The sequence below is a fragment of the Equus quagga genome, chromosome 6 (genome assembly GCF_021613505.1).
Source record: "Equus quagga isolate Etosha38 chromosome 6, UCLA_HA_Equagga_1.0, whole genome shotgun sequence".
NCBI lineage: Eukaryota > Metazoa > Chordata > Mammalia > Perissodactyla > Equidae > Equus > Equus quagga.
Window position 1 is genome coordinate 43,263,592 of NC_060272.1, and position 72,089 is coordinate 43,335,680.

The following is a 72,089-nucleotide window of genomic DNA, read 5'->3' on the forward strand; positions in this document are numbered from 1 at the left end:
GAAACTGATCCTAAGATTCACATGAAAATCCCTAAGGACCCAGGATAGCCAAATCAATTCTGAAAAGGAAGGACTAAGTTGGAGGTCTCACATTTCCTAATTTCAAAACTAATCCACAGTAATCCAGACAGTGTGTTCACTGGCATAAGGATAAACATGCAGATCAATAGAATAGACCTGAGTCCAGAAATTAACCCTCACGTTTATGGTGAATTGATTTGTGATGTGAGCCAAGACAATTCAACGGGGAAATAATAGTCTTTTCAACAAATAATGCTGGGAAACTGGATATACACATGCAAAAGAATCAAGTTGGAACCTCTGCTCATACCATACATAAAAATTAGCTCAAAATGGATCATATACATAAACGTAAGAATTAATACTATACACCTGTTAGCAAAAAAAGTAGGAGTTAGGCAAAGCCTTGTTAAACACAGCACCAAAGTACAAGTGACAAAAGAAAACTATATTAATTAGACTTCCTCAAAATTGAAAAGAATGTTCTCCAAGGGACATCATCAAGAAAATGAAAAGACAACTCACAGATGGAAGGAAATATTTGTAAATCGTGTATCTGATGAGACTAATAAGACTTGCATTTAAAATATAGAAAGAACTCTTACAATTCAACAAATAATCCAATTTAAAAATGGTCAAAGGCTCTTAGTAAATATTATTCCAAAGAAGAAATACAAATGGCCAACAAATACGTGAAAAGATATCCAACATATTTGGCCATCTGGAAAATGCAATTAGAACCATAATTCAATACCACTTCATAACCATCAAGAAGACCATGACCAAAAAGAATAAATAACAACAATTGTCGCCCAAGATGTGGAGAAATTGGAACCCCAGTATATTGCTGGTGAGAATTTGAAATTGTACAGCAGCTTTGAAAACATCTGGCAGTTCCTCAAACAATTAAACATAGTTAGTATATGACCAATAAATTTCACACCAAGGTATATTTCCAAGAGAAATGGAAACATAACTTGCACAAAAATTTGTTCATGAAAGTTCATAGCAGAATTATTCATAATAGCCAAAAAAGTGGAAGCAAGCCAAAAGTCTATCAACTAATGAATGAAAAAAATGTAGTATATCCCTATAATGCAATACTATTTGCCAATAAAAATAAAGTATATACATGCTACAACACGGATAAACCTCAAAAACGTTTTGCTAAGTGAAGGAAGACACTCATAAAAGACTATATATTGAATGATTTCATTTATATGAAATGTCCAAAAATCTATACAAACAGAAAGTAGATTAGTGGTTTGTCAAGGTTTGAGGGAAGGGAATTGGAATGGGGAGTGACTGCTAATGGGTATGAGGTTTCTTTTTAGGGTGATAAAAGTTCTCTAAAATTGATTGTGGTGATGGTTTCACGGCTCTGTGAATACACTAAAAATGATTGAATTTTACAAACACTGAAAGTATGAAAATCATTGAGTTGTATAGTTTAAATGATATGGTATGTGAATTGCATGTAATTGTATGGTATCTGAATTAGATCTTATTAAACCTATGAAAACCATTTGGGAAATTTTGACTTTGAGAAAGTATATGGATTAAATGTTTCATTCCAAGATTTTGATTTCTGAATTAAAATTAAAATTAAAATTACCCATTAAAATTATAAAGCTACAAAATTTTGTGGTTCGATTTGTTTAAAAATGAAAGTTATAATTTTCAAAATTTAGCCTAATTATTATAATATCATTTTGATACATACTCTGAGATTACTTAAGTGTTGAAATATAGTCCTTAGTTTGGTTCACCACATTGAAATCAAAGAATGCTGATTTTTTTTATTTGCATGGAATTAAATAGAGGTTATATATAATTGTGCTTCTAAAGTAATAGTTTGGTACTAACCATGAAATTTGAGTTTTAATGAGTCTACAGCAGAGATACACCAGCAGTTTATCATCCCAAAGTTTGTTCACCATAAGAAACTTTTGTAAATACTCATAAGTTTATATACCACTAAGAAAGAAAAGGAAACGTCAATTAAACCATGCATGCCATTGATTTTCTCAAGCTGATTTCAGAGATATTAAAAAATGGAAAAAAGCATAATAAAATCTAATTAACATTTAAAAAATGTTCTCCAATTTAACATTTTTTATACTCATCAGTTTGTATATTTTATTATACCTGTATCCATTCTTCAAAGATGTGAAGTCAGCAAAACATTTCTGAAACAATCATGCTTTTGAGGAAATTTAAAGAAGTAAACAAATCTTCTGCAAAACGGAAATGAAATCGATTCAGGGAGGAGAAATCTTTGTAGGTAGGATAAGATAGAATAGGATGGGCTAGGCCAGGCTAGAATAGGGTAGAGTGAGGTGGGATAGGACAGTATAGAGAAGAGGAGAGTAGGATAGAATGTTAAGCATAAATCTTTTAAAAGGAGTCTTTTAATTTGAAGCTTTTTAAACTTCTTTGAAGCTATATGGCTCCCAATAAGTTTCTATATTACTATTTGTTATTAAGAAAATATCGTGTCTTCTATATAATATTGAAATAAATTCGTAATAGTAATAACAACAGCAATTTATATTTATTTAATATAAAATACTTAAACCCAGGTGAGGTTCCTAAAACCTATCTGATGTTCAGAGTATCTTTAGGTAAATACCATTTTTATTCTTCATTTGACAGAAGAGCAAAGTAAGGCCTAGAAATGTTAAATTATATGCCCACAGTACTCAGCTGTAAGTGTCAGAACTAAAGTTTTAAGACCAGAATGTCTGAATCCAGATATTCTTCATTACTTCTCCTTATTGTCTTGGCAAGCTCTTCTCATTATTCAAGAGGAAATAACAACACCTCTCATATATAGAAAGGAGACAGTCTTGTACTTCCTAACTTCATAACAGAAAATACCCTAAAATTGCATCTCTTGAAAATTCTCTTCTATCAACAGTCATGAGAAAAATCTCATTGGCCTCCTTCATCATGTAAAAGGACACTGGGAACGCTTTGTATGCAGATTTATAGAAGGCAATAAATATTCTAAAGGGAGTAATTAAGTGCGAGCTCCTCCCCACTATTCTCCAGATCAGATCCTCTCAGGTAATAGGAGGACTCTGTGGTCAGGCAGATCGCTGAGGAGTAAAATTCACATTAGCAAAGAGTGGTGGGAGGTAGGGAGATCAGTAAACTAGGAAATGTGTCAAAATACTCCTCACATTAGAAAATTAGTAAGAAACAACCAAAACAAGACATATCTAGATTCTCACAATGTATCCTCCAGTCATCTTCCCCATGCCCAACCACCTGGATTTCCTTCCACAGTTAGGAACTTTAATAGGATATTGAAACTAGTCTTTCATTGCTTTAGTAGCCTTTTAGAGGAGATCGTACAAACCTTTTACTGAACTACAAAGGCTTCAACATTTCTTTAGACTAATATTTATTAATTGATTCATTCAACAAATATTTACTAAGCACCCATTAGTAGAAAAGGCTAAGTATAATGACCCTGGAACATCTTATATTGACTGCCTATACAAACATAGATTCTTATAAAAGGGGCCAAACAATCAACCACAGAAGCAAATGTAACATGGCATGTACAACAAGTGCAATGACAGGGAGTTGCAATAGGAATCTATAACTGTGGGAGTTTGACCCATTCAAGGTATTGGGGTAAACCTAATTTACTTGAGGAAGTGACGATTGAACTGATGTCAGAATTGTGAGTAGGAGTTAATAAGTGAATAGAGACAGAAAAAACATTCTAGGGAGGGAGAACAACTAACGTAAATGTTCTTTGACTGGAGAGAGTGGGCATAAACAATGCAACGATAGCTAGTGTGGAGTGAGAAAGAGGAGATGCAGTGCTGAACAGGGGTCTAGTGACCAACCGTTAAAGGGTCTTAAGGAAGGATTGAAGGTTAAATTATCCAATTTTCATAGTCTAAGTGTGAAGTACACATGCACATGCACACACGCACCATTTTTGAGAAATCTTTGCAGAGTTAGTAGTTTGGAGCCTTGATTTTTATGAAATAGCTAATGGAAAGATTAAGGGGTCAGCAGAGAAATGTCCTTGAAGAATTCTGTAATTTGAAAGTTGAAGGAGCAATTAGTCATGCAGAAGTAAAGTAAATTGAGTATTGCATCAAGGATGCCAAGAAAATACAATGCTTCAAAAAGGAAGGAGAGGTAAGCAATACCCAAGAATGCTACAAACCTTAAGAGTAGGATTGAAGTATATCCATTGGATTTAAGAGCATGGAGGTCATCTATGACTTTAGCAAGATCAGGCTTGTATTCAGATTGGACCGGGCTGAAGAGTGAGTAGGAGAAAGAAATATAGACAGCTCTTGAATATTTGATGAAATCGAAACCTACTGCTAGTACAGGTCCAAGTTTACAAGTACAGTCTGTTCTCCCACAATGTGTAGTCTTTTATTGCACATTAAATCTTACACTATTGATAGAAAATGTAATAATGCATGTATGGTGAATAACTTGTGTTGAATCATATGCAATTTTCCTAGAACTTCACTATTTTGTAATGATTAGGGGCAAGTTTCTTCTCACAATTCAAGAGGGTGTCTTACAAATACATAAGAACCTTTAAAAACAAGATGAAAATCCTGTAGAACTACTTTCTTTTAGTACAGGTTTGTTTTAGTGGCTTCAAGGTTGCCTACAGATTCTACTACATTAAGCTTTCTGCTGTATATGAGAGTGAATATGCATATTTTTTCCTGTATGCATGTCTAAGTTTAAGTTGATAGATGAGATTTTTAATTTTACTAAAACTGGTCTTTATAAGAAGCCAGTGCATGCACTGACCACCTTTAAAGAGAGAAGCAAAAGCTAGAGGGTACAAGGTTACAGAGACACACTGATTGGGTCACTGGGTGCAAATACCAGTGGAGCTGTTAACTTCTTCTGCTGTTTTATTAGTACGGCATTGCTTTTGTTACTAAGTCCATACATACTGAGTGGTTCAACATTAACCCTATTTTTCCTATCAACTGTGTTATTTTTGACATGTGATTTGCACAATTTTTTTAGGAACACATATATGATATTATAGCAATATCTCTACACAGATGATCTGACTGTATAATTGCTAACAATTGTTTAGTAACTGTTATGTGCTCATGATTATTCTAAGTAGTTTATATATAATACCTTACTTAGCTTTCATGGCAACTGTGGTAGGTACTATTATTACTCCCATTTTGTAGATGAGGAAACTGAGGCACAAAGATCCATATGTTTCTTGTTTTAATGTTTTAAATAAACTTGATTAAAGACCAAGACTCATTGTAATTTCCATTTCTATGTTTTTGTTCAAGCTGTCTTTTCTACCTGTAATGTTTCCTGCCTTCCTTTGCCAAACATCCTTTACCTTTTAAGGTTCAGCTTGAGTATCTGGAAATCTTTTAAGGAAACTGCTTTCCCAAATCCCAAGACTGGTTAAATAGCCATGTAAAATAACTATTGCATAAATTTCTAAATAGCATTCCTTATGTTTTGTGGAATTTAGGAATGTACATACAAATAGTAAAAATATAATTATGGACAGTAAAGTTAATCTCCATGAGACTGTTATACTGCTTTACTATTTTCTGAAATATTGCCTCTAAATGTGGTATTTATGTGAAAATCTCAGTCCTTTGATGTCCCGAAGATGGCATTTACAGGAACTGCAATTCCTTTTTCAAGGGTGAACCTGGCCAAATGAGAGCTAAGGAGACAATCAAGTGTTAAAACATTGAAAAAACTAATAGAGGGCAGAGGAACTGTAAACAATATGGTGTATTGCTAAACTAAATACAATTTGGGAAACTGAAATAGTGAAATTAAAAACTACTGAGGCATAAAAAAGGAATTTCCACAGTCCATCAGTCACAAAAACACTGTAATATTACACATTTCCATTATGCCACGATCAAAGCAAAGACAAACCAACCAAGTTTTCAAAAAAGGATAAGAATTTTTTTCTGAAGAAAATAATGTAAGCTTCCAATTAAAAGGTAAATTAAAGTGTAACTAATATTTGTAAAATAGATTTGAAATACAGACCCTTTCTTTTATTCTTAGTAATGCTTTACATCCTTAAACCTCTGAAATAAGTTTAGAAAGAAGTTGCTTCTTTCACATTATGAAAGAGGGATCTGGATTTGGAAGTGGTACGTGCAATGGAAATAGTATTAGTCTTGCCAACCAAAAATCTTGGTTTTTTTTAATTCTGTGACTTGATCATTCCTTGACACTGGGCACCAAGCTTGCGGTCTAAGTTGCCCCCTTTTGTCAATTGAGGATACCTGCTCTGACCTTCCCCTACAGTGAGGATAAAGTGAATGTCACTTTGTCAGCATCCACTGAGGTCAGGGATTGCTGTCAGCAACCTCAGTTGTCCCCAGGTCTCTCCTTGCACATTACGCATACACCTTTTTACACTCTCAGATTCAGGTGTCCAAGTTCTGATTACGTTTTGATTGTGAAAGCAATCTCTTGTTATCTCCAGTCTGCCTCTTGCCTCTGGTGAGTTGCTAGGTAAAAAAACTGATGAATCTTTCTTGTGAAATACAAGCAAACCAGATTCAAATGAATTGTGATGGTTCAAAGACATTATTATTTACAGTTGGGAAATAAAGACTGTTTAAAAAAGGTAGTATAAACAATTTTTTAAAACTGTCTAATTTAATAAACATTCCTACGAATTTTTATATTTTTAGAGTTGCTTTCTTGGTTTAAAAGCCTCTTGGTGGATTTCTTGGTTTTTTAATCTTTATCTGACCACTTCTAGTTACCTGCCCTTGTTTTAATATGCTTTTGCCTGTTTGTCATGAAATATCTCGTGTATTTTCATAGAAAGATAATCATGGGGCCCAGCCCCATGATGCAGTGGTTAAGTTCACATGCTCCACTTCGGTAGTGTGGGGTTCACAGTTTCGGATACTGTGCACAGACCTGTGTACCGCTCATCAAACCATACTGTGGTGGCATCCCACATACAAAACAGAGGAGGATTGGCATAGATGTTAACTCACGGACAATCTTCCTCAAGCAAAAAGAGGAAGATTGGCAACAAATGTTAGCTCAGGGTCAATCTTCCTCACCACAAGAAAAAAAGAAGGTAATCATATTTATATGATCAATTTTTTTCCTAAAAGCATTTGCTTACTTTCAAGCTGAAAAGGAATTTATTTCTGAATTTGTATTTTGGAAGTTCTTGGTGATGTTTGCACAGCAGAATTTTGGATTAAAATTTAAACTTGAGGTCAGAAACAACGTCAACATGTACTAAAAATTAAAATATGCAGAGCACACAGCTTGGCATAATGGTAAGAATAAAGAATGCCATGTGACCAAAATGTTGTATTAATGACGGTTAACATTAATGAAGTTAACTTTTTATTTATTGTGCATTTTAATGTTTATTTCCTTTTTTTTCCTGTGCTGCTTTGATGCTAACTAAAATCCACATATTGATGCATTAGAATTTATGTCTTGGACCTCCATAAGGAAGCTTATGGTCGGGTTACATGTTTTTCAGTGGGGATTAAACATTAACTAACAAAGACTCTTATTTTCCTTCCTTTGAAGTATTTTACTGTTGTAAAAATTAGAAGTAGATATGCTTTTTGAAGTTCTTAATCTTGTTTCCTAATTTATCAAAATTATTGCAGGGTTTTAATTACAAGAAATCCTAAATTTTAAGCATCTAGACTAATAAAGTATAAGAAAAATTATGGAAATGAGATAAATATATGACACCTTGTACTCAACATACTGTACTCAGTGACAGAATGGCACAACATATGGAAATCTAAGTATAAAGCAGTATGAAGATAAATTTGAAATTAAATAAACAAGTAGTTCTGGGCAAGCAACTGAACTTGAGAAATCTGACTACAGATGTCATTCGAGAGACAAATCCAGCCCAAAGCTGTAGGAATCAGCCATAGGCAGTACTAACTTAATGCCTATGTGAATATATGAATATACATATGAAACATATGTATATTTTCAAGTAAAAGCATGCACAGCAAAACCGATCAATAAGGATTTTTGTTGGTAGTCACATTGGCTGACATGGATTCCTGCATCATTGAAGTAACTTCAACAATGTGTGTTAAGGAGAAGCCATGTAGATTCAATTTGTGGAGCTCACCCCAACCAGCTCTTATTTTTCTTATGTAAATTTAGAAAGCTCTGCAATTCACATTCCCTAGCCCTATGCCACCATTGACCAAAAAGCAAATATTTATTGGAAAAAGAGATAAGGAATAGCCACGTGGAGAAGTAGTTTGGTAGGTGGTCATTTATGGGAGGATTAAACATTTATTGAAAAGAAATTTAAAAAGAAGTTTATGAATATATTTTCAGCAGAAAGAACAAAGTCAAAAAATGGAAAATCTATGTTTTAAAACCCAATAAATACCAATTCTTCAAAATATGTGAAGCAAACTTGCATGTAAAGGATGAGTAGGATATGATGCTAGAGTAATAAGATCTGAAACTTGAGCAGTAAATTGAGTTTCTATTGTAAAAAATCTTGTATATCATAAAGGAAAATTTGCAACTAATTTAGTACACAAATTTGAGCCATGGGAAGTTATTAAATTTAGCTTTATTCAGGCAGTTTAATCAAGAAACGTTACCTGGTTTGGATTAAAAAAGAAAGTGAGTAAAAGTAGAACAGTCACCAAAGAGGTTATTAACATGGTGTTGTAACCATAAGACCGGGAACAGAATTTGTCACTCCAAAAATCTCTCTCTTTGACATAAGGATTATTTTGAGCTGATCATTATTAAGAAACAGCAGACACAAGAAAAGCTCTGAAAACCTAGTGGAAGTTATCCTTTTGCAAAAGGAATTCACATTTATAAGAGGAATTTCCGTTTGTAAGAGTGTCACCCTCTCTGTGCTAGGAAGAGAAAGGATGAATCTAAATCTCTAGAAACTCTTATCAATGGAGAAGGCAATGGCTTAAATCTGTGTGACCACTTTACTCTTGTTTACTCTGCTTTTCCAGGTAACCTCCCATAACTGATCCCATCTTAACAACAAAATGTTAAAAGTGTTTTTTAGGGTCAACATGCCAGCCAGGAGCATGCCCAGAAGAGAATATTTTGACCTGTCAATTGAAATTCATCCTGCTAGCATTTCCCAATACCAAACGGCCCTCCCTAATCCCTTTAACCTTAGCCCAAGCCTTGGATTGGTATGACAGGTTTGAGAGCTTGGCCTCCTGTCTCCTTGCCAGTCAACCTCTCAATAAAGCCTTTTCTTTTCTCAAAAGCCTGTGTACCACAGTATCAGCTTCTTTGTGCATCGGATGGTGAGCCCTTGCTCAGTAACAGTGGTAGGATAAACAGAAATTTTATTAAGACAGTTTGAACAGGGTGGAACCAAGAGTTTTCAATAAAAGATGAGGAGGAAGAAGAGTCTAAAAAGATCCTGATAATCACTTCAATGCAAGAAGGGACGGCTTGAATCTCATTCTTAGAGACAAGTTAAGATCTTTAGAATAGGTATCTTAGTAAATAGTATCTTAGTAAACTCACATTAAATCCAACTTTGCTCAGAGCACCAGCATCAGTACTGGGTACCTCAGCATCGTGAGTACTGAGAGAACTTTCAGTAGCCCTATTAGATTTTGGACTCCTGCTCTTGCTTCTCTGCCCCGAATCTGGGCTCTGACACCTGCTGCCCTATGTCTTTTGATCCCTAACCTGTCTAAGTCCTTGTTCTGGTTTGAGTCTCAGTACTCCCTGCTCTGAGGCTCCCTGCTGGAATGCACTGCCTCCTGGAATCCAAGTGGATTGTCAAATCCATCCAATACCACTCTGACTGGGCACTGTATGCTGCACAACTGGCTGGGTTCCTCTCATCTCTTGCAACTGAATTGTACCAGTGTACCTAGTGTATTTAATATCCACTTCCTGGATATTTTCAGGCTATCTTCCCATCAGATCTACAAGCTCTATATTGCTGTTTTCATACCTTCTTGGAAATTGTTGAGATGTAAGGAATAAAGGGACATAGGAGAGCAGAAGCAAAAGGAGTTAAAAATGACTCCAAGGTTCTATTTTTGGTCACTAGATGAAACAGACAGAAATTAAAAGTCAGAAGGAGGAACTGGTTTTAGAGATTTGTATAGGACAGGGATTCATAATTTTAAAAGAAAATTTAAAAAATGTAAATATACCGTGACTTGATATTGTATAAATTTGTTTATTGTTCACTAAATTAATGATTAAAATAAGGATGTCTTTTCAATCTCACCTCTTTGCAATGCAATTATTCTAATTAAATATTTACTAAACCAGAGCCTACATAGCATTTTAAATTTGAGTTTGAACACTCACAACTTTTCTACCCTCTACTACAGTAATTACGTGGACCTTGTGAAGTTGCTGTCCTAATGTTATCAGTCTTATAAGATAAATATTTAAATTTTAAATAATGTAAAAATAATTGATAATCTTCAAAAATAATCCAGTTCCTTTTGATTTACAGTAAATAATTGGTCTATCAATCAGTGCTTCCTATTTATAAATGTAGGTGATTATTTTAATGAGTTGCTTTTAGTGAAATCATAGTTCAAGGTCATTCAATTCACCATGCTTTACTGAAATCTTATCCTCATAATGCAGAAGGCTTAATTGATTCATTTTAAAACTGTCCCATAAAACAACAATAATTCAACTTTTAGTGAAGTAGATTTATATGACTGGAGCAAAATACAAGTTCTGGATAGCATACACAAGGTTTTCAAAAAAGATATTAAAGTGTCTATTATAATGGTAAGTCTAAATTGAAAGAAAGCTGTAATCATTTTGATGAATACTCACAGCTGGCCACAATAAAATATCTTTAATTCTGACATTTTCCCTGGACAAATATTTATTAAAGTTATTCAAAGCCTAGATCTAAAACAATGACTGTATTTATTCTGCTACATATTGTTTCAGTTCTATTCTAGGATAATTTTCAGAACGATTCAAGAACAGTTCCAGAAAAGGTAAGTTAAGTGTTGACATACAGAGAAACATACAGAATGACTAGTGTATGTTCACAATGGTGACTCAAAGTCAGGAACAATTAAAATGGCTTAGAAAACTTGTGTCTTGGTCTAATAAAAATCTCACAGTATTATTAACTAGTGCTCAACCTCTCATAAAATGCTTTTGCTTTAATTATGATAATTTTATTTAATCAATATTTAGCATCTTCTATACAATAGAAACAATTTAGTTATTTAGATTTCAAAGATTTTTCCATGACATTTGATCTAATAATTGAAAGACAGTGTGGGGTTGTAGTGGAAATGAGCATTAACAGCTGTGATTTCTCAGAGGGAAGGGAATAGTCTATCTGAAGTTCTCACAAAGAGAAACATTTGAAACGGATATAAAATACTTATTGCAGAGACCATCACATGGAAAGAGCTATTTCTTATTTTTAAAATAATTATAGTCATAATTAGATCAAGGTCTTGGGGGACAGGAGGAATTTTTCTGTCAGAGGAAATGTGAAGGACCATAAAAGCAGGAAAGTCCTTGGAGAGCTAAAGTCTGAAAATATAAAGCCGTTTGCTAAGTCTTCTGCTGAAATTTGAACGCAAACAATAAATACTAGTAAATTAAAATTTATTAACTTTACCTTTCTTTGAAGATAGTTTCGCCAATAAAATGTGTCGAACTAATAAAAGCCATCACAAGGAATCAAAATAGTTTTTCTGAAATAGTTTTCTACCTCAGAAAAGACTTTTATGGCCCTATATTTCCAAAAGAACTGCCAACTGATCAAGCAAAGGTAAAGTATCACCTAGCCTGGGTTACCTGGTCCATGATGGTTTTGAAATAGAACTTTTCACATCGCTGTTTAAACACTAAGTACTAAGCAAGTCAGTCAGAAATTCCATGGAGGTAATTTAAACTAAAACAATAAAAGAAATGGCACGTTTGTTATTGTCTGACATAGATATGTATATCTCTACTTAGAAAACAATTTTTTTTGCTTGTATTGGTTTTAGGTTTTTCTCCATTTTTTTTTGTACTGGCTGCTTCAAAAATAAAAGCTAAAGATAACTTATACACATGATGACATTGATCTGATGGATATTTTGTGTAGTAAAATCTAAAACATTACGTGTCCTTACCCAGGAATCAACGTACTCAAACTTCATTCTGTTTTGATCTTTATAATTTATTGCAAAGATCCCAGTGTGTCTATATAAGTCTTTCAATGAATTTTGACCATAAGCAATATAATTCCTTTACCTATAGGATCCAGAGTTATTAGGGTATTGACAAAATTTGGTAGTTCTCCAGGCCTACTCATCAGACGGCTAGACAGCTCTTCAATGAAATGTAATTTTATACTGTATCCTAAATAAATTTTATTTAGCAAGAGAAAAGCAATAAGTAAAACTTTGAAATTGCTGGACTAGTGTGACAAGAAAAAAAGAAAAAAGTGCATGCAAGCATATGTGTCTGTGTGTGTTTATGTGAAAAACTGCTTTTGTAATCAACCTCCTTTGCATTCTCCAATCTGCTCTCTCCATATTTTCCCATTCCCATTTTGTAAGTTCAGATCCTAAACTCTCTTTCCTAAAGCAATGCCTCTTACTTTGTTTCCAACTTGTTTCATCACACTTCAATCTGGCCTAAAATAGAATGAGCGGGTATGGTGATGGTACCTGCTAGGGTTGTTTTCCACAGGGCCACTGTGATTTTAAGCAACAGTAAGTATTTAGGAATATTGATTCTCAAAACAGAATTAGCTAAATTAGCAAACTTAAGATAAGTTGATGATTTCACAACTACTAACATATCTCAAATTGTGACCCCAAAGAAACTATTATCTATGCAGCTCTGAATTCACAGTCTTCAAATGAAAAACTGTCAATTGATATAGTTCAATCATTAATATGCTACGAACTGACTTGAATTTTTTTTTCCAAAATTTTAGATTGATGTTTAGAAGAGGTATAACTGAAAGGGTCCTTAAGTGATAATGTTGTCTGGCCACCACATCAAATAACTGAGTCCTACAGAATTAATTGGTTTGCAAAATGTTAAAAAGTTTTTTCATGCCATTCCCTGGATAAAAACCCAGGTACCCCCATCATCAAGCTAATATTTTCTCACTACATCAGTAAATGCAAATATGGCTTCTCAACCTTTTTATAAAGACATCACACATGAAATGTAGCAAAACAAGTCAGATTATTTTAAATAATTATTTGAATATAATTAATAAATTATGAAACTTAAATATATAAAGCTAGAAAATAATAAATTAGTGTTGTTTTAAACCACTATATTTGTGGTAATTTTTTATCATATCAATAAGAAACAAAGGCACCCCCAAATATCGAATGCCATTCAATTTAAAAAGGATCACACACATCGCATCTGTTTGATTCACATGTTATGTGTTCATTTAGTAATCATATAATGTTTATGGTTGCAGAAGAAAATCCACTGAACCAGCTTGATACTTTGAGTCATCTATCCAACACGTACACTCCCTTCTTCCTTCTAAAAAACACCTCAATTTTATTCAGAGATGCACCTCTCTCTCATGCGGATATGTGATGTGAGAGAGCTCCCTGCCACCAGCTCCAGGGAAAGGTCTTGTTAGTCTAACAGTCATTTCATTTCACTTCTAGTTCCTAATCAGCAACGTGCATTGTTACCCAATGGGGCTCAGGGAAATGAGTTTCTGTAAAATATTCCTTCAAGTCCTTACAAAAGCCACAGGAGAAGACTTCCTCTTTTCCTCTTCTGATCATCATGTTTTTATATGATGTCTGGAAATGATAATACTCTGAAGATGAATTCAAGGACAACAATAGATGAAAAGAAAGATTAAGAAAAATACCTGGATTTACTAATAATGATAATGAAACAACCAATCCTATATACTGCTTCACTTTTGAACTTCGTCTTATAAAGTTACTAAGTTTTGTTACTGTTTAAGCCATATTGAATTCAGATTCCTAGTACTCGCAGTCAAAGTATCTGATGTTGGGTTTGGCTATAAAATTCTTGCACTATGGTCCCGGGTTCTTCACTTACTAGATGTATGATTTTACTTGAAAATAATTTAGGCTTTGTAAGGCTTAGTTTGTTCAAAGAATTGCTTTGACAACTAATTGACATAACATGTATGAGTGTATTTTGGCATTGCAAAGTTGCACACTCTTGAAGACTAGTACTGATAATAAATCCAATGATAACATGATTCACTATATTGGGTTTGTGAGCATGTACATTTCTCAACAATCTGCCTCCACTCAATATGTGGAACTTTATCCTTCATTATTGGTTGAAAAAAAAATCCCTTATGAAAAAATCCTGTCTGGTCACTCACTGTAAGCAAACCATTATTAAAATTATTTGAATTATGTGATTCCCTGTGCATCGAACAACCTCAAATCATGTTATACCTATGTAAGTCATAACTGACTCAATCAGTATAACAATACGAAGATACCCTTAGCTACTGTGTCCCACCCAAAACGATTTTTCTCTCAACTGAACAAATCGTATGAATAATACATTTGGTCTTAATCATTTATTTTCTTACAACATTGTATCTATGTTGTTAAATTATTATTTTCAATATCTCAAGGAATTTTAATAAATCACCATCTGTTAATCTGTTGCTTTTCATTTAAATGGTGCAAAAATGTAAAATATTGAATTTATTAGTGTCTTTTGAATGTTTGCATTATATCTGCACCTTACATTCATGTCTGTTTTTTTTTAATCTTAATCATTTTTGGAACCTTTCTCAACTTTATTACCTCTAAAATGTCTATCCAAAACCTAAATTTTTCTACTCCTCTGAATGACCATCCACTTTATATAGTTTTATTTAGTCTCTGTCTTTACCTGATTGGTGTATCTTTATAAATGCTATTATTTCCAACATGATAATGAGTTCTGTGAGTGTAAATACTATGTGTTTTATCTTTTGCATATCCTATTTCCTCATTCCACAGTTGGTACAAGGATTATTTTTCTGAAAAATACCCATTATATGATAAAATTTAGAAATTAAAAATTTTTCTGAAACATTAGAGTTGCTATACTGAGATTGGAAGTGAATTCACAAATCTTATATAAAGTGAAAAAGATAGATAGCATATGAGACTATCACTAATTTTTATTAGTAATAATGGATACCGTATCTCATTTGTTAATATTACCTCTCCCATTATTGCAATGCAAATTTTCATGCTTTTATATATTATACAAGGTAAGAAAGATTTTTTCCTCGGTTTTTGTCTTTCATACAAATGTAAGAAATGCCTTTTTGGTTGTATGATTCAGAGTTGCTGATTTTTATAATCTAGGTACCCTCAAGGTTCCAGATACAGAATAACTTAGAAGCTTTGTCCAACTCAGTGAAGAAGATGTTTCTCAGATCCTCTCACAAAACACGGGTATTTAAATATTTTATGTCAAGCATAAAAAGGCAGCCCTTTTATTCAAGTCATATCTACCTTCTTCCCTCCTCTCTGAGTGAATGTAGTGCTATCTAAATCTCAGGATTCTTTTATTGCAGCTTTACTTGTTCCTGGAAGAATGAGAATCTACGCTTCCCCTGTTATATGTGCTACATTTTTTTTCCGTTTCACTCTTAACCATGGAAGGAGTGACATGAAACGTGTTTTAACAGTTACTGAAACAAAAAACAAAACAAACAAAAAAACTCCCAAAATCTACATGCACAGACGTAAAGACATGCAGTCTATATACAAATAATGAAAATTAGGGAGCATAAGACTATGTTCTCAAATGTACGTCCTCAAATGATGTTAATTCTGAAAAACAACTTATAGAAAAAATAGAACAGAACGTCAAATAGATCTTAGTTGGTTGAAAGAAGTTCTTCAACCAAAAAGAATTACTTCTGAGAAAAAGTTGAAAGATTGCCAAAACAGATGAGTGATGTGGGTTTTTGAGGATACTGAATTCACAAGTGGTAGAGACTTGTAAGAGTGACCATATTTCTATAATATTATAATGCTATGTAAATAATATAATATTGATTTTTAGCAATTCAGGTCTCCTAATGGTCTATTTGTGTAAATTATTTGACCTGCAAAAGAGAAAAATATAACATGTCAAAAATACAACGTTATTTTCTGGCTCAAAACTAATAAATCATTACTGACATATCAAATTTGAGGCAACTTTAATATTTCAATGGAAACAAATACACTGATAATATTTATTACATCACTATTAATTTTATTGTTTGTTTTAAATGGATAAAAACACATGTCAGTAATAACACAAAGCAACCTGTTGATTGAGAACAGAGGAGGAAGACACCAAGTGCCTTTTGAGTCAGCCAGACTTCCTTGAGCAGGAAATATTTGAGCTGCGACATGAAGGACTAACAGAAGGAAACAATTGGAAGGGAACGTATTTCAGGTTTGTGGAAGTACATGGCATTTAGGAAATTATGAGCAAATCAGTTTGACTGAAGTATAGACTTCCTAGGACAGACAGGTTGGAATTCATTTATGAAGCATTCCTGTATGCCATACTAAATTTAGAACTCCAAATTTCGCTGATTTTTGTACTTGTTTTTTGTTTTTTTAATTCTTTTTTTTTTTTTTGAGGAAGATTAGCCCTGAGCTAACATCTGCTGCCAATTCTCCTCTTTTTTGCTGAGGAAGACTGGCCCTGAGCTAATATCCGTGCCCATCTTCCTCTACTTTACATATGGGACACCTGCCACAGCATGGCTTGCCAAGCAGTGCCATGTCCGCACCCGGGATCCGAACCGGGCTGCTGAAGCGGAACAGGCGAACTTAACCACTGTGCCACTGGGCTGGCCCCCTTTTTTTTTTTTAAATAAACATAGACTGCTATGTTATGAGGACTCATCTTTCAGAGCCCTGACTCTCGAAGGCCTTAAGAAAAATAGAACTTGGGAATAGTAAGATTCGTAGTTATAGGGATGGGCCAAATACTCCATACTCAGAGGAAGATGTAAGTACACTAAAAGCGTGCTCTTTAAAATTTTTAATGTAGCTTACAGTATAAAAAATATTTATACACCCATTATACACCCACACACATATAACTAAGATGCAATTCTCATGAAAAAATTCTTAATCTTACTGTATTTGATATGATCTGATATTTTTTCTATGGCACTTTTATTAGATAATGCAATTATGACCCAATGACTTGGTTTCACAGTCAATTAATGGGCTATAATCCGAATTTTAAAAAATACTGGCAAAATGATGATAAGGTTCTGAATTTAAATATGGTGGTAGGAATGGGAGATTTCTAAGTACAACTGACATAATATTAGTCACTAACATTCATTGAGTACTCGTTAATTGCCACGTTCATTTCATAAATTATCTTATTCAACCTTACAAAATCCCCAGCAGATAGCTGAAATTTGTATCCAATTTAGCAAATGAAAAATAAAGAAAGAGAAAAATAGAATTGTATGATGAAATATTACAGTTGAAATTCAAACTTAGTTGCCTCACCATGTGTTTTACAATTAAATTGTATGGCTGCTAAAATCTAATTAAAATTGGCATGGGAGAGAGGAGGGGAGTAGCAATAATCATAGACAGAGACAAATTATCTGAATATAACATTTACGAAATTAATGTTTTGAGAATTTATTAATGTAATATTGGATATAGTTAAAGCCAATATTACACAGATAGCTATAAAGTCTAACAAACAATTTGTTTACATTTAGAGAATGTGTTAAATTTGAATTTCTCCTTAATGAAGTATTAGGAGTAGAGCTAAGTATCCTTTTAGAATGCTAAATATAATATTTATTTAAGAAAATCACACACATATACATATTTTTTAAAGAAGGACTAACATTATATTGAAAAGGTGAAGGAATGAAATATCTGAGTAATTGAATTACTTAAAATCAGTAGTGCTTGGTAAGCTTTTCTCAAAGATTTTAAATGAGTTAGTCACAAATGCTTTTAACCTTCAATAATCAATTCTAGGAGAAAATAAAAATTGCTATTATATAAAATTTATATGTGTGATTATACAAAGTACTTAACATGGATTTCCTGGGAAAGAGGCATTTCAAAACTATTTTATTTTCTTTTTATACTGAAATGAGTTTATTTCCAGAGTCTCCTCCCACTTCCCCCCCTTAAAAAAATGTTGTTTCAGCAGAGTACTTTTAAGAAGATGTTAACTTTAACATAAAATAGCAAAGTTTAATAATATTTCCTTAGGTGATGTGTTAGTTTATTAAATTACATCGTTAGTAATTTAGAACTAGCACTCATTCTGAATCCTAATTAACTGCATAACAACCAACCATAATGAAAACATGGAAGAATGCCATTTATAATGGTGACCAACAATAGTAGTACCTCACTATGTTAGCTTACACTCAACTCATACCAGATCTTTCTAACATTTCTTCTACTGGTAACTTGAAAATGGTAATATCTTTCAAGGTCCAACTTAAATCTCATGTTTTCCACAAAATATTTTCTGAGTATTTCAGTTCTTTGCCTCTTCCTCCAAATTCCTACATGCTTTTACTTATAAAATTAAAGTGAACCACATGTTCATTTTTCTGTGCCCTGTAATACTTAACACATATATGATCATAGAGTAAGAACTGTTTGCATTTTTTTAAAATCACTTACTTTCATAGTTATTCATGCAATTCCTAGTAATTTTTGTCCACTAGACAAAATTTTTCAGGGTGCTTGGGCTTTATTGTCCTGGATGTTTATTTGCCTTTCCCACTCAACTGAAAGTAGACAGAATCATGATATATGTTTTGAAGATAAAATTCCGTTTTAGTGTGTAAAATTAAATAATAATAAAATATAAATATAAATGCAATATATTCACAAGCCAAATGTATCAACCCAATCTCCCATATAGGGCACTGTCTTTCTATTGAACTATCAAGGAGGCTAAAATAACATTCAGAACATTATATCGAGCACAAAGGGGAAGTAAATGTCTTTGAAAGGTATTTATTCTGGACTAATGCAGTCTCTGCCCTATAATAAGGAATCTCTCTCTAGTGACAGCACTAATGTATCCATCAGAATTAATAATGCTTTCCTTGCCCCAGGAATAGATCAACAACATCTATCCTCCATCTTACAGACATGTTACTTTAGGAGTTTTCGTTCAGGTTAGAACCTTACAACATTACTTTGCTGTCTTCAGGTTCAGGAAATGTTTTATGTCTGAGATTGTTTCACATATATAATCTTATTCGGTATGTTTCGATTTGTAATATGATTTATCCAACTCTGTGTTTATCTGTTGCTATCTCTTCCTGTTGGGGGAGATTGGGGAGTGGTTTTGTGGAAATATATTCAATATGCCCCTCTCTAAAAGTAAACATGTATTATAAAAGTCATGTTTTATTTTGTTTTTGAGTGACAACTGAGTGTTTTGCTTCCATCTATTTGGGTAGTAGACAATGGCTAAAATTTAAATATCAGGACATAAAGATAAAGAAGTCTTGTGGCTCCTCTTAAGTTCAGCCTTGGCTGTGGCTACTTATTTTGGTTTGAGGCATACGTTGTCTGGAACATTTAATGTAAACATAATTACAAAAAGAAAGAAGAAATTGCTTTTAAAGTCCAACATGACTGTCTTGTGTTTCTGTTCTTACAGATTATTTATAATATTTCTTCCCCAAAAGAATAGATAATTAAGAAATAATCATATATTTGAGTTCACATTAAAAGCACAAGAAAATGCTAATTAGACAAAAGTAAAGTATGCTTATGTTAAAAACATACACATGATAAAACCCTGTAAAAAAGAGGTAAGAGTAATTCTTGTAAAGGTCCAGATGAGGTTTTTGTAGACAGCTTATTGCAGCTATACTTGACTTTAATTCCAGTGAGCCCCAGGTCCTTAAATGCGCCGAATTGCTTCTGACAATTAAGGTCTCCTAAACTGCCAACATCTTTGGCTACATGCAGGCTTAGTTTCAAGGGGACCGTCTTTACTGAAAGGGTCCTTTCTGGCACTGATTTATTAATCCCTATGGGTTTTAAAGAAGGAAGTCACTTTTGATATGAGTTCAGCATTTTCTGGTTACCAAAGAGGAGATCTCAAGATAATCGATCCAAATGCTCAGAGCCCTTGTTGCGCTTACTGGTTACCCCAAAGAAAGTTCAGAAAATTGTGTAATTGACTGTGTGTAATCCAAAGGTTTCCTCCTGGGTGATTCTGTATTGGCTTAATGTTTTCATTCATTATACTTGCTTAAAATGGATTTAGGTCGAATTATATACAGATGTTATATTTGGTATGGGTGTGAAAAGCATCTACTCTTCCAATTTCAACTTAATAATAACTTCAAAATGGAGGATTTATGAAAACTATTATCAAACATATTTTATTACAATTTATTCCAGTACAACATAATGTGGTGGATATCAGAAAAGAGAACCCTATTAAAATGCATAGGTATTATTATTAATAGAACCATATTGGGCTTTCAAAAAATAGCATCTAGTAAGGCCCTCTAGGATTAGTTTCAGGCCCATAGCTATTTACCATATTTATTAACAATCTGGATAGAGTGCTGAGAAGCAGATGATTCAAAATTGAGAGGAAAAGCAAATACTATGCTTGAAGATTTAAGATTCAATAAGATCTGGAGAGATTAAAAGGACAGGCAAAGGGACACTAAGTCAGCTTTAGCACTTGCATTAGTAAAGGGAGAAGCAAACATTTTAAATTGGAACTTTAAGCAGCCTCCTCTTTTGTGTTGGAGACATTTGCAATCATGTATTCTAGCTGAGCAACATTCAATATGTATATAATTAAATTATGTAATTATGCACATTGTTATTTAAGATGCATGCATATACCAGTGCCAAAAAAGAGGCACTAAGCATTCAGATCTAAAACAATGTCAGAATCATTGCCAAAGAAGAACTATGGACGAAAGGCAAATTTTATCATAAAGTGATAAAAAATTCAAAGGTTGGATATACAACCAGAGGCATGAACTTAACTCACAATGCAGGATTAAACCACAGCTGGGGCACAGTTCTCTTGTTCTCTATAAAGAACATACTGACAATTTTGAAAACACATAGAGAACACCCAAAGAGAAGATAGTTCATAAAATAAATCACATTATGAAAAATTTAAAGAGCAAATGATGGTGATGAGAACACAGAGATTATGATGAATTTAAAAAAAGTGTAGTTATAAGAAAAATGCTTTAATCATTACACATAGTTTTCTAAAGCACTTATTTTAGTTAAAACAAAGAAATCACACATAGTATTGTTGAAGCATTTTAAAATCAACAAAATCCTAGATTGTACATCATGATAAAATTTCATTGCTCCGGTCTTTAAAAAATGTTTGTGTGTAGTTCTTCAGATAGACTATTTTCCTATTAATTTCTTGTATTTTATCCTGTATTTTGTAAACCACTCAGATTATTCTAGTAAACTCACTGTACAAGTTTTAATTTTGAAATTTCCTTTTAAAAATCTTCCATCATATATTTTATTTGGATTTTTTCATGATTTGTCTATAGTTGCACATGATTTCATTTTATCAAAAAGATCTGAGGAAGAGAGCAGCAAAGGCAGGGCCAGAAAAAACAGCAACAACTCATTATAAAGTCATAGAAATTTCAGCGTAGATTATTTTCACATATAAGATGATATAAACAATAAAAATACAGACACAACTTTCAGAAGAAAAGTATGTTGCTGTCTAATGACGTCTAATGGAAGTAGTTAAAATTAGCTAGATGTTAGAAATTGTATAAGCAAGCATTGAGACAATTCAGGGCTAATTAGGCATAGAGAATATTAGGGAGTGATTAAGAAGTTAACGCAAATTATCAATTATTTTAACAAAACAACAAGGGCTATAACTTTACGGAAGATAAATTGGGATTTCTAGTCAACGGAAAAACTTGGTGGGTTTGGACATATTAAGGTGTGATTACATTAAAAAAATAATATCTCATTATTTTTCTAACTATATTTTTCATGTTCCCTGTTCACCGTCTGAGGAAAAATAGAGGAAATAAAATATTGTGCTTTAAATATTTGTTGCTTTTAAAGTAACGGCTATTTTCAAAAGGACTGCTAAGATCACAATACCCAATAACATTAGATTGTGTTGTTTAAGAAAATTTAGAAAAACTAATTGTATACAAATGGAATACACTGGAATGCAGAAAATGAGAACCATAAAGATGGAATGGAGTTAACACAAAACTGAGAATGGCTCGGGAATTCCTGAGGAGGTTCTGTTGGTGATGTTACAGTCTCCAACTTATCTGGGTTAGCGATGTTGAGTAATGCTTCTCTGGGAAGGCTTTGATAAACCTGAGAGAAGGACAAGCCAAACTTGGTGAGTTATCTATGACTGAAAACGAGAGGTAAAAACAAACATTTTCAGTTGAAAATTAATCTAATGGGTAAAAACTTAAGTGAAGTATGTTTACAAAGTTATACTGGGTTACCATCTGACAACGTGAATAGAGACATAAAGCATTCAAGACGATTTCTGTCGTGTCATATTCATTCTCCGAGAAATTATCTTATATAACAATTATGGTTTTTATGGCTTACCTTGAAAGCTGTAATTTTTACCTATCTTGTCCAGAGTTTTCTAATGTATTTTCTCTGAGACTGGGACAATTACCTTCCCTTGAAACCTAATCCTTTATACTTTTTCTGTCAGAATGTACTTTTTTCTCCTCTTACCACTATTTTTTCCTCCTTTTCTGGTTGCTAGTTAGCATTAATGCATCAAATGCATAATTAGTTTAAAAATACCCTTTAAATTTATTCTGCCTAAGATATTACCCTCCTATTAAATTTGAGACAAATCTCATTATTAAGCACACAAGGCCTGCCTTCTCCACAGTATCTGATAGAAAAGATGAGATATGATTCCTAAAATATAATTCAAACGGAACAAAATATGTTCTGTTCTCATCAAAATCTAAGTTTTTTTTTCTAGATTAGTGCCATTTTCTTATCTCATATTACCCTTGGTTACTATTCAACAAAACAAGACTTGGCTTTAATGTTGTTTTTATTGCTTAAATAAAGAACAAACATTATTATGCATAGTGTATTGCATTCTAAGTGAAAATTGCTTTTAAAATAGATATGTATATTTTATACACACGTTTTTAATTTTCAAGCAGACGTTTTAAGAAAATTAAGGGCCTATGTAATGATATCGCAATGGCAATGATATTGAATTTCTCAAAATTCCAAATATACAAGATATTGAATGCTAATAAGAAAGAGTTATTGAACAGTTTTTGTATATTTAAGCCTGTGTCATTATGCATTGTTTAAAATTAATTGTTAAAACGGTAAGATCAATGCATGTTAAATATAATGGGATTTTCATAAATATAGTAAGAAATTCTAATAAAAAATACCATAAGCAAAACAAAGGCGACAAGATTTGTGCTTTAGACACACATGCACTCTTTCCTATGAAAACCTGACATTTATGCTCATTTAAGTATATCAAATTATTTGTAATTTTTTCTAATGGGTAATTTTGGTGATTGGCAAAATTCTGTGTTAGTTTATAAGCTTAACATAACTTTTTAAATATAGTGCCTGGAATTTCTGAGACAAAAATCCAGAGGCAAAAACATTCTTTATTTAGCTTAGTTTTACCAATTTGCAGAAAAATATAAATTCAAAGGTATAATTGAACCTAAATTATTACCCCTTCTTTTCCTGCAAACATATAAAGCTGAGCTGACTAGTTTAGCAGAAGAAAGATGGACAATAGCTAGGACATTACTAACCACTGATCTTCTTTTTATCACTTCTGTTTATGTATCATTTGGTAAAAAATTGATAACTTTACTGCATGAATTGCTATTTTCTACCACATTTTTCTCAAATATTAACATTTTTAGAATTTATTTTTTAAATTATCATTAATAGACTTTAAATATATCATGGACTATGAAATCTCATTATAATTTATAAAATAGCCCAAGAAGTATTCTTGATCCAAATTATCATTGGGGCACTAAATCCAGTGGAAGTTGCATATGCCATATTTCTCAAAATGTGTGTAAAACTCAACAAATGTGGGTAGAGACAGGGAAAAAGAGCTTTTTTTCCCCTAACAGCAAAAAAAAATTTTCCATGAAAATCTATCCATCTATTTCTATTTCTGATTCTTGCAAAAGTTTAATATTGTCGGACAATGTTTGAAGATATTTGAAATGCAAAATTTACTCAACAAGACTTACTCCCCAAGGTCATGTGTCTTGCAGCTTTGCAAGATGCTGTTTTTGGCACATAAGAACTGGGGCTCTGGTACCAGCGCCTCATTAGCTTCCCCCACAAAAGGATGAACGCCCTTTCAGAAGAATTAAATGAAAAGTCAGATAAAACTAGGGCAGAAATTGCTGCCATGGATACAAAGCTGGACTCAGTACTATAGTTGCATATCTGAACAAGTTGTTGTACAAAACTGCAGGAAGAGCAGGGCGAAGAAAAGAAATGCTGCTGCCAAAAGAAAAGTATTCCAAGGGCATAGCAGTAAGCATGACCCTGGTTTAATTGAGCTCTTTCCCAGACAAAGTCACCCTCACACCATTAGCATGGAGACACTGGTAATGAAGGAGGCAGTTGTGGGGGTGGGGAGTACATCAGAATCACTCTCCAGACAATCAATAGTAATTTTTCAATATTTAAATAAGGACAAAAATCAATATACCATAGAAAGATATTCAAGCTCCCATGTAGCTAGAAGAATGGGAATGACAAAACTGATAAAACTTAAATTCAAACTGTCACATTCAAAAGATGAAGACAAAAGAGTAAAGATTTTACCAGCACAAGGAAAGATAAATTCAAGTAATACTGTGTCCTCCTTTAATTCAAGCTCTTCTCAAACAAGAAAAGAAGACAACCTATACTTACAAAACAAAATGAAACAAATAAAAATTATTGGATGAAGTGAAATAAATTTCATGCTTTCTATTATAAAACTTCACATGTAATAAGAAGTGTAAATGTAAAATTTTACAACTGTTTCAAGCTTCCAAATAAGTTTTGAAAATGACTGAAGTATCACGTAAAAAGGGAAAATAAATTGGATCAAAGTACTGAAATGAAAAATTACTTAAATGGGACTTTGATGGAAGTTGCATATTGTTAAAATTTCTGTTATTCCATTCATTGAAGTAGCTATTGCATGCATTTGGTGTGGTCATTATGAGATCATCATTTGTAACATTTGGACTGTCATGTATATTCCCTAAAAACACTAAGTCATCAAGAAAATCTGCCTGATAGAACTGTAGGAAACTACAGAATGGAAATAGGAAAGCAATATAGGGTGATTATAGTGAGATGAACTGCTTTAAGCCATAGGGCAGTAGGGAATTGTAGAGAGAATATCATATAGTTTAAATAATGTTTCAGTTGTTTTTGGGAGACCTATATTTAAAAAGTGACAATTGAACTGTGTTTTAATAGATAAGCACGTGTTCAACAAGCAGCCAAGTGTAGAATGGCATTCCAAAGAATGTGTGCTAGCCAAGTCTTTGAGGTGTGAAATAGCACGGTGAGTTCAGAGAACTGCAAGCAGTATTTTACACTTGGAATATAAATTGAGGCAGTCTTAGTAGTAGCATGGAGGAGGGTTTTAATCCACCTATAATTGTCATTTCCACCTTCTGAGACATACCAAATAAACATAAAATCTAAGGAAAAATACTTCGTATACAAAAGAACAAATTCTTTAGCACATCTGTCCAATCCATTTGCAATTCTTAACCCTCTACTAAATAAAAGTTCTAGATCTATGCTCTTCAATATGATAGCTACTAGCCACATGGGACTATTTAAATTTAAATAAAATGAAGGATTCAAATCCTCAGTTACACTAGCCGCAAGAGCCCAATGGATTAATAGTTACACACACTGGTGGCTACCATATTGGATAAGGCCGATATGGAGCATTTTCATCATCTCAGAACTTTCCATTGGACAGTGCTGCTCTAGAGCATCACTGTTGGAGAGAGCAGGAGAGGTAGATGGAGTGAGAAGTAAAGGTGGGAAACTGTTTATGCGTGACATAATGGAGGACCTTTCACGACATGCTTAGCCCTTGAAACATTGTCTTCTGGACAATAAGAGACACTAAAAAATTTGAATTATGAAAGTATAATGAAAGCATATGTGTATGAGAAAACCAAAGAGGAGGCTGTAATCTTTTGAGTTTGTATATGTGTTAGTCCTTGTGCTAGCATCTGGACCTAGTCCTTAGCGACGCCCACACCCTTACTCTATGATGTAGGTGTCAAAACTAACTTCAGGCCCATGAGAGGGAAATACTCTTTTACACCTCTGACATAAAATTTCTCCATTTCTCTTCAACTCCTAGCAGCCAGTTTAGTCTACTTTCATCAGAAAAAGACTTTACTTCTTTCGGAAAGCTTATCCAACCTGCCGCTGAAGTCACCTTAACTGTATTCCTTTGTCCTTTTATGGGATATTCTCCTTCTAGAGCATCCCTCACACGTCATTGTATTTATTATTTCCTTACCTTTACCTCCTATTAAAATGTATTACACAGGACAGCATGAACCATCTTTAGATTATTTACCATTTTATTTGTACTACGTTCTCCAATGGCTGATACAAAATAAATAAATGTTTTTAAACATGAATTATATTAGTCCTAATAAATGGCCACAAGGTAGCTATTACTTTCTCTCATTTTGCATATTAGGAATCTAAATCTTAAATAGGCTAAGTAATTTGTTCAGGTTCAGTCAGCTAACAGTTGGACACTGAAATTTGAAACTACATACATCATGTTTAATTCTAGTTGCATTGTGAAGACTGGATTAGAGTAGGGGTGAAAATAGACCTTTGAAAGCTAATTAGAGACTATTTTAGTAGTCAGAATGTCTAACCATAAGAATTTAATGCAGTGATATAGAACTAGAGAAGATGGAAGGATCATAGGGGTATTAAGATCATTTCAACAGAACTTATTTCACCATTGGGATAAGGAGTTGATAGTGGAAAGATGGAAGTCAACTACAACTCCTAATTTCTAATTTGAGTCACTCAGGACATAGAGCTATAATTCAAAATTACAATGATTATAGGACTAACAATGCATTAATGACAATGAGGAAGGTCATTGGTCTTGTGTATTTGAGCAGTCTTTGGTACATTCAAATGAAAAAACTTCGTGGCAAGTGAGAAAGGGAGAGAGAGAGGAGTTCAGTATATTTGTGAATCAGAAAACAATTACAAATCTTTGGGTTATAAGTGTACATTTGACCAAAAAAAGTTAGTGATATCTCCCACAGTGAATGTTTGAAGGGAGAAGAAAAGACAACCAAGAGCAGAGCAGATCACACTGAATGCAAGACAACACCAACATTTCAGTGTAAGACAAAGCAAAATAAGCTCAGAATCAAATCAGAGAATCAGTTGCCATAAATGTAGGAGAAGAAAGAGACAATAGAGAATTTCAAAGAAGAGAGACAGTCACAAATGACAGAAAAGATTTAAGTACAATAATAACTTAAAAGTTAATTGAATTTAGCTAATAAATGTTCATCCATGATCTTTCCCGAACACTTTCAGGGATGTGGCATTACAGAGCCGTGAGTTGATGATTTTGATTATGTAGGGTTCACTTTCATACATTTTGTAGCCTCCGAATAGGTTTTTGGCTCATAGTAAGCATGTAACACATACACACACTCTCATACACACACAAATGATAAAAAAGAGATAATACTTAAGTATAAATTTCCTTCTTTTGTAAGAGGACATACATTTAGACCCATTTGAAAAACAGTGTCATGTTGTGATTCTTTCAAATTTTTTACTTCATTTTGATATGCCATTTTAACAAATATTTTTTGTGCTATTCTTTAATGAGTAATTGAAAATATTTATAAAAGCAAGTGTTCAGAAAAATTGAAATAAAACATAAAAGAAAAGATTAGTTCAAAAAAATTTTATTTCATCACAATAAATACTTCACTTCTTTTGTTGTTTCTTTTGATTTTCGCAGAAGAAAAAGGATGACAAATTAGCCCAAGGATTATACACAAAGATATGTGCACAGATTTTTTTCTATTTCCTTCCCGCTTGGCTTTCTGCACCTCTTTGGACTCACTCCATTCATGATTAGAAAAGAGTCCAGCTTTGTTGACTGTCTACTGTTGCCACCACTCACGTTTATAAAAAAAATCATGCCTTCCTTTAGAATCCCCTAAATGCATAATACACAAGATTTCCCCATGGCTGCCATGGCATAAAGTTCCCTCCATTACTCCAGATTTGAGGAGTATCCAAAGAGGAGAAAATATATAGCTCTAGATACAGATATATAGATGTAAATGCAGATAGAGACAAGGACATCAATATCTCCTGTTTGAGAGTGCTTTCTCTGTAAATTCAAGAAAATTTCCCACCTCTCTCTTAGATCTCTTTGGTTCTTCAACATAGATTTAAGCAGCTACGTACTGAGTAAGACAGGGAATGCAAATTTGAGACTGTTTTATGTAATTTAGGTCACACTAGAATTTAGATCTGTTTATTTTTATCTGCTGAGAAAAAAAATTAAAAACTCTATAATAACAAGTTATTTAACCATCATATAATACATTAGCTTTTATTTGTTAAAAATAAGCCAAACTGATTTTGTAGAAGTATTTTGTTTTATGGAGAAAACCTGATTAACACTCCTAATAAACCAATACCACAACTATCTTTTCATTATTACAGCTCTTATGACAACTGCAAGTTCTCTTTGATTTAATTCAGGAAAGCTTTGACACCAGGAAACCTGCAAAGACCAAATGTCTTAAAAACAACAACTTGTCCCTTTCAATTATGTGAAGCCATATCTCAAACTCTTACTGATGAAAATTAAACTGCTTTACAACGTTGATTTCTTAGATTACTAAAAGAAGGATAGGATGACATTGTTTTTAGCTTTACATAATAGTAGTTTAAGGTGAGATAACTGTGAAAAAATTACTCCTTATACTATTATTTTTGTCTACAAAGAAATACAATGTTAAAATTGATGATGTAGTTTCTTTCTTCTGAACAGAGAAGGAACCCATTAAAAAATTTTACTATTTCTATAGCATAGTCTAACCCAAACTGTTCCCTATGCATAGCATTTAGCTTATGATTTACTTGCTTTGCTAAAAAAAAGAAAAAATAATTTTTCATATATTCAAGCTATTTTATGCTTGTGATCATGTTGACTCATATCTAGAAGAGAGAACTCATTTATTCATTTAAGTGTTTATTCAATGACTATTTTTGAACACCTGCTTTGTGCCAGGACTTGTTATAGGAAATGGAAATATGGTGTTTTTGTCACATATGGAATCTGTGACATCTTGAAGCTCATAAGCTAGTGGTAGGGATAAACATAAAGGAAAAGATTATACAAATACACATAACATTGCAGACTGCAATAGACATCATGAAGAACAAGAAGGATGGGTCACATTTGATTGGATTATGAAACGTTTCTTTGTGGAAACAATAATTAACTAAAACCCATAGAGCTGGTAGAAATTAGATAAGAAGAGTAAATAGGGGGTATATTTTCAGATAGAGTCACAAAGCATAATCATGGTAAAAAAAAAAAAAGAAATAGGATTTTATCCAAAGGATGAAGGGAAGTCACTAAAGAATATTGAACATTTGAAGGACTTGGTGATATATATTTTAAAAAGGTTATTCTAGATACTCTGAAAGAATGATTTGGCATGGTATCTAGGGTCGGAGAGGAGTAGAAACAGAGATTAGTTCGAAAATCATTGAGATAACCCAAACAACAAGAGATTATGGAAGTAGAGATGATAACAAATTGAGAAATCTAATTTATATACAGTGTTCATGGTAAGTAATGTTTGGCAATGAGTAGAATGGAAGATTGCATTGTTAATATTGGCTTCCAGTTTTCAGAACTGAGAAATTACCTGGTTGAATAGTAACATTTTTTACCAAAATGAAGGATACAGGAAATAAATACATTTTGGTAGTCAAGATCAGGATACATTGGACAATGATTGAGATGTCAGCAAGACATCAAGTGGGGCTACTCATTGAGCATTTCGACAGATAGGCCTAGAGCTCAGAGGAGGCCCCTGAGCTCTTGAGTGTATATTTGTAAGACATTTGGATGGCTTTTGAAGTTATGGGAATGAAAGAAATTCATAAGACTAAAAATACAGAATTGTAAGTGAGAAGAACACAGGTAGACAAAACTTGATAAATTCCAAAATTAAAAGGAATGCAAAAGGGGAAAAGTTAACAAAGACATGTAAGTGTAAGATGCCAGAGAAGTATGAGGACCAGAAGCAGAATCTTTGATAGAAGTCCTCTAAATTGTTCCCCAGGAAGAGGGAAGGCCAAATATGTGGAAGGTTGTTTCGAGATCAAGGATGATAGAATGAATGCTATCCTTTGTGTTGGGAATACATGTATCATGGTTACAGTGAACTAGTTTGCTTGTTGGCGAGTTGAGGCTTTCAATAACATTATCATGAATGCCTTCAACATTATGCAAGATATACAGTGTCATATCCAGTTTGCAGTTGAGAACCCTGAGGCAAAGAGTTACTTGCTTATTGTCAATAACCAATATTTAGGTGAAATGGTATTTGAAGGTAAGTGTATTAGAAGTAAAAGTCCAGGCTCATAACCACTAGACAATACACTTTTCTATACTGCCAGATTCTGTCCCATTATTTATACACTTAATATGGACCCTCAGTTTTGACCTCTGTCTAAATGACTTTGAGAATATCATTCCAAATCCCTTTGACCCTTTGCACATTCTGCTTCTTTTGAGGGATATATTCTCTCTTCTCTTCCTTGGTTATTATTGAAAACTTAACTGAAGTACCACAACTCTTGAAATGGTTATTGTAACTGTTACTTTTGCCCTCTGTGATTAATGCACCCTCCTATCCTCGCACAGCACCTGACACGTATCTCTATGACTATAGTCATCAATAGGCAATATCTTCTTTACTTCCTTGCCTTCCCTACCAATGTATACCTTTTTGTGGTCAGGAACTGTATTTTCTTTATAGCATATTTTCACTGTCTGTTGTGCTTCCTGACACAGAGTGGGCATCAATAAATGAATGTGTGTTTGATGCCTCCTAAATTTACTTTTCGGATTTTCATTCAACTCGTTGTCTACATTCTCTATTTGCTTATTCTGGTTCCAAACAGAAAGTTTTAGAAAACGTTAATATAACCTGATTTTCTTCCGTTATTTAAAGTATAGAAGGAGCATACTTGACACAAGTGAACACTAATAAATATGTGTTGCCTTCTATCAAAATTATTCATATTTGTATTCCAAGTGTAATTTTGAGAATATAGTGATATTTGAGGTCCTATTTACTTACTTTTTATTGAGAAATAAGAAGGAAGGAAAATAAAGTTGTTGCCAGAAGATACATTTCTTTATTTCTTTTCTTTTTTTTTTTCTTCTTTCATTTCCTTTGCTTTTTTGGAATGAGGGGAGGTTTACTATTTATGTGTACCAACACTGCAAGCAGGGAAGAAAATGGTAAATAAAAGTAGATTATCTTTATAATTTTAAGTTGACTTTAGACACAAAAATTATTTATTAAAAATTGTTTTGACTACACAGTTTGCACAGATGTGTAACAATGATAATTTAATAATTGTCTTTTTCATTCTTTAACCACTGCCCTCCCTCCCTTGGAGTTTTATTAAGTCTTTTAGAATCAATTAAAAATGTTAGTCTAAAAAGATCACTCGTTCAGATAAGCAAATGGTCAGTTTAGTTTAAGAGTTGGCTTCTTTTGTTTATTATTGTATTGCTTATTGTTTTACACAATATATTTATTTATTGTCACATGGGAGATTTATTTATTGCCACATGGGAGAGATGATGCTTTGTTATAGCTTCATCTCTGCCCAGATTTTATTTTACTATCAAAAATAGCTGTAACTCCTGGTAAAATGTGATTTATTTAGTTTTAAAAATATCAACATATGTAATTTTGAAGTCTATATTAAGGATGGCACAGAATTCTGAAAATTTATGTTCAGGGATTTACATGCCATTTAAAAGATTTATCTAACAGGTATTGAATCAGGAGATCTGAGTTTTGGGCCCAATTCTAATGACTACACACTTATGATTTTAGGGTAAATCACTAATTCTCATAGAATTCAGTTTCTGTTCTTTTTTTGTTAATAATGGGATTTTTTTTTAGAATATCGTCAAATCCCCTGCGTCTCTAAGATAGCATGTTTTATGCAGTAGTGGGGAGGTTGACTTGAATGGGGCCATTATTTTTCCCAGATATCATGGTATAAAGCAATTTCATTGGTATTTATTTTATACTGTTGTATTTTTTCTTACCTAAATACATATTTAAGGTTTCCAATGAAAGATAACACAATGCTAATTAATTTGGGCTTGGGCAAGTAAAATCAGGTTAGTTAATCACTTCTATTTTTATGTTTCTCTTCTGTGTCATGTGTTAAGCATATGATGAATGACCTCTTTTACACATAAGCTGCATCCACAAAGCAATTGGAAAAGTAATTTTCACTTACATATATTTTAATGCACTGTATATTGTATGTATTCAGGTATCTATACCTTTTATAGTAAGAATTGAATGAGTTGAATGCACAGTTCTATAGACCTACTGCTATAGCTAAAGGTTAAATTATAAAATGAAAGATCAAAGTTACTCAGAAAGAATTTATCTTTGTTTTAGAATGGATAATCAATAAATTTGTTTTAAAAAAATCAGTTATAATCTGTCCTCTGTCAGTACAGAATAGAATGCTGAAGCCCTCTACTGGCTTTAACCTAGCATTGCCCGTGTCACTTTGTAGGCAGTCTTTGTAGTTGCATTTCTTGGTCCTAATAAGGTAAAATGAGAAAATTATGAAGCAAAGAAGTGAAAAATAACCACTGTAAAAAAGTGGAAAAGCAGACATGAAAAAAAAAGATGGAAACTAGACCTGGCTGGAGGAGCTGACTAAACTTCCTGGATACAATAGGAGATATGTGTATATGTGTGTGCTACTGCCTGTGTGTCTATGTCTGTGTCTCTGTGTGTGTAATTTTTGAGGCTCTGGCTGAAGGCCTGACTATAACCCAAGAAGATAGTATTTTTACATGGGAAGTGTGGCTGGCAACTGACATAAACTTTATGTAAATAAGATTATTCAAGAAAAGGAAAATGTACCCCTTTACCTTAATGCATAATTAGACTTCCTTGAAATGAGGTAGAGCAGAATTTCAGAACTGAAACTAGCAAGTTATGAGATATATATACTTACTTATTAGTCAATCTATTGATTTGTTATTTCTTTATTTCTTTATTGTTTTCACTAATTTGTACTGTGATGCTTACAATACTTGCAAATGGTCATATAAAATGTGTGTGGTCATGTGAACTGCTGACTGTCACATGCGTTGCTAACCACAAAATAACAATTTCTCTGTAAACAAGTAAGCTAGAAGAAGCTAAGAAATTTAGCGAGTGATAAAAAAAGCTCAATTCAATTGAACATACACATATTTGATACCCACAATATACCAAACGCTCTTACACTTTGCAGTTGTAATTGTAATACTTTACACTTTCAGTTGTAAAAGTAATAAAAAAGCTACATTTGAGCTTATTATTTCTGAGGAGAGAAAGATAAATACATAAAAGCAACATTTAACTGCTTATGATTATACAAATGATGTGAAATTATTGTAGAAAAAATTTTAAAAATTAATTATAATCCCAATATGCACAGACAAAAACTATTAAGAGCTCATATATGTCTTCAAGACATAAATAAATGGAGACATAGTGTTATAGACAAATACACTTAATTTATATACCTCATATAAAGCTGTGATCATGTAATACCTATTATTTATAATTTATTGTTCTCACTCACTAATAGTTTGTGAACACCTTGTGTGTTATTTATGCATCAATTTGACTGTGCCAAGCAGTGCCCAGATTAAACATTACTTCTTAGTGTGTCTGTGAGGGTGTTTCCAGGTGAGACTAACACCTGAATAGGTAGACTTAGTAAAGTAAGTTGCCCTCTCCGCTGTGAGTGGAGATCATCCGATCAATTTACAGCCTGAATAGAACAAAAAGGCAGAGGAAGGAGGAATCCATCCCTTTGACTTTCTGCTTGTCTAGTTGAGCCAAGTCATTGGTCTTCTCCTGCCCTTGGACCAGGATTGACACCATTGGCTGCTCTGGTTCCCAGGCCTTTGGACTTGGACTGAAATTACACCACCAGCTTTCTGAGGTCTCCAAATTTGCAGTTGGTAAATCATGGGACTTCTCAGCCTCTATAATCACGTGAGCCAATTCTTCTTAATAAATAACTCACTTTTTATATCTCTCTTTCTCTCCTATTGCTTTTGTTTCTCTAGAAAACCCTGACTAATATACCTTGCAATGTAAAAAATCTGCTTCCATAAAATCATCATAGATTTGCCATAACTTTGTTGTATATATTCCATCTTTTGGATATATATATATATATATATATATATATTCTCCTTGCAGTTAAATTTTTGTGAAAGGCAAATGTTCTTATTTACGATCAGTTCTTAACAGTGGATTTTTTGGTACGTGTTATCAAATTACCTGTTATGATTGCAATAGCATTGTAAAAGAAAATTCAGTGAGTTTTACGCAACGCCGGTTTCTATGTTATCGTTCTAAGAATCAGAATCACTTTACTGCACTATGATTCTCTTTCATTGGATTTTTCATTATCTTTCTGTTAATATCAGAATTATTCCTGAGCTCACCATGAAACTTGGAAAAACGATCCTTTGGTTTGACTTTGCCTTAAACTTTGCCGTGTCATTCCCAGGAACTGACCAGAGGCTGAAGATTGAGTAGTATCTGGATCCCTGTGTTTCCCGTCTGCCAGGCTTAGATCATACATGTGGAGATAGATGTTCAACAAATGTTTCTGGCTGAATATGTAACCACACACCCCCCAGGTCCAGTTCGACTGACCCCATCTTTTATCTACAGATTGATTAAGAATTGCCTTTAAGAAAATCTGCAAAGTCATGTAGCCAGGGCATGCACAAAAGAAGAAATCTTGACCTGAAATGGACCACAGAACCAAAGATCCTCCTCCCCACAGAACCCAAGATGAGGACACGATTAGACATTGAAAGTCAAACTCTTATCAGAAGCAAGGGGTCCCTCATTCAGGAAGATCCGGTGTTAAATTTCTCCCTCACCTCATCAAAACTGTTTAGAACCGTATCATAAAAGTATACAACCTCAGCAGAAATATTTAGAACCCCGTCATAAATGTTTAAGACCCTATCATAAATGTTTGAAATCCACTGTCCCACCAGCAATTTCTACATGCCAGCCTGTTCTCCCTAAGCTCTTAAATTTCATCCCAAATCCTGAACTGGGGAGACAGATCTAGGGGCACATGTCCCCTGTTCTCACTGCATAGCAATCTTGCAGAATAAAAGCAGATGTCATAATTAATTGGCTTGTTTATGCACATTGGGCAGAGAACCCCAATTTTGTGTTGTAAGAAATTGGCAACCACGAAAGGACAAGGTCCTTTGACAGCCTATCTGAGGCTCAGGAACTGCTGGTGGGATGTGGGGTCTTTTCATGGACGCTAAGGGGCCACCTAGACAATTTCATCTAGAGGCTTGACTGATCGGATTCCCATTTCCCACTGTGGTGGTCTAGGGCCCAAGGCATATTTGTTTTTCCTTTGTGAGAAGAAAACACCTCCAAGATCAGACATCTCTTGGGTGACTGACCTCAACAAAATGTTCCTATGCCTAAAATTGTCTAATATCTTATCAGGGTTGTAGATTAGAGGTCCCACTACTGAGATTTGCTGTGTTAAAGTCCCAAGGCTAGGGTTGTGGGTTCAAGAGAGACAACATAAAAGGGCTACAGCCACTGGGGCACTCACGGGATCAAGTTAGAATGCCAGGCTCTGAGGTGGAGTCTCAGGGTATTGTGAGTTAGAGTCCCAAAGTATTGGGTTTCTGCATCTGTTCATGTTTGTCTATGTTTTATTTGTCAGAATTGGCTGTTTGGGGACTGAGTTTCTCAGTGATTATAATAAACTCTCTTTAGAAATCACCTTACTTCCTGTGGGGACAACTGTAAACAACTGGCAAGATAATTTGGGATAATTTAAAATTACAGTGGCCACTTTGGGCTCCTTTTGAGCTTTTGAACTGAGAAACCAAGAAATCTTCAAAGAGTCAAGGACTCCACCTTTTGATCTAATGATTTCAGAAGCTGTAAATGTTTACAAAGAACTGCAGAATCTTACCAAACTTGTTTTGCTTCCTGAGAGTTTGGGCTTGATAATTATCAGGTTAGTGATCTCACAACTATGGTGGGACAAAAATGTGGTTGCACTTCATTTTGCAGCCAGAGGTGGTCAGACAGAAATGCAGATTGCACTCTGGTTTGTGGCTAAGGGTCTGAACAAACTGCCATCAACTTCAGGGGAGTAACATTGGCCTTAGAAGGAAGACTTGGCTTGGCCTTCATAGTGAGGGTCCTGGTTTCAGGCACACCCAAAATTTTCACAATCTGGTGCTAACTGCAGCATAAATAGACCTTTGCCTGGCCGTGTCTAAATTCTGAAACAATGAGAAATGCTAATTTGATACCTGCCTGTAGCCTCTTAGCCTGCATTCTCACAAATTGAAGTTTTAGCCAGGAATACATAGTATGAGCTACTGAGTACTCATTGTTTTGTTGATTCCTTCTCCTCCCAGAGATGGTGCCTAGTTTTCCTTGTCTCTTTCTTTATGCCATTTGTCACAAAAAAGGAGAAAACCTTAGGGTAAGATGGAGCATATTGATAAGTCTGTTGTCTGGGCAGGCCCGCAGTAAATTTTATTGTAGAACCCCCCTATGGAGTGTGCTCATAAGATAGAAGCTATTGCTAAGGGGCATCTTGGAAGCCAAAAAAGGCTGCAAAATTGATGGGCATGGGCCAAGCAGTTAAGAGCCATTGGGATGCTCATCACCTCAAGAAGACTCTGTGATAGGATAAGTTGGTCATGGAACAGGGTAGATGATTGTCACCAACCTCCACAAACCTCAAGAAAATGTCAGAGCAACAAGGTACTCTGTAAAGCACACACAATCCCCAACCTTGTAGCACGACCTCCCCAAGTATTAGTCTGGACCCAAGAGACCCAGAGCATAGCTAAAGCTGTTAATGTGCATATAAGATGAGATTTTTTTCTTCTGTCTTGTTCTATGTCTTAAGAGCTGGCTTTGTGATCTCTTTGGTCTCCGCCATCCAGAGGATGCACCTACTGGCATGTATCTTGACAGCCAGTCAAGTAGCCTGGGGTTCTGAGATACTTTCTTTATCTGGCTATACCAGTTCTCAGGGAGGCTTGCCTTGAGGGGTCCCAGTCCATCGAGGGCCTTTTGTCATCTCAATCTTCATTGCTTTTTACTACACTACCATCTGTGCAGCAGACACATTTGCTTTCTTGGACTATTATTGGGAGTGAACTTTCTGGATTTTGTGAGGGCTGCTTCTTTTGCACTCTCTTTTGAGGATGACTTTTGTGTCCATAGTTAAGCCATAAATGCTTATTGGTTTGAGTTACTGGTAAGACCCTACTTGTCAATGGTCAAAGGTTGGATCCTTAAGTTGGAAAAACCTCTCAATTGAAAAATGTAGCTGAAAGGGTGAGTCAATCTCTTTCCAGTTATTGGAGGAACTGGAAAAAAAATATGCATCTTACAAGGGCCTGCAGAGACAGAGGTGTGTCTCCAGAAGGCAGTTCAAAGTTCATTTGTCCTTTTCTCATCCTGAAGTCCCCACTGTTGCTTTCAAAATGCTTGTAAATACTGGTATCTTAGAAAATGATAAGGCAAATATGCCCCAGAAGCTCAATCTTGGAGAAAACTTGGATGATTTCTCTGTTCTTTTGTGATGTAGTGGGGCAGGCAGCTCAACCTATACTGTCATTTGAGTTATAACTCAATTTCTGAGGAATCAAAAGCAACTTTCCTTAAAAAATCCTTGCTAGACTGGAAATGCAACTCCAGAGGCAGATCAGACAGCACCAATTTCCTTTATCTCAAAGAGCTTAAAAACTCTCTGGGAACTATCCAGCCCATCACTAATTCCTAGGACTGAAGAAAAAAAATAAAAAGGAAAGAAAAATGGCCATAAGAGCACCCTCACCAAAAATCTAGCATCTTGAGTGTTTTTCCACAAATATTAGTAAAAAGACAAAACAAAATTTGGATTTGTAACTAGGAAGTCATGTATTCATGAGAGCAATTTTCAAACAATAGCTGTGGGGTCTCTGAGTACGTGTGTCTATATATTTATATATGTGTGTGATATATTACCTCTAGATGGTATGGTTTCTAAAAATCTATATGCAATTGTCTTAAAGTAAGTGCTTATATAAGTTATTTCTAAGTGTAATAGCAATTAACCTAAATGTCTTTCAAGATAACATGACATAAATTAATCTTTGGTAAAGTTTATTTAAGATTGTTGCTTTGATTAAAATGGACACGTCCTTAAAGTTATCATCTTTGAATGTGGTGCAGATATGCAGCCTTTATTCTATGTTTATTGGTCAAATAAGCTGATGTTATCTCTATTACAAAACTGATTAGCAAAAGCAGTAACTTAAAATGATAGCTAATTTTGTCTAATGTCTCATGAAGTTTTGTAGGCAATCTAATTATTTGGAATGAGTAAACTAAACAGATGTGAAAAAGATAAAAGTTTTGGTTGAAATTTTTATGTGTTATGACATGTATACTTAAGATAACTTCCAAAATCTCTCTGGTGACTTGAAACTTTGAAGTTTTGCTAGGTGAAATTAAATGATGAAAAATCATCGAATATCTGGGTCATGTTCAAATAAGATAAAATATTGAAACATTATCACTAAACATGCTTAAGTTTATCTACTTTTGGCTTCTTATTATAAAGAAACTAAAAGATGTTTAGGTCTAGGGCCTGGCCTGGTGGTGCAAAAGTTAAGTTCACACCTTCTGCTTCAGTGGCCCAGGGTTCACCAGCTCAGATCCCGGGTGCAGACCTATGCACTGCTTGTTGAGCCATGCTGTGACAGGCATCCCACATATAAAGTAGGGGAAGATGGGCATGGATGTTAGCTCAGGGCTAGTCTTCCTCAAAAAAAATGAAAAAAAAAGATGTTTGGGTCTATTAATAAAAGTGTCTTGTATTTTATTAAAAATTGTGCCATGAAGTAGCATCTTTCTAGAAATTATGAAAGTGTTTAGAATGTTAATATAAAAGACAATTCACAATTGCTTACTTTTTAATTTTCACTGAAGTCTGTAATGGTTAAAAATTCTAGTCAATATATGTAATTAAAGGTACTAAAATTAATTAGGAAAACATCTTTTTATTCAAGGAAAGTAAGATGTATGTTTTCAGTGAAGAAGATACAAAGAATGGAAATATTTTTGTTTATTTTGTTAAGAAAGGTAAATTTGTCCTAGAGTACTAGGAGGGAAAAAAAGGAAGGCATGGGACAAATTCTGAAAGTAAAAAGAAAGTTACAGAAGGTTTGTCGAAGAGGAACTCTAAAAAAGAGTTTTATGCATGGTCAACTTGGCTAAGATGAAGTAAAACTAGTTAAGTAAATGAGTTTTAATGTCAAATGTCAGATGACACAAAATTAGAGTTTGATTTTCTCTTTCTTAAAAGGTTAATTTTCTTGAACTTTTAGTCTAATTTTGATAAAGAGATTATGAAATGTTTTTTTCTTTGAGTAGCCTATAAAAAAGGTAGGGATTATATGTTTTATCAAAGTAAATTTCCTGTATTGTTTTCATCAGATCTTTAATCACAGGTTCTAGGACTTTTCTTACAACTATTTGATTTTCTGCATTAGCCTGTAATTCTTTCATTGTTGCCATGGTTAAAGGGATAAATTAGCATTGTTATAGGTTCCTATAATTTTATGTGAGTAAATGTTATCGATATAAGTGTTTAAAAAAATTGTGTTACATTCCTAAAATTTTGATCTGTCCTGGTTGTCAGCCATAATTCTAGTTTTTATCTTGAGGCTTTGTAAGTTACAGAAATAGCCAAGTTCCTTTTTCAATTGCCCTTTTTGAGTCTTTTCTCACTTGGAAATAGTTGTTGTTTTACTTTGCTTTTGCAAACATGTTTCACCTTCAGAGAGATTCATGGAAAGGACTCTGACACTCTAGAATACAGGTTTCTGATAAACTTTCAGATCATAAAACTGAACAGGGTAGGAAATTATGGAACTCTAACAGAGAAACTGATGACTTCATGAAACAGCTAACAGAAGATGAAGATCAAGAATCTATTACAAAAGACCAAATGAACTGATGAGGTTAATTATAATTTTATGACATTTCATTTGAGATATTGCTGATTTTCAATATTCATTTTTTTTCCCAGATTTAAGGAAAGCTTTTTCTCTTTTCGCTTAAGCTAACTTTGACTTATAGCAATTTGGTAGATTATACCTTTGTAAGCAAAATTGAAACATTTATCTTTTTTCTCCCTACCTGATCCCTCCAGAATTTGGAAAGTCTTAATGAGCAAATTTTTCATGACAATACAGTTATTTTCATAAGTTTAATAAGAATTTGTTCTCCTTATAACAGGACACAATTGGAAACACTGGCTATATTACCAAGGCTTTGACTAGAATGTCATATTTGAAAGAAACATGCAGACTCAGATATCACAAGACAGCTTGTGAGGAAAAAAGATTGACTTTATTGAATAAAGCTGCTTGGAAATATTGGCCTACTACCTTGTTTGTAGGGTTTCCAGTAACCTTACCAGACAATTAAAGAAAATCACCTCCCTGACAGGTGCAAGGAAACTCAGGATATTTTGGGGACCACGAAAAGAGAGGAATTCACCCAAATCTGTAGATATTGTAGGTGGAGTCTGATAACAAGTCTTTAGCTCAGTTTTCCTGGCCTCAAGAGACCTTTAAAGTTCAATCTGAGCTTTCCTATGAAAAGTCCCAGCAAAGCAGATTTAAAAGAGCCTATATCATCAATTGCTATTCTTGTAGTATTCATGTAAGTAATTGGGTCAAGTTTGTTGAAACTAGACTTATTTGCCAACCAAAAAGTCTTAATTTGGATATCTTGGTAAAAATGAGGGTGATTTTTGAGAGAAATTTATGTTTCAATAAAAAATATACTACACATTCATGGATATTAGATTCTACATCTGTTCATTGTCTTTGAGATTTTGTTTTCTATCTGTAAAATGGACCAGATCCTGGATTCTTCTAGTCTCCAGAAATACCTGGCTACAAATCTCCAACCTAATACTTTCAATTTTTCCATCATTTTCATTTGGAATCATTAAGAACTGAAACTGCCCTTTGTCCTGAAGCCATGCAAACTCAAGCTGGACAATTTGATATAAACTTAAGAGAGATTCACGTCTGTGGCCATGTAAGCCACTCAGAAAGATACCTGAACAATTAATGACATCATCAGAGACATTTCAAACTAAAAAATGCTTTGATTCTGATATCTAGAAATCCTTTGACTGCTGCCCCTTGGGCTCAGAGATTGGTCTATAATTTACTCCAACCATTAACCTTCTTTTTCTTTCTGTTTCTCTAGAAATTCTTCTTGTTAAATACCTGGTTGCTTGCTTACACAATATAAGTCTAAGTTTTGGTGTCCATAAGCATCACTGTCTTTTCAAGAGACAGGCTTAATGAGATGGAACAATTTATGCTTCTTATCAGTAGGAAGAAGCCAGAGCAGCCATTGCCTTATATCCCTCAAGATTGAGGAATGAACAACAAAAATAGTAGATTTGTAACCACAGGGCCTCCAGGACCAGTTCAACTGACGCCATACTCTTATCAACAGAGTGATTAAGAATTTGTTTTCAGAAAATCTGCAATGTCATGTAGCCAGAGCATGCACAAAAGAAGAAGTGTTGATCTGAAATGACCACAGAACCAAAGATCCTCCTTCCCACGGAACCAAAGGATTGGGACATGACTGGAACTTGAAAATCAGACTCTTCTCAGAAGCAAGGGGTCCCTCATTCAAGAACATCCGGTATTAAAATTCCTTCCCCATTTTGTCAAAAATGTTTAGAATCTTATCATAAAAGTTTAGAACCTCCTCATAAATGTTTAGAACACTGTCATACATGTTTAAAATCTTATCATAAATATTGAAGCCCACCGATCAAAACCTGTCCCACCAGCATTTCCACCTTCCAGCCTGTTCTCCCTAGCCTCTTAAATTTCATCCCAAATCCTGAACTGGGGTGACAGTTCTGAGGGCACATGCCCCTGTTCTCCCTGAAGATAAACTTCAAAGAATAAAGCTAATCTGTTTTCCCAAGGGCTGACACCATAATTAATTGATTTGTGTATAGACGCTGGACAGAGAAACCCAATTTTGTGTGGTAACAAATACATTAATAACTGAAGGAATGATGGCTTCTACTCACAGAAAGAACTCTGAGATTTTAAGAAAAACTGGAATGAGAAGAATCAATTGTTTATTTGTATTACAAAGCTCAAACCAACATCAATTATAATACCAACAGAACATATGACATAACTGTAACTGGATGAATACAGACTTGTATTATTATGAAATCAGTAAAACAGTTTTAATCACAAGCATAGACACGTGCACACATGCACACAAAGAGCAGGTAAAATATGCTTCACACAACTGTCCAAAAATAAAAATGAAAAATCCAAAGTCTTATAAGGCATATATATTCAATCTACCCCTAGCATTTGCTCCCTGCTCAGCCAACACTCCCTGGAAGAGGACTTTGGGTAGGCCTGATTGGACCAGCAGAGCTTGGGCTGCCTAGAAGTTACCAACTTGCATTATTAAAGTGAGCATTACTGTGCAGTTTTACTGTGTTTGGAAAAAAATAGATGTCAATATGAACACTTTGTACAATAAATCTTAATTTTTCATGGAATATTTGTAATATGAATAAGAGACAGGTATCTGCATGACTAACTGGGGAAAGAAACATAAAAGCAAAAGGTTTTATTTCTTATTTTAAATTTAGGTTGTAAAAGTTTAGAAATTTAAAGAAAAAACCATACTTTTAGTATGTCTGTGTTTGCATTTGGTTTCTAAGTAATTTTTAACATCATTAAGCTTTTCATGGTTAACAATCCAAGAAAGATATGTCGCTTATTCATATTTGCTTATAATGATTTCTGATAAATAAAAGACTGTCATAAATAATTTGAAGATATCTATTTAATAGATGAGGATTTTCTAAAATTACTGACATATATCAGAAGGAAAAATATTTTTACTTTTATAATTAAAACAATTCTAGGTAGTTTTAAAGGCCAGAGGGTATTAAATTTATTTATTATAAAAATCTATATCTATATATAGATACACACACATATTCACAACTGCAACCTAAATATGCAAAAAATGAATAAGATCCACAAAAAATAGTCTATATCACTTTTCCTAGGAAAGGTTTATGGAACTGTATTTAAACAGTCTAGAATTACATAAGCCTTATCAGTGTTTAAATTAGATTACACATTTATTGTACACTAAATACATGATATTGCAATAAACTTAAATGAATAAGAGTAAGTTAATTTAGTTGCCATATTATTATCTCAACAAGGAAAACATTAAATGTGTTTTATTGCCCTAATTAATACATTAAATTAGCAAAGAATTTGAACATTTAACTGTTGTTTAAGAAAATACCTATAGTGAGTTGATTGGATATCAATTAATTGCCAAAATTAGCATGTTAATTAGTATTTATTTTACTATAATGGTAATTATCTAGGAGATTGCTAATTGAAATACTTTACGCTTTTCTTTTCCAAGAACAAAATTATATTCATAGCCTTACTTTTTAGAATATTTATATGGTAACAAAATGGATATACTTTACACAATAAAACTCAAGCATTTACAAATAAATTACTATTTAACCCTTTAGCTTACAAAACTAACTTAAATATATTCTATGTGGTAATAGATTAGACCTCCGTTTGTTGTTCCTAAGATAGGATACTTTTTGTTAGCTCAGCTTTTCTAATGTTTAGCAACACCTCATAAAAGTATAGTTAAGTTCAAAAGAGAGTAAAGGAAGAGATTTTCTCTCCTTGCTTTGATCCAACTTGGATAACTTGTCCTATGATGCTGGCCAGTTATTCTAATTAATCTTAATACCTATGTTATCACAAAAATTATTTTCATCTGTAATTACTAATTCCTAATCACTGTGGAGATGATAGATAGATAGATAGATAGATAGATAGATAGATAGATAGATAGACAGATAGATAGATGATAGAGATAATGGATATATATGGTGGATATATATATGACATGTGATTACTTATCCAAAAATATATGAAAGAGTTTGAAAGTTTTCAAAAATATTATGAAATTATCAGTCTTGGCCCATTTTTCTTGCCTGTTCAAAAGAAACTTTTGAACTTGTGAGTGTTTCTGACTCACAGCTCTATTCTTTTCTTAATCCTATTTTTCAATAAAGCTTCCTTCTCCTTTAGAGTGTTTTCTAGATTCCATAGGCTTGTTTATCCATGAAGACTGCTTTATTCATCAAGAACATTCTTTATAGAGCAAGAAACAAAACAAAACAAACACATATCCTACAGCTGCCATCAACAGTAACAATAAAAATCAGTTCTACACTTGTGGACTATTCAAGATATTCAGTCCTTCTCTGGTATCTGGGCTAGAAGAATCTGTAGTAAACTTATGTTACTGCTTCTTGTTCTTTTTTTAAGAGAATAGAAGTTGGGATTTATAATCATTATATCAACATTATTAATATATTTAAAAAAGAAAGGTAGAAAATAGGGAATTCACGTAGAGATTCTGATGTGTTCCACCATGTTCCAGTATTTTATTTTAGCTTCATATCAATTCTGGAAGCTGTTGAACTCCTAGATCTGTATCTAGGACCTGTTGAATTTATCCTCTTTTACCTTTTGAAGTCCTCAATCTCTTATTTTTGCATTTGTGCAGGAACTTTAATTGTAATCTGTGGGAAAGATAGGCTATGGTTAGCTTACCCCAGTTTGATTGACATTAGAAGGCTAATGATGTGCTTTGAAATTACCAGTATCATTGGTACTTTTCTGATATCTAAGATTGTTAAATGTGGCAAATGTAGTTAGTTCACTGATGGGATAGTTTTATTGTTTGGTTTTGGGAAAAATTCTCCAAAGCTCAGCTAATATCTTTTCCTCCTGCCCTTTTAATAAATGTGTAAATATATAATAGTTTCACAAAATTTTCTTGATTTCTAAATATCCAGATTAGCCCCTGAAAGTCAATTCAGAGTTTTACAGCCTGTTTCTGCTTAAATAAGCATGAGCTGAGTTTCTGTTGCTTGTACAGAAGAACTAGAGTTACAGTATCTTAGTAGAAAAAGGAGGAGCTATATAGTCAACCAAATCTTAATTTTCATCTTGTATCCAGCACTAATTTTCTGTATCCCTTGATTCAGCTAGTAAACTTCAGTTTTGTCATTAGTAAAATGGTATAATAATGCGTAGACCATAGGACAACTATGAAACTCAAATGATAAAGCCCTTGCTGTTGTTATGTGAGCTGTTATATAGATTAACTGCTTCCTAAATGATCCATTCATAAATACTACCAAAATAGCCGATCTGAGCATTTTGGGAGAGTGTAATTATTACTCACAAAAACAAAAAAATCAGTACAACATTATTTTAGTAGATAAAATGAAAGAGTCTGTAAATATATGATAGCTTTACCACTAAATCTGCTTTGATTGCATGATTGCATGTGACAGTCCACTATTTCTGAACTAGTATTACATAAATATTCAGAGAAAATACATGAAAGAAAAAGAACCATCAGTGATTTCCTTCTGATTTTGGTCAAATGTATAAAATTGTCACATAAGAAAATTATATTGATAAATGAATCTCTGTATTCATATTTTCAGAAATCAGGATTTATAAGCTTAAGAAACATTAAATAGTGGTGGTTATTCTTTGTTGTTGTTGTTATTTGGCCACTTTGCCTCCCACTTTTCACAATAATAATAATAGTGATGATAATGATGAGAGTGAACATTTATTGGGGTAATAAAAGTGGTATTTAAAGCTCTCCACACAGTGTCTGGCATATAGTTGGCACTCAATATCTACTAGGCGTGGTCATCATTCACTCATTCAATCATTCAATCACCTTTATGATATTATAATAGTTATTAGTAGTATTGCTTTAAAATTAAGCAATTATTTTTGGGTAATAAATTCATTTAAATATTCTGCCTATTATATCATCTTCCTCTTTTTTCATGTAATAAGCATTTAGTTTTTCTATCATGGTCTTTAATATAATTTATGTTATTAATACACCTTGATTACATTACCTTGAGTATTAAAAATATTTATAATTAAGTTAAAAACTCATTTCAGAATCTTCTGGTTAAACATCTCATCTGGATCAGAAATGACCTTTTATCGATCAGCAGCTAATTGACTTTTGTCTTTCTATCAAATCAACACTGATGACCTTTTAGAGAAAAAGAAGAAAACTGTCAAGCATATCCTTGAAGTCCCCTAAACAATACATTTTTTTAAGTAATCTGTTTTAGTGAAAAGGCAAAGCCCCAGTAAAACTCTATAATTAACAGAAGGATTGATTTACTAGATATTTTCTCAATCCTTGAACAATGTCCCTTTATGTACATGTAGGCAGGCATATTATGTTTGTATCTCTTGCTAAAACCTAGGAAATCAACAGTTTGGTGTGCTTCATGACCTGAAATTAATTTGTGTAGCATCAAACAGTTATTACCTGTGACTTTCAGTAAAGTAATTGTTTATTTCTTACTGTTTATCCAGTTATTATAGTGTCAGCAAGATGTTTAAAAGATGTTTTTGTTCAGGTCTTTATCTTCTAAAGAAAAACATATTTTTAAAAGGAAATGATTCACTGAATCTATGTTGTCAAAATCTATTTAGATAATTTTTCTGTTCACAGATCATTGACCCAATAAACTGGAGTCATTATGTTCATTGGAGTCCATTAGATGCCAGATGTGCATCATAATGGCTCAATTCAGCTCTCAAAGTGAAGGCTCAAACGGTCAGTGTGCTTGTAAAGATCAAGTGCATGGTGGGTTGAAGCAAATACATCAAGTGAGCATATCAAAAATAATGTGCAGTCCTTCAAAATTTAAACTTGAATTATTGACTTACCTTCCATAGTGTGCTGATTTTCCAATTCTACCTCTACATTCTCACGTCATCCTTCTTATATCTAATGGCACACGTTATTGAGCCTATCAGCTGAAATAAACAATCAGTACTTTGCTATAAATAAAAGAGAGTATTTAACTCTTAGAGTTATTTTGTTGTTGACTGGTTGGAAGAAGAGATCTATCTACAGTATCAGGAAAAGCCATAATGGATATGGAAATGTATGGTGAGTTAGCATTTGCGTAATCATTCTGGGTGCTGATAGAGAACCTGTTAAGGATCTTCTGTTTAGAGATAAACTCAAGTTTCCCCAAGCCCTGACAGTCTAAGGATACCTGGATAGGTAAAACAAATTCACATTAAGTCACAGGACTATCCTTTCTTGTTCTGCTTTTACTCACCAAATTATGAGACCTCCTTTCCCCTTCAAATACCTTTTGACTACTAGCAGGAATTTTCTAGGACATGTCATCTGCTGTTCTTAATGCTCTATCCTGTATTAACCAGCATGAATTTAAATTATCCCTCTTTGGAAATTTCCTCCAGAGATTTCAGGTTGTTGATATCATAACTCTTGTCCTGCTGTTATATAATGCTCCAAAATCACACCCTTGGACTTTCTCTCTTTTTTAAATTCAATTTATGATTTTTCCCCAGCTGTATTGAGGTATAATTAAAAAATAAAATTGTATACATTTAAAGTGATGATAATTTGACGTGCATTGTGAAATGATTATCACAATCAAGTTACTTATTACTTCCATAACTTTCTTTTTTTTCAGATTTATTGAAGTATAATTAACACGTAAGACTTTAAGATATTTAAAATGTACAATGTAATGATTTTATATACACATGCATTATGAAAGGATTCCCACTATTGAGTTAACACATTCATGACCTCACATAGTTACCTTTGTGTGTGTGTAGTAAAAATGCTTATGATCTACTCTCTTAGCAATTTTCAAACATACAATACAGTATTATGGGGCTGGCCCTGTTGCCTAGTGGTTAGGTTCAGCACATTCCACTTCCACAGCCCAGTTTCATGGATTCGGATCCCTAGCGCAGACTTACACCACTCATCAGCCATGCTGTGGTGGAGACCCACATATACAAAATAGAGGAAGATTGGCACAGATGTTAGCTCAGGGCTAATCTTCCTTAGCCAAAAAAGAAAAAAGTATCAAATACAGTATTTTTAACTATACTCACCATGCTCTACATTAGATCCTCAGAACTTACTCATCTTACAACTCGAAGTTTGTACTCTTTGACCAACGTCTATCCATTTCCCCCATCCCTTAGTCCCTGGCAACTACCATTGTATGATTGCACACATACAATGGGATCTAAAAAACCACATGGAAACAGAGAGTAAAGTAGTGGTTTCCCTTTGACTTTCCATATTTCAATATGTTTGATGGCCTTCAAAAAGCAGGGATTATATCTGTGGATCTTGTGAACTATTGTATTCCTAGTGCTGAGTACAATATTTGAACATTATTTTTTAATAAAATTGCATTGAATCCATATTGTATATATTCTGTTCTTGTCAATAGTAGAAGAGAACATGTATCTTCTTACTCCAATCGTGCTACATTCAGGTACCTGAATTCAAACCATCCTATTACAGTCTAAGTTAATTAGAAGTAACTAAGATCTACACCTCTTATTTAATTTTCTTTTTTCCAGTCTTCCCTTCCAAGGCATAAATACCACTGTCTCTTGTTTAATCTGAAACATTCATTACATCAAGACAAGAGGAAGAGATTAATTCTAAAGATGATAATGAAATGTGGGTTCTAAACCTGGTACACTTCCAGAGAGAGCACACCATTTCCTTCACAGAGGTAAAGAGAGTTTGATGCAACCCACATTTATAAAGTGAAAACTGATCTCTGGTTAAAATTTCATAAAGACTCTTGGACTCTAGAACATCAAAGGTCATGGGAGCCAAGAGGTCTACTCAGTTTTGGATCTTTTAAGAGAAATACTAAAGGTGTGCCTTTGTGATATAATTATTTAACATTGGTGCTCTCACATAAATATTCATTTAAAAAATCAGTAACTTAGAAAATGGTGGGTTATACTGCTTAATAGACTTAAATTTAAGTGTTATTTAAGACAATTTTCCTATACATAAGTGGAGATGGGAATGGAGAGTGGCTGACAAATCGAAAAACGTAACATCTTTATATTGCCTTTAAGAGAGTTTAAAAGTAATACGTATGACGTGATATGTACCTAGGCATTGGGAACTTAAGAAGAGAAGAAATATTTCTTCAGAATATTTTTTCTGACTCTGCTTTTATTCTAATGAAAATTCATCTCATTTTTCCTTTTCAAAAGTCTCTTACCTTTATTTAACAATTTCAGAATAATCATCTGGTGTTTTAGCAATCTCAAGGATGACGAATGAGGCATTACTTTGTCATAGCCGATTTTCATTATGAATAGATCAGTTTTTATACATTTAATGTGCTTCAAACAATGGCATCTTAACTAGTTTTGACATCCACAATGTCTTATCTTTTACTCCATTTGAGCCACTTTAGGCTAGCCCCTGGATTCTGCTGATAAAATTTCATTAGTCTTGTTCAAGTCTCATCTTGCATATTTTCTGTTCCAAACCTAGATTACCTATTCTTTTTAGTGAAAAGTGGTACTTACAGTCCTTGGAGGCCTAAGGATTGTCATTTTTTTGGATTGTTATAGCTTCTAAGATCCCTGAGTGGACAGAGCTAAGAATTACATAATTTTTTATTAAAAAAATCTGATGTTCATATTGCTTTTATAATTCAAATTTGAGTTTACTGGATTTTAATTTTCTTAGATTTTATAATGCAATTTCTTTTCTCTTATACTGAAAATCTTGGTTCCTAATGACTTGAACATAATTATATATGCTTTATCCTGTTTTACACATATAATACTTTCAAATAATAATTCAATATCATCTCTAGCAATAAGATTAATAAGTTTTATTTAGGATTATTTTTGGTTCTCATCCTTTGGATACGTCCAAATAGAAATATACAGTCTAAATATGGGCTTACTCTGTCAACCTTGTCATCTTCAAAATGTTAGAATGTTCCTTGCTTCTTAATACTGTTCTTATAAAATATATACATTTTCACTATGCACTCTGTCAATTCAATGATTTTGGCTGAACATTTAGGAATCTTTTTTTTATTTAGACCCCTGAACTTAAAAAAAAAAGGCAATACACAGAAATATCCATGAATTAAATTGAAAATAAAATGTTAGAACTTCAGAGTTATGTATTCTCCGAAAACATACAGAGTGTCAACAAGATGACATCTGAGATGTTCCTAGCACTAAGAGAGGTAACTGAGAGTCACACTCAGTGATTTATTGTCTGATTTTGCATTTTTTCTGAGGGTTTGTTCAATGCTTTCTTATTTAGTCTTTGCTTTTACTTCTCTTGAACCATATTTGAACTCAAGAACATGGAGAAGGTGTATTGAAGAAATACAAATGACAATATAATAGTCTTTTGATAAAGCAGCACATTGCAAAATTATACTATGTGTGTTGAATATAACAGTGACTACACTTCATACAGTCATAATAAAGAGTGAACAGGAAGTTAGTAGAGAGTATTTGATAGTAAAATGCATAATGAAAGAACACCTAATTATCTGATAGAAAAATTTGTGAAATAACTAGTAAAATGGACAAAAAGTAAGAGTGACACTAACATCTTTCTTTACTTGTTGATCCAGCTGAAAGTAATGACCTTGCTTGAGAAGATGATGATGGAGGCTGTGGAGAAGAGACATGAGTCAGCAAAGAAGTTGATATTAAAAGCAAGCCATACATGGTTCGACAAATTCAAGAGTTGTGTCATGCTCTTTCACATCAAAATGGCAGCATAGTTGACACTGAGGTAATTGTTTGTAGCTGTCTCATTTAAAAAACCTTATTGGTAAATGAGATGATATCAATAAATATTTTCTGTGTAGATGAGATAAGAATGTTTTGGAAGCCCTCTCCACTCTGTGTATTTATCTCACAGGAGAAGAAATGTCTAGTCTCAAAGAGTTCAAGGACAAGCTGACTTTCATGTTCAAGGTTAATTGCAAGAGGCTCAGTTAAAAATTTTATTAGTGCAATATTACAAAAACCTTCCGGTTGTCAAAGAAATGATCAAAGGAAAATTGCCAATTAACTGGAGGTTGAACTACAAAGCTTGGGTGAAGAAAGAGGTGTTTCTGGTCTATGTAAATTTTTTTTCCCTTCGATAATGTATTACACAGCAGAACAGATATCGCAAAAGAGGCCCTGTGTGAAAATGACAGTTCTCTTAAACATATGGCCAATTTTGATCAGCATAGTTACAAATTCAAAAAATTTTTACTACTCTGAGTATTCTAGTACAATCCACAATCCATGGGCCACATGGTTATGATGTCTTTCAAGGCATGTCTGCATATGGCTTAAACACTATCTTCTAGTATGTGTATTTCAACTAAGAAACTTCACTGGAGGTCTTTGAAGGAGTCATGGCTTGTAAAATAATATCTAGAGTTTATTGGAAAAGCTCAGCAAAGATTTTCTCCACAAATAAAGAATCCTGCATACATGAAAATATCCTGGTATGCTGTCCCAATTCCAAGATTCTAAAAAGATTATAAACACAGGGAAAAATGGTATTCTTGAAAAGGAAATTGGGTTAAAGAAGTTGATGAAAAAGATGTAGATGTTTGAAGGTGTGAAAGCTCATCTCTAAGAAAGTACCAGCTACCTAATTTGTCCAATCAGAACATGATGAAAATAAAGCCAATAAGCAGCAGCCAATCAAACCGTCAATAGTTTAAAAAAATGTATGACTCTTATTCTATAATTGTGATGCATTTGATCTGACTGTAAGGCATGAGGAAGATGCCAGTAATGACTTGTGTTTCTGGCTTGAATAATCAGACTGATGACGAGGCAGTCACTGAGTTGGAACTGACGGATATAAGCTTTAAAGTGAATACAATTAACTGAGTTTTAGCCATGTTAAATTAGAAATTTCTTCAGATTATCTACATCCTGTAATTGGCTATACAGTGTTGAATCTCCAGAAGAATTCAGATACAGAAATAAAGTAATATCAACAGAACATCTTACTGATTAACATCTAAAAAAATAAAACTATAGGAAAGATTGAAGTTGTCTAGGAAATTTTTGTAGCGTGAGAAAGTGATGGCATAGGGCAATATACACAACATCAGCATTTAAGGCTCAGAAAGAAAAGTATGCCCACAAAGGAAATTAGGAAAGATGAGATAAAAATTTAGGAAGAAAATAAATAAAACAAGGTGAGATAAAGTGTCACGGAAGCTGCTGTACACTAAAAATTTGTGTCCTCATATAACTCATATGTTGAAATCCTAACTCTCAATGTGATATTAGGAAATGGGGCCTTTGGTAGGTCATTATATCATAACAGTGGACTCCTCATGAATAGGATTAGTGCCCTTATAAAAGAGACCCCAAGGAGCTCTCTTTGCTCTCTGCTGTGTGACGGTACAAGGAGAAGATGGCTGTCTGCAAACCAGGAAGTGGACTGTCTCCGGATACCCAATCTGCTGGCAGCCACCTTGATCCTGGACTTCCTAGCCTCCAGAACTATGGGAAACAAATTTCCGGTGTTTATAAGCCACCTAGTCTATGGTATTCTGTTACAGCAACCCAAACAGACTAAGACAAAAGCCAAAAAGAATGTGGACCAATCAACCATCTCAAACGATGCCATGAAGCTAGGTAAAAGGACTGAAAAGGAGCATACAATTTATTGATATGTGACCTAGTGAAGACATTCTCAACAGAATGAAAGAAACATGGTTTTCAAAGTATTTATAATCTAGTTTCAGTCTTGCTTTCCAGGATTATCACCTGTTATTTCCTTACAAAAACTGTTCATGCCAAAAGAAGTGATACAAATCAAGATACCTTGATGAAGATATAAATCACTGTATATTGAACATACTTTACCGTTTATCATTCCAGAGTTGTGCATGAGAGATAAATGGCATGCCCTTCTTTTTTCTTTGCCTGTCAAATACCTACCTGGTCTTCAAAATGTAGTTCGAGTGTTGCTTTCTGCCTGATACATTCCTTATGTCCACAGCTGAAAGTGATCTCATCTTTTTCTGAATAAACCATGAACATTAATTCTATAAAGTTCATGACATAAAATATATTTGCTATATAGTAATTTCTCTCTTTCCCAATGTTTTAAGAACAGAAACTTTTTTATAACTACTATTCTATAGTCTTTGATTATTCTAGATTTTTTCAATGTCTTAAAATAAGAGCTTTAAGATATATTTGATTGTGAATGATCATATCCCTTTGATATTACTCTTATTCAACACACAAAATTAAGGGAAAAAGCATTTGATATGATAGTGTGTCATCTTCTTGATCATAATTTTACTTTTTTATAACAAAATATTGGAGTTGGTTTCCTTTTCATCAATGCATTTTATAATAGTTAATAGAAGCCCTACAACTTTGAGGTTGTGATCTTATCAAAAAAGATAGTTCTATGGAATTATAAACAACATGTAAATAATAAAACCCTTAATATGTTAGGCGATTCACATTATACAAAGAAAACCAAACCACAGTTTAAATATCCCAGTACTTTATGTTGGACCACCCATACATCTGATGTCAGGACAGGGCCTGCAGGGAAAAAGAGGCATGAGAAATGGGACAATAGATACCTCCTCCAGCAATATATGCTCCAAATGAATGCGAAAGCCTCCAATTCCTCTAGAAAATTGTTTTCATTCCACTTTTATAAGCATTTTAAATAATATAATATTTCATAAATTAACATTTTTTTCTCTTGACTTTTTTATAATGAAGTGATTATATTATACATATGCATGTTTCTCTGTGATACAATACTGAATATATTATGCATGCATATGTATGTGTGTTTGTATATGTCTACGCATATATATCAAACTGATAAAAACTAAAGCTGGATATAAAATTTTGTAATTTTTCTTCCACATTCTCACGAGATACATATTAGTAATTATGTTTGATTTAGAATTGGCACTAGGACATATATCATGTTTAAAACAATTTTTAAAGGGATAATGCAGTCAGTGGTTGAATAAAATACATTTCAAATTTTGGATAGCTTTTGGTTTTAACTTGAGGTGCTCAAATTCTTTTTAAAACCTAGTCCCTTTATTTTGTGTTAATAATTACAGTATTTCTTTATGTTAAAGTTTAATCTAAGTTCTGAACATCAACTTTTCAATGTTGAGCAAACATCAACATATTTAACCAAATAAGGTGACCCCAGAAGACACAATTATGACCTTTTTGAGCAATATGAAATCTTAAAAATTTGCCAGACTCTCTCTTTTTTCCGGATGAGTAACTTAGCTCCAGAAGGTTTAACGTAATTCTCCAACAGCAAAAAGCTTGCGTGGCAAAGCTTGGTGTAGAAGCGAAGTCTCTTGACTCTGAGTCTACGGTTCTTCTAAGGACATAGTTTTGATGGGAGTAGTTTAGACTAAACATATGCAGCATAGCCAGTAATAAAATCAGAACTTAAAAACTGTCTTCCTCAAAATTAATACCTTAGCTATTCGAGTTACAGTAACTTGTGGTTTATTACATTTAGTATTTATTATATTTGTTCAATTTTGGACACGTTATATTAAAAGTTCCATTTTAATTTGTATCCTAGAAATAAATATTGGTCATTTTTCACCCAAATTTAAGTATTAATATTATAACATTTAAATGATCCAAACCATGTGCTTTATTTTAGACTGTTTCTCAAGTTCAATTAAATGGATAAAAAATAGTAAAATAAATTTCATTTGAACAATAAACAAATAAAATTTAGAAAGATTTTGTCAGTGTTTCTTGAGCTTTGATTAAAGTTTTCTTTTTTGTTTTATTAAGTAATTTTTCCTTACAACACTACAACTTCACAAACTAAGATTGCTATTCTATGAACAAAAGTAGTAATTTATTACTGAGGCCATATTTTTTCTATTTTGTGAAATAGGAAAAGAAATGTGTGTGTATATGTTTGGAATATGTTATCGGTAGTTCCATTTTATCTGTAAATAATAATTCTGCATTTCTTTATTATTGTCAATATAACAGTCTCCATGTGATGTATAGTGACAAAAATACATTTGTCATCTATTTTTGTTGGTAAATTTTTAAAAATAGAATCTTTAGGTAATCTTCTTGAGATTTCCATGTACAAAATACCAAAAAAGAAAAAAAATATTGAACCAATGCTGCTTCTGCTAGATGAATATGTGACTATCATACCTGATTCATTTCTAGCAGTTTTTAAGTAAGGAAAAAACATAAATATAATTAACAGTTGAAGAAAAGAAATAGTATTCACAGAGGTGCTGTAGAAAAAAGTAAAAATAAAAATAAAGTAACACTATGGATGGAGATTAATGTTTAGAGATTTGAACTCTGACGATTTTCCACGATTAAACATTTAATCACAACGTTAAAGTTCCAACATTTCCCTTTTCCTTGCCCAAAATGGAACCCAAAGTTTTCATTGCGGCTCTAAATGGTAGTACTGTTGTTCCTCCTTCAATTCCACTCCAGTTTTTACTTGATTTTCCGTGGCTTAGCCTCTTGCACTGAGGAGCATACAAATTCAACAATTGATTTGAAGGTAAGAAATGCAAGGTCATCCTCATTTCTCTTCACCTGTCTTTTCTCAGCGATCTTAGTCTCTCAAATCTTGGCTGCCTTTACAACCTGCAACTTCAATTTTTACATCTTAAGCTCTGTGACAATGCCAAAAACTTCGCTGACTTCTCCTCTCTTTTCTGCAACTCTCTGTCTGGCTTCTCAGTTGCCCCAAGCCTCACCACATGCCAAAAATAGGCAGTGGTGCAAGAGAGGAAAAGCATCGTGCTGGGCTCGGAAGATGAACTCTCCTTCTCCCTGGAATCTCGCCTCTTCTAGCTCTGTCTGTCTTGGCTGCACGCTGATGCCTTCAAACAGATTTTTCTTGTTTGGATATTTTCTCCAGCCTTTCTAGAGAAACTTTACCTGTTACAAGCTAGCCCATACTCACCAAGGGTGCAATTCCTTGATTATATTTTAAAATTAGCTCTTTAAAGTGTACAGACCTCGATCACAAGCCAGATCATCCAGCCCCGTGCATATGTGTGCCTGCTCACTCCAGCACCTTTTGGATGTATTTTGAAGATGGAGTCAGTAGGATTTCCTCAAGGAGAGGATGTGGGGTGTGTAAGAGAGGAGTCAAAGATGACACCAAAGTTTTTGAGTTCAGCAACAGCAAAGTTGGTGCGGTGTTTACTACAAGGGGGAAGGCTGCAGAAAGAGCTCTTCTGGGGAGGAAATTATGCAGGTGGATATATGAGTTTGAAGTTCAGAAGACAGACCTAGTTGGAGATATGAATTCAGGATTAAATTGATTCAGTTTGAATGAATGACATATACAAATGAAATTCCTCATTAACTTCAAAGTAATTCCACCCAAGGTACTTTTAATCAAAACAGAAACCATGGTTGTGTGACTGCTCTCCCTGAAGCTCTCTGAAAGAATGGCTCTTTTTTGGATCCCACAGCTCTTAGACCGCCAAGGCTGAAGGTAGTGTCAGGGATTCCTTGTATCTCATTGTTGCTTTCAGTCAGTTTTTTCTTCCTTTAAAATGTGCAACATAGTCTTAGGAAGAGAGTAATTATACAATAAGGAAATAGATGAGATCACCAGCAAATGAGAAGAACTAAAGATCTTTACAGAGAATTTATATTGCTATCCTGTCCTTTTTTTATCCTAGGGTTTCCTTTCATACTCCACACTCCTCTGAAAGGATAAGCCAAAAACAGAACAAATAAATAACTGATTTCCGTTGGACCAGGGTGGAAATTTATCATAGACTCAAATGCACTAGATCCAGAAATTGGGATGTCATTAGAATGTCATCGGATCCCTTAGTCCTAGTATGTTTCAAGCTTTTCTATTGCTTCAGTCCAACACTGTGGGACAAAATATCTACTGAAATATCTATATTTTGAGAACTCAGAAGTAACTGGAACTTGATATTTTCAGTCCTGAATTAAAATTTCTGTAGACTGTTCTCTTTCTTTCGAGGAAGATTAGCCCTGAGCTAACTACTGCCAATCCTCCTCTTTTTGCTGAGGAAGACTGGCCCTGAGCTAACATCCATGCCCATCTTCCTCTACTTTATATGTGGGATGCCTACCACAGCATGGCGTGCCAAGAAGTGCCATGTCCACACCCGGGATCCGAACTGGCGAACCCGGGCTGCCAAGAAGCAGAAGGTGCGAACTTAACCGCCACCCCACCGGGCCAGCCCCAAGTAGATTGTTCTTGTCCTTGAGAAATTGAGGGAGATTATAGCCCTGTGCAGGCATTGAATATTTATGTGAAGTAGCTGGAGTCTGAAAGTTAAACTACCAACTGAAATGTTGAGATACTAATCTTCAGAGTAGTATATGACAAAAACGTAAATCTGGGAATCAGAGATATGAATTTTCCCAACAATTAAAGAAAAAGTAGATTGCAAATTATATACAGTAAAAATATGGAATTTTTCTCAAGCTTTCGATATTTATAAATTCATCATAAGGAAAAGATACTAACTTTAATGCCTATTAGCAGCTCACCACCTTCACTTTCTAAATAATTCCTTCATGTTTTCCTTGTTCTGTTTGTTAAAATGAAGGTTAGAGGTGAACTGAGAAACTCTAGCACACAAGGTATATTGAATAAAGTATTTGTGGAAAATAAATATATCCATTTGATTTTTCATCATTGAATACTATATTTGCAGGAATAGGCATTAAACTCAGAAAATTTAGCCAAATGATTTTTTGTAAAATATCATGAATTTAGAATATATTGAAGAATCAGTCTCTTATTTGCTTCATATATAGGCTCTTATAAAAAAGGTGGTCTTCAGAATTCTGTGTTTAGTAAACACAATTTTCCACACAGACAGCAACAAATAGAATAAGCAATATTGAATTTAAGTTAAATATGAATTAAGATAACATTGGTGAAAGTTGAGTAACTATTTTAAAAGAAGAAAATTGAATTAAAAATAAAATTTAATGTTTACAAGCATTCTGAATCTTCAAATGGCATATCTCTATTGTATGTAACTATTTTGCAATCTCTTATGGAAAAATAATTTATGGATAAATTAAGAAAAAGTTGTTCATATGATAAGACTAAATTGAAAGCATATCTTCCCATGTGAATGGGGAAGATAATGCTAAAATATATACATATTCTGATGTCACTGTTGTAAAACATTAATATCAATATTAGAATTATAATTTGATGGCAGTTTTACGTGCATAACAGGCAACATAAATACCAAATTATAACTTTCACATTTAACAAAGAATATAAATATGAATTTGAACTAAGGTGCATGATTTAGGATATGAAAGGAAAGAAAATTCAGTAAAATAAATCCCAACGCATTGTTCAGTTATGACTCAGAAACACTGACAGGACAATATGATAAGTTTCCAGAACCTATAGTTCGAATGATTGCAGATTCTTAACAAAGTGACAATGAATATTCAGAAGATGACTGAGCACAGATCTGGTTATTGGATAGCCAATTCACAACATGCAGACCCTGAAGTAGAAAGCTGATATTTATTGAGTACTCACAGTGCTGCAGTTCATTAACTATGTTTGAAGATAAGATGTGCAGATGAGTTGGGTGTGGCTATGAGAAAGCGCGCGCGAGAGAGATAGGTTTCTGACTTTAAGAATCTTGAAATTACTATATATTGCCAAAAATATTTTCTAAAATTCTTGTATACGTATATATTAAATATAGTTGTCAATAAAACCTAAGTGTTGGAAAGATAAATATAATTAGTGAAGTGACAGTAAACTGTTGAATAATTTGGAACTACATTTTTATTTACTACATGCCCTGTATAGAACCTTCCACAGTTTAATTATTTTAAATATTGATATAAGTGTTTATCTTCATCAGTGTTATGGAAATTTTATTGAAATATTCAAATTAATGTTCCAATAGAGTATATTTTCAAGGCATGTTCAGGGAAAGAATATAGTTTCTTTCTTTAATTTTTCTCTTCACTCTAAGGGTGTAAAGGAGATTTTAAGGAAGAATAGAAATATACTTAAAACTCTACACATCGTATGTTTCTTCCCACAAAATTTAACTTCATATTGGTCTGGCTTTATAGATGAGTGACCTGTGAAACTGCACAGAGCCTTATGCTAAGAAGGGCCTTGTGTTGGGTTTCGTGCTCTGCTTTCACAACCTTACAACTCTTAATAATTTTTTTTAACAAGAGACCATACATTTTCATTTTGCACTGGGCCCTGAAAATTATGAAACCTGTCCTGACTCTATCAGTTCAGAGTTTTTTTCTTTATTCACTGATATATCTTGGCCCATAAAACAGTGACGGGATTATAGTAGAAACTCAGTATTTGTTAAATCAAACTGTGTACTGAAGGCTGAGATAAAAGTCCACGACTACATGATGCTATGCGAACCGATCAGTACCTCTTCCATTTCTAGGCCCATTGAAATTATATGACTTTCTCTTCCTCAAAATAAAGGTGAACATGACTATAACATCTTTGAAACAGTTGACTTTGCCTTGTTTATAAAAATCTAGAAATGAAAAAGTACTGTCTTGCATTGTAGAGTAAAAAAATAGACTGTCTTCTTATTTAGAAAAGAGTATTTTTTAAATTTAATTCAACAATGCAATTCTGTCTTCTCACATGATTCATATTTTTAATTGGCGCCTGGGTACTTGAGTTTTCCAGGATCACATCGTCAAATTTGTTTTTTAATCTTTAAACTCTTTTTGACAGTTTCATCATACTCTCGAAGTTAATTAGCTATTTATTAATACTACCAAAAATTTGTAACTTCTTCCAGTGAACTCCAGACAAAAGATAAACATTCCTATTAAGCTCTTTACTTAGATGCTTCATAGAGACCCCAAAATCAGGAAGTCCAAGCTTTATTTATTACCTTATGTGCTGCCTGTCCCCATTAAACTTACAGACACTCCCAAAGAATATTTCTGCTGCATTATGTAACCACTTATCAATTTGTAGCAATTTGATGTCATAGATTTGTTACTTTCCCCTCACAAAATATTTAAAATCGAAAATCTTCAACTGAAAAAGTTGAAATAGAAAATATTTCAGATTCATAGTTATACTCAGAATAATTCTTAAGCTTAAATGTTTATTGTTGCAGAATCCATAAATTCTATTTGGGTTGAAGACTAAAATGATTAATCTGGACTCCTTTTATCTTTACTTTTGCTTGTTGTTCATCTGAATAATAAATAGTATTTTTCTTTGGACAGATTATATATCTCTGAAGAAGAAATCATAAAATCAAATATAAAGGATAATAATCTTGGCTGTACCTCTGAACAAGGTGGAGTAACAGAACAGATTTACCTTCCATATGAAACAACTAGGTTGTGGACTAAATATATGAATAAATGGTTTTCAGACTTTGGATATCAAGCATCATGGGATATTGATGCCTGAGAATGGGGAATTCAACAACATGAGCCCTGTGATTTTGCCATTTTACTGCTTAAGAGAATTTCCAGACTGTGCACAGGAAAGAGAACCTCAGGTAAAGTCTGGCAGTGTTCCTGTGCTGAGGAGATAGAATTGGGAGTCTGTGGAGGTCAAGATGGCTAGAGGGCAGAGGGCAGAGTAATAAACAGAAAAGAGCTGCAGAAAGAGAGAGCTCCAGACAATTTCAGTGGATCCCTTTTCAATCTTCAGCTGAGTCTTGATCAGCTCATGCATGCAAGGAAATTACCTCATAACCAAGAAAAGAACTGCCCCAAAGGAGCAGAGGTAGAAATACTTACAGCTCATAAAAGACCAAGAATAGTTTATGTTCACTTCAGCCTGAGTGGGAAAACTCACAACTCATAGAGCATCAGGTAGTAAACTCAGAAGTGTATTTCTACAGTAACAGGGAAAACAATAGCCCTAGATTAAGGACTATTCTGGTGCCACCTAACAAAATTTAAAAGAAAGACTTGAAATAATCAAATTATTTGTAATTAAGTTAACTGCGTTCCAAAACAAAGCTCAAAATGACATATAGGAATCAGAGAATATCCAGCACCTAACAAGGTATAATTCAAAATGTGTGGCAACAAATACAAAATTAACAGGCATGCAATAAAGCAGAAATATGTCAGTCATAATAAGGAGAAAAGTCAAATTACTAGAAACAAAACCAGAAATGACACAAATAATAGAATTAGTAATTAAGGACATTAAAATAGCTTTTATAACTCTATTCTATATGACCAAGGAGGCAAAGGAAAAAAGAGTATGTATGTTGAGTAGAAGCTTGGAAGAAATTTTTAAAAATCAAAATTTTCTAAATGAAAAATACAATGTCTAAGGCACAAACACAAAAATTGGAAGAGTTAATTTTGGATTAGACATTGCAGAAAAAAGATTAGTGAATTTCATTATAGAGAAATGGTATCCAAAATGAAAAACACAGAGTAAAAAAAAAAAAGATTAAAAATAGAAGAAATGCATCTGTGAGCTTGGGAAAAACTTAAGGAACCTAGTGAACATCAATCTGGTGTTCCCAGAAGTGAAGAAAGACAGGAAACAAGAACAATAACAAGATATTTAAATTCATAATTGCATTTAAAAATTTTGCTGAAAACTAAAAATCCACATATTCAAGGAGCTCAATGGAACACAATCAAGAAATATTTGAAGAAAACCATATCATATCAAAGTACCTTATAATACCATTGTTAAAGCCAATGATAAAGGGAAAAATTTTAAAGGAGCAGGAAGAGGAGGAAAAAATATTAAAAAACTAACATGAGAATGACTGTAGACTTCCTAATGGAAAACAAACCCCAGAAGCCAGAAGACAGTAGAACAAAATCTTTAATTCATTTTACAAAATAAAAACTGATGTGCAAACAAAGGGAGAGTTTACTTGTTGTCCTTAGCCCTAAAGAAGGAAACAGCACCAAAAGTCATGAGAAATTCTTCTCCTTAATTGAATAGGGAAAACTGGTTTAAAATCTTTGTTTTTTTTTGGAAATGTTCAAAACACAGATCCGTTCTTTATTCCTTCCTTTCCAAAATACTCTAGCTCACACTGATTTCTCTTTTGTGCAACCTTCCAGTAGGTGGTCATAATAATTTCTTACTTGAGAAAATACAGAGTGGAATTGTCCTCCCAAGTATAGTGTCTAATCTTTGGCTTCCTCAACAGATGACAACAATGAAAATAGTTAATATTTTATGATATACCAAACAAACAAACAAATAAATAAATAAAAACTGTGACCTTAAAGTTCTATACCCAGCAAAAATATCTTTTAAAAATTAATATATTTTGAGAAGTGCAAATGCTGGAATGCTTTATCATCAGATACCTGTATTCAAAGAATGTTACATTCCTACAAATAAAAAAAAATAAACCAGATGGAAATCTGGATCTACAGAAAGGAATGAAGAACATCAAAAGTGAAATTATGTGGATAAATACCAAATGCTATTTTTTCAAGTTTGTTTAAAAGATAATTGACAGCTTATAGGGAAAATAAAAAGTAAAACTTATTGTGGGACTAATAAAAAACACAGAGGTAAAATGTCTTAGAACAAATGGCACAAAAGCCAAGAGAAGATAGAAGGATTCTGTTGTAAGATTTTAATACTATTTGTGAAGTGATATAATACTAATTGAAGGTAGAATGTGTTAATTTAAAGATACATACTTTGAAACTTAAGGAATCACTGAAAAGACAAAACAGTTTTAGCTAAATGGTGAACAAAGGAGAGAAAATGGCATTTGACAAAATATTCAATTAATTCAAAAAAATTGGTAAAGGGGAAAATAAAACAAATGGGGCAAATAAATAACAAATGACAAGATGTTAGATCTAAATCCCAGTATACGAATAATTATATTCAACTATAAATGATCCAAAATCCCCAATTAAAAGGCAGAGATTATCAGATTCAATAAAAATTCAAGAATCAATTATATGCTACTTACAAAAAAACCCACTTTAACTATAAAGATACTGATAGGTTAAAATTTAAAAGATAGAAAAAGATGTGTCATGCTCTTATCAAAAGCAAGTTGGAGCAGCTATATTCTAGTTAAAAGAAAATTGGAGTGGCTCAGAAAATGAAGAGTTGGAAACTGAAATAAAAGATACTATTTTCATTAGTATAAAAATGGAAAATTTTTAGGAATATATTTAATGGATATGTAGGTATATGTTTGACAAAAGACATGTAAAAATTTTACCCTGGCTACTACAAAACATTGCTGAGAGAAATTAACGAAGACCTAAATAAATGGAGAGATATACCATGTATGTGGGTCAGAAGCCTCAATGTAATTAAAATGTTTAGTCTCTCCAAGTTGACCCAAGATTCAGTTCAATCCAGTCCAAATCTAAGTAGGCTTATTTAGAACTGTTAAAAAGCTGATTCTAAAATGTATATGAAAATGCTATGTACCTAGAATAGTTAAAACAATGTTGAAAAGAATAATAAAGTTATAGAACTTACAATATCTGACTTCAACACTTCTTATAAAGCCACAGTTTTATTACTGTAATAATAAAGTTATTATTATTTTATTTTCTGTGTGATATTGTACCAAAAATAGATACATAGATCAGTGGAACATAATAATCCTGCACACTATCTAAGGCCAATTGATTTTTGACAAGCCAGGGCAATTGAATTTGAAAATGATAACGTTTTCAACAAATGGTGCTGGAACAATTGGAAAGCCATATGCAATATTTTTTAAAAAAAGACCTTGGCATTCACCTTATATGATATTCAAAAATTAGCTATAAATATATCATAGAGATAAATTTAAGAATGAAAAAGTTTAAATGTCCAGGCAAAAGTTTAGGAGAAAATTTTGATTACATCGGCTTTGCAAATAATTTAAAAATATGATTCAAAAGATATGAACAGTAAAAGAAAAAAATCCATAAATTGGATTTCATTGAAACATGAGAAGGTAATGGACAGACTGTGTCCCCTTTGCAAAACAAATTTATAACCAAAAGTTTGCATGTATAATTTATAAGGAATTCTTATACTTCAGTAATCAGAGAGCAAACAACCAAATTTTAAAAATGGCCAAAAATTTGGATCACCAAGGAAAATATGTTGGTTGCAAATAATCACACATCAAGATATTCAACATCATTAGTCAAAAAAGAGCTGTAAATTAAAACCACAATTAGATTCCACTACACACATATTTGAATGAATAAAATTAAAATGATTGATCATAGCAAGTGTAGACAAGGCTGAGGAATCCTAGAATTCTCATCCACTGCAAGTGGGAATACAAACTGATACAACCACTTTGGAAAACATATCCTGATATTCCATGTCTAGGTATTTACTCAAGATAAACAAAAGCATACACCCACACAAAGACTTGTGCAAAAATGCTCATAACAGATTTGTGTGTATAATCCCCAAACTGGAAATAGCACAAATGTCCATCAATAGAGGCATGGTCAAACAAATTTTGGAATATCAATACTAGAAGATACTACTCATCAATTAAAGCTATTAAATATTGGATATATGCAACAATATGAATGTATATCAAAAATATGGTGAATGAAAGGAGACAGATTAAAAAAAGTAAATTATTTATTATTCCATTGTTTTTTAGCAACAGACAGTATATCAACAGTTGTCTAGAGATGGGGGAATGCTTAGGAAAGGGCTATTTGGAAAAATTATAAAGAGGCATGAAGAGAGTTTTGGAGGGAATCTAATGTCAAAATGTATGAACTTGTTCACTTTAACTACATATAGTTTGAATGCATGTCAATTATTCCTCAATAAAGGTTTCAAAAATCTCAGTGGCTTAATTGAGGCTAAGCTGTTAAATTTGGAGGAATGCTCTCAAAGAACACTTCTCACTATCATACACTATTCATATATACATGTGAGTCCTCATTAATTTCATATATGAGAATGGGATTATTGAAAATTGTAGTTTATGAGGCCAGCCCCATGGCCAAATGGTTCAGTTCACGTGCTCCCCTCGGTGGCCCAGGGTTGGGATCCTGGGCGCGGACATGGTGCCACTCATTAGGCCATGTTAAGGTGGCATACCACATGCCACAACTAAAAGGACCCACAACTAAGAATATACAACTATGTACTGGGGGGTTTGGGGGAGGAAAAAAATAAGAAGATTGGCAACAGTTGTAAAAAAAAAATGTAATTTAAATTTTTTATTTGGGACACAACTCACTTCCATTTCTCTGAGAACTTTTCCCACCCTAAGATGTGACATCTGACAACCATGATCCTTTATCCTTCCTCATACTTCAAAGGAGGAGGGTGAGGCACCTGATCCAAACTGGGCAAATCAGAATCTTTGTCTTCTGAATTTGTGTTTGAGGTTGTGAAATATTTGTGATTCTTTCATAATGTTTGATTTGTGAGGCTCCCACATTCAGCTGTGCTCCTAGAAAATTGGAGAAAGCCAAGCTGAAGAGAAAGAGAAGAATGGAGCATATGCTCAGAGAGGAGCTACAAGAGGATGCCATTCAGGACCAGAAAGGGGACCTGAGTCACATCTGCCTTGAGATCCAATGGCTTTCCAATTCCTAGTCTAGTTTCAGGAATTTGGGCTATATGTCAGTGAACTATAATTTATTTCTACATTTTAATAATATATTTCACTTTTGCTTCCTTCTCCCTCCCTTTTACTTTCTTCATTCACTCCCTCCTTCCTCTGTTCTTGCTTCTGCTAATTCTCTCTCAAATTTTTCCTCTAAATAAGATTTAATAGAATTCCTGTTATTTGAAAACAAAAGACTCCAAAAATAGAATTTTTTTTATTTCAAGAGGCTCATACTTTTAATTTTAAAAGTCAGTTATCTTTATTTATATGACAATTAATAATCATATCTACTTGTATATATATACATATTTCATGAAATGCATAATTTCAAGTTTTAGCCATTCTCTTTCTCAGATGTCGAATATCAAAACAAGAAGTCCCACCATGGATTTAGGACACTTCATAAGACAATCAAAATAAAACACAGTAAAAATGACCAGGGAAATAGAGTTTAAAAAAAATACCCATCATGCAGAAATATGTATGTTGTGTCCTTTCTCACTGTGCTGTGATGGAAGAGAGGCAGCAATTTGTTTTGAGAAAACTAAAGAGATGGTTTATGTACATTTTAGACCAATGTGGTCAAGTTGGTCCTCAACATTCAAAGACCAGGCTGTAGTCAGTGGTAAAATCTGCTGGCAAACTTTGAGGAAGCTGAACAGGTCAACATCCGACACATTTTGTGTAGAGAACTGATTTTGTCCCTGATTTTCTTAGCAGGTGTTGACACTATCATTTTTATTAGGAATTTGATGAAAACATATTGGGTGCCCTTTCATATATGCTGATCTATGGCCTTTTTCCAAGGCTTTTCCTTTCTCCCCAAACAGGATTTGAGAAGCCAGAAGCTACTGCCCTATGTCAGCTTTCTCTTTTATGGATTTGCCCCTGAGGCTGGATGACAGTTTTGCTGAAATTGAGCCAATGCATCTCGAATAATCACACACAGGGTGGTCTGTCTGCCATTTTCACTTTCCAAATATCCGTGACTATATGAAATTGTTTTCGTGTCGTGCTAGGAGCACCTTCTGCCCAAATGCCTGTGGCTTCCCTATTTCAACTTATCCTTCAATAGATGTTTGGAATTCTCTCCTGTCATTGCCCCCTTTACTTACAAGGAAAGTCCCTACTGCTTGAAGATTCTTTCTTCTAATCTTGCTTGCTAAGTGATTCAGCTGAAGGGCATGGACCCTATATTTTTCATCTTTGTATTACCTGCATCTTGTAGAAGTGCAACTTTGTACAAAAAAGAGTCACAAAATAATTGGTTGGCGTATTTTAATGAATTCTCAATTTTGAGTATGAAGGGAGGAGGAATCACTTTTCTAGCCAACTACTTTTCTATTCCTTGAAATTTCCTAGTGAAGAACAAAGGTAATTCAGGATTCTTTGAGATTTAAGAGGTCAATTCCTTCTATGTACATTTCGTGGTCACCTGGTTGATGTCTGAACAAGTTGGTGGACTGTAAACATAAGCTAGAATATACTAGAAAAACACACACTAATTATTTGAGACAGTGTGATCAACTTAATGACTTGAAAGTTAGAAGACCCAGATGTTAAACTAGATCCTAACAACAGTCTTTAGTGGATCTTGCCTTGATGCACCCTGTAAACATAACATTAATATATCCCATAAAATTTAGAATCTTGCCTCAAAAACTCCCACTAAAATTTGCTGGGCCCAATCCTCTTTATAGAATAGTTCCCCTTGTTCTAATATAAATTTTTTCATAAAGGCCACTTCTACAGACTCCCTCCAGTTCCATAGAAAAATCATGCTTTCTGATTTCAAGTTCCTTACCATCTACTTAGAGAAGTTGGATACACTTACCTCTTAAGTGAAAGTCAATGTTCAGGTGGCCTTTAAAAATTTCCTAGTCTTCTGCTACTTCAGACTAACAAAAGACCACTCCATATAAAGTGTTTGTCACTTCTGTTCCCAGGGTCACTCACCATTCTATTCCAAAAAGAAGAAAATCCATTAGTCTGGGAACAGCTGATTATATATGAGCTATAGAGAACTTGGTCGTGATGTTACAGCACTTACACATGAAACTCTGCATCTCAATTACCTGATTTTCTTAAGAGCAGGGCTCAAACAGACTAGCTTCCTTTTCATAGCTTACTGTTTGTTTCAGTGTACCCTGCTGGAGAATGGGAAGAAAACCTTCACAAAAGGATTTCTTTCATCTATCAAATGATGGATATTCTCCAGTGATAACACTTGTCTCTAGACCTCATCACTGAAGTATGAGCCTATGTGGTGAAATGTGGGGAGTCTACTGTGATAGTCTCCAACAAGGAAAGTATTTAAAGATGGATCCTCTCTAGAGTCCAGGCTCTTCCACTGAAGCCAAAAATGCTATCCATAGATGATGATTATCAAAATAAGATTTATCTATTTGGGATTTTTTGTCATTGAAGGTAAAAGGATAGACTAATTGATGTGTAAACTGTGACCCTCAGGAAGCTCCTCAACTTCTCTTTTATTTCCCCGTAAAATAATAGTACTTCTAATTTTATTACAAAAATTAAATAAAACAATGAATAAATACTCTTCATAGAGTTTCCGGTGAGTCATAAATACTCAATAAAGGATGCCTATATCCTTAGTTTATGAGGCAAACTATCTTTTATCTAAATAAGGAAATCAGATGTATGACCCTCTAGATGATATTTGAGTAACTGTCCTGATCCAGAACAATCTCATCTCTTGGTAAGTCTAGTTGATCTCACTCACTTTGAAATCTGCTCAAATATTAGTCCCAGGAGTTATTTACTCACTTCATTTTTAAGTAAGGACAGTCTATATATATGAGACACATAAAAAGGAGAAGTAAAGAGTAGAAAACAAAATGCCAATTCACTTGATTTCTTAAGACATGTCTCTATATCTGTAAAATGAGGCAGACACTGTGCTGGCACTAGAATAACAGAAAAAATAATCAAGAATAGATATTTTTATGTCCATCCTGGAATACACATGCAAATATGCACTAGATTCTTAGAAAGAATTATGGCAATGTTGTGACGTAGGGAAAAAATATTAAATGTGTAGCAAGAATATAAGAGAAATTGTCTTCAAAATTTTGGACAGGCTTAAGTCAGGGGATGTCATGGAAGTTTCCCTAAGGAAGAAAGGTCTTTGTTGGTTCTGAAGAATGAGTTACAACTGGCCAGGAAGAAAGGTGGGATGGCATGCTAGGGAGATGAATCTGTATGTACAAAAGATCTATGGCTAGATGCAGCAAGACGTTTCACAAAAGCAAAGATAGTCTGTACCACTGCAGCTCAGAAAAAAGAAAGTATGGAGTGTGATTAGGTTGAAAATCTAAGTGGAGGCCAAAGTCTTGCTAGATTCTACCTCTTCTCACAAGCAATGGAAAGGATGGAAGAGTTTTTAGCAAGAAGATGACATGATAAGGTTAGGTTAAAAGCAGAAAATAAATTGGAAAAAAGCAAGAAAAAATGAAAAGAGATTATTTGGAAGACTATGTAAGTAAAGTGTGAAAAGTGATGGTAGCTTATCCAAGAGCAAGAATGGTATACAGCTAGATTAGACTTCCCGACTCTGCTCAGTTACCTATTGCATGGGTTCTAACTAATGGCATTTGAGCAGAAGTGACGTCAGCCACTTCCAAGAGTAACTCATTAAAAAAAAAATCCAACATGTACCCTTCATGCTTTCACTATTTCACTAGCTTGATGCAGGTGCAATAAAGTCATAGGGAAAGGTAAAGCCACGTGCCAGAAGGAGCTTGCTTCCCAGAACCACCATATGGTAAGGAGCCATCCACCAACCAGATATATCTCATGTTGGAATATTTTCTGAGCTAAGTATTTCTTTAGTTGCCTTGCACGATTACACATTAGGAAGCTATTTGTTACAGCAATCTAACTACATTTTTTAATACAGATATTTAGTGAATAGAATAGGCGGGACTCAGTAATTGGTTGATTGGACTCTGCAGAACTTGCTTATGTGTGCTGAGGGATACATAACTGATAGATTGTGCTGAGGACTCCAGAGTTTTCTTGGGTTCATAGCTCATCTCAGCAACTTCCTAATTAAGTGACATTGAGCAAGCTACAAAATCTTCTCTGAGTCACTTTAAGTCTGCAAATTTTAACTGCAATTAATACCTAGGTTATGGAGTATGAAAAAAAATACATGAGAGTATACAGATATATTGCTAGGAATATCATCAAGTATATATATATATATATATGTGTATATATATATATATATAGTATCCTATACGTGATGGTATTATCCTTTATATCAATATAGTAATGTTTTATTTACACAACATGTTGATTATTAGACATTGTTATCAGCATCACAAGAGGGGAATCTGATTAACGGATAAAGGTCACAAGATTACTCTTTGTGGTCTTCAGTTTGATCTGCTTTTAGATAGTCAAGCAGAGATGTCAAATTAGCAATTGGATGTGGAAGTTTGTCACGCAAAGGAGAGGTGTAGCATAGAGATATATGCTTGCAAGTATCTTGTAAGCATCTGATCATTAAAGGCAAGTGTACGGATGAATGTGTCTAAGGATATAGTTTAGAAAAAACTAGAGAATACAGTCTAGAGCTGATCTAGAGGAATTAGAATATTTCATGGGGGTGCTAAGGGGGATTACTTTACCAGGAAACTAAAGGAAATAGGCCAGAAGGATAGGTAGAGCTATTGTCACAGAAGCCAAGCAAGGCATTGTGTTTCAGGAAAAAGGAAATGACAAATGATATTAGATCTGCTCAGAGAGCAGATAAGTTGAAATACTTGATATCAGTTCACAGACTTGATTTGAAACGCAGTTGTTCGGTCTAAATATTTCCTCTCTGATTTTTCCCTTTAACCCAAGAATTATTCAATTTTGTTTTATGTTTTATAGATATATAGTTTTATGATTGTTAGTTTTTAATTTATCCTTTCTTATTGACATCTAGCATTTTATATTTGGTCATAAAACACCCTGTGATATTGTTTTCTGGACTTTATTTAAGGTTCTTTTGAAGTACCATTATAACTTGCTTAATTTTGTCAAATTTCAAGTGTGCTCAATAAGAATAAGAATATTTATGTTGTTGGTATAAATATATATCTATTAATCCTAATTACTATATTATTCAAATCTTCAGCAACTTTGCTTATCTTTTGTCGGCCAAACATAATTTTTTGAGAGATGTGTTGAAACTTCCAATGACATTTGATGACTTACATTGCTCTTCTCAACATATATTCATTGTCATTGTACCTTATTGATCTGATCTTTCTTTTACCACTATTTAAAAATCCTTGTTTTCCCAGATTATGTTTTTTTCTTAAATTCTATTTTTTCTCTCATATTGTTACCCCAGGTAACATCCTGGGAGGGGGTGGGAGGATATGGTGGCGATACAATTCAGTTCTGAGAGCTTCTCTCACATGCTCACATCTGGAAATGCATGGCACCCATTTACCTCCCATTAGGGTATTCTGCCTAGCAGGGGGCTCTCTGTACTTCCAGTGCAGCTGTTTTCTTGGGTTGTATTGTCCCATGGTTATGGGCTCAAGAAGGACTGTCAAAAGCAGGTTCAGTGCTGTCCTTTTCAGTATAGGATCCTCACAAAAGTAGTATTAGAGTTCCCCCACTGAATCTATCCATCAGAGAGCTGCCAGTTCTATTGTTCTGCCTCTCAGTGGTGAAAGGGTGGAAAATGAGAGACTTGTGTAATGTGAGGGCCCCAAACTTGCACAACAAAAGGCTCTTTCCCACTCATTCCCAGTATATTACATTGGTCCCTCCACCCTTCTGGGCTGCCATTTTCTATCTCTGTAAAATTCCATTTCCTTAGTTCTTTTTTCTAAAATTTTATGTGAGTATTTCAGCTCTGTCAGTCTCCCACCTAAAGCACCTCCATTACATTTGAGAGAGCGAGTCAGCAGCCCACATTAGTTTGTCATCTTATTAAGAACCAGAAGTCAATTTTGATATACTGTAGAAATCTAA